Source organism: Trifolium pratense, linkage group LG5 (assembly GCF_020283565.1).
Source record: "Trifolium pratense cultivar HEN17-A07 linkage group LG5, ARS_RC_1.1, whole genome shotgun sequence".
In the NCBI taxonomy this organism is placed as follows: Eukaryota; Viridiplantae; Streptophyta; class Magnoliopsida; order Fabales; family Fabaceae; genus Trifolium; species Trifolium pratense.
The window spans coordinates 21,069,766-21,141,854 of record NC_060063.1 but is presented as its reverse complement, the minus strand read 5'-3'; the positions used below and the strand labels follow the sequence as shown (position 1 = coordinate 21,141,854).

Genomic DNA, 72,089 nt, shown 5'->3' with positions numbered 1-72,089 from the left:
TCTTCAATCCTTTGATGTTTTCGACGGCAAACGAGCAAGAATCAAGCGATTTGACCGGTGTTTTCGTCAAGGGCGATTTTTGGAGGGTTTGTTTGTTTTTTTGATTTTTTGTAACTTCTGCAGAAATAGGGGAAGAAGGTGGGGGTCTTATATATAAGACCCGCTCGCCACACACAGGGCGAACCATTTTTTAAGTTCTCGCCTCATTAGTAGCGAGCGAGTGTCTGATATGGGGGGTGGTGACTCTGAAGGGTCAGTCACCTTTATAACGCTTGCCCTATTGAGGGTGTGTGGTTGCTCGCCCTCAATAGGGCGAGAGGGGTACAATGGTCATTTCAGGGGGTGTTTGAGTGTACTCAGGGGGTGCGAAAAGTAGGACTCTTCATGTTATTAAGTGGGGTATCAATCACTCTTCTATCTCTATGTAATGTTTATGTACCATTCAGTATATGGAATATTCGTCATAGCCTCTGTAGTTTTTGAATTTTCAATTTTCACATGTGCATCCAATCACTCGGAATATTTTTTCATTGTGCAGACTCCACTACACACCAATACGCCGATTTCACGGTGTAGATGGATTTGTTGTTGAATTTCCATAGAGCCTATCCTCCTCCTCCACATCAATTGCCGTAATAAGATTGTGAACTTCCTGCTCATCCCCTTCATTCAACACTACCTCTATGACATTCCAATTCCAAAATCCAGCCAAATTGCTATACAGGTAGTCTAAATAACATATTAAAACAATTCATTAAAATATGGCATTCCAAAAACAACACTGCTGCCAATATCAACACCTCAACGCAACACAACCTCCTCCGCTGCCAATATCAACACCGCAACGCAACATATCTCCAGAAGCTAACCTCTTATTTGAGAAGTGTTTGCATATCCAAAAGCAAACCACCTTATTTCTATCTTCAAGTCTTTGCTATTTACGAGTGACGACAAGTGCAAAAAATTAACATACAATACCTGAGAAAATGGACTACATATCATTTTTATATGGCAGTAATCTTTAACTTTGGTGCATCGAACATTAGATTTATAATTACTAAATACTCAATGTGACCACCTCATTGTCTCTCATAGATCTCCCAAATATATGGTGCAAAATTTGAATCAATTATGATGATGATTAATACGTGATTGTGAATGATGTAAAATGTAATGAACGATGATAGAAGCAACAACTCTAATTAACAAATGAATAAAAATAACATAGCAATTTATCAAGTTGACCATACATCAATAATAAACCATGAAATCACCGGTATCCAAAATAAGGATAAAATACATATAAATAACAAGACCATAAATTAACTTATACGTTGTAGTTGAGTCTCTAGCTCAAGGTCACTTAGCACAACATCTAAATCCTAATATTGAGAAAAAGGAGATATCAAACTCTCAACGTAGATGTTTGGTATCACCAGACCATCATTGATGTTTTGAATTTTAGGAATGTTAAAAGTATCATTTCTAAAATCATAGATAACCAAACTAGATTTCTTCTTCTTCAAAAACTGCATCAGCACTTGGTCATCTTCTGAAACATACATTGCCCTGCGATATCCATGAAACTCGGGATCTGTCATGTAAGGAACACTTAACAATTTAGTCCAAGACTGCTCATTTCCGTGTTCCTTCATAATCCAAACATCAGAATAGTTGGGACGTTGAGAGACGATGCACAAGCAACCCTTCAACTCTTGGAAGGCCATGTTAGAGTGGTATGGCTCCTTAGATAGAGGATGTAAAAGCTTCCGATAGGAATCTTTTTCCAAGTCAAGTGAAAGAATATGCCATAAACAATTATCAACATCATATACCAACCAATCAACGGTGTCGTCATTGACACATATTCCCATCCGTAGGCGGCAATAAAATGGAACACTTCGCATCCTTGTCCAATAATCGGTACCAAGCATATGACTGTGAACATTAAGTTGTCTATTCTCGGTCAAAGAAACAGCGACAATCTTATAATTATCGGTGAAAAGATGATACATTAAGGTATACCTGGTTTGTATATAGTGATTTTGTGGTGGGTTTTCCAAAGGAGGCAATAACTTAAACTTTTTAAGGGTCTGTTTGGTTCAACATAGGGGGAGGGGAGGGGAGGTATTTTAATGAAGGGGAAGGGAGGTGAGGGGAGGGGAGGGGAGGTGAAATTTGTACTTACACATATGTTTGGTTCAAAAGAAGGAAGGGGAGGGGAGGTGAGGGATTTTAATTAGATATATGTTTGGTTCAAGAGGGGGAGGGGAGAGATTTTAAAACTAATTTACTTTTTTATCCTTATAATTTTCATGTAGTCTGACAATTTTATAGCTACTTGGTGCGAATTAACCTATATATCCACAATATTTTCTCAATTTTTATGATTGATCTAACCCAAAAATAATATTTATAAGTTTAAATTACCTATAAATATATTTAAAAGAATTTTTTGATAATTATTAACAAAAAAAACCTTGTACTGATACTAATATTGTACAAAATAGTAATATTTATTTATAAGTATAAAGATCTTGTACTAATACTAATATTGTAAAAAAAAAAAAAAAAAACTCTTGTATATTATAAGTTATAACGTAACAAACTTAATGATATTTTAAAAAATATAATAGTGCATATAAATACTAACTAATATGATGCAGGTAAAAAGTAAGTAACCACGTTGATTTTCTATAAAAAAAAATAACAACGTTGATTCAAAAAATTATATGAACTTTACAAGATAACAATGTAATACAAAAAAAATTAGCACAACCGTTTATGAATATAAAAAGACATGCGTAACAATAAAAAAAAAGTTTGGAAAAAAAATTAGAACTAAAAAATGGATAATTTTGGCATTTTAAAATAATTATGAGGACAATTATGTCAAAATAATTAAAATGGTAATGATATATTTCTCCTTCCCTCCCCTTCCCTCCAAATCCCCCCAATTTGGAGGGAAGCAAAAATTGGGATTTGGAGGTATTTTGCTCACCTCCTCTCACCTCCCCTCCCCTCCTAAAAATTGAACCAAACACAATTAATTTAAAATATCCCCTCACCTCCCCTCCCCTCCCCTCCAAAACCCCCGAACCAAACAGACCCTAATGGAAGGGTTAAAAACAAGAGCTGACAATGCATCAATCCCAAAACAGAAGATGCCGTCACGGGAGGAAACTCCCCCAAAACTAAGTTTTTTAGTAGAAAGGAGAGTGTACTTTATCTGCGTAGAAGTAATAGTGGAGAGATTGTTGTTGAAAAGAGAAGACATTAAAAAATTAGATAGAAGGAACTTACGAAAGTAGTAGGGCACAGGAGTTAGGATGAGGTGGAGGCGGTCGTGAAGTGTGGTTGACAATCGAAATTGCTTCTTATGAAATTTGGAATCTTGGGAGATGAGATAATTCCATGACTTGCAGACGCAACAGAATTGGAGGAGGAATTTTACAGGGACCCAACTTAGGATTTCTGTAACCAGATCGAATGGAAGAGTGGGTAGAGACGGCGCGTCAATTGAATTGTGTGGAGTTGTGGATGAGGAAGAGATCGGTGTTATCTTTTCCTCCGTCGCTGACTGGTAAGAACCGCCGTTATTTTCGCCATCGCCTTTTCTACCTGCCGTCATCATTACTCTGAATCCAAAAGGAAAGGAAAACACGAACGAATCAGATCGTGCTACCACTAACCTCTTTCTAGTTTAGATTGGGGAAGTTTAGTCAGAGTTGGATGTACTTGCAAAATCTATTCTTGGATTTTATAATAGTTCACATTAATATATTTGAGTAATATTTATTTTGATAGAGAATATTTGAGTAATATTGCACCATTTAATAAGTTTCAACAATATTGTTGTTGTGTTCTAGGGTATGTTAACTAAAAGTAGAATTGTTTCATTGGAATGTGTGATAATTTGACTTTTTAAAAAAGGGCAAATTACACTAACCTCCTCTAAGGTTCATTAAAATGTCACTTACACCCCCTTTATTTTGTAACAAGACACTAACCTCCCCTACTTAATTTTAACCTAAACAATAACCTCCCCTACTGATTTAACACCGTTTGCCTCCGTTAAAATAGGTTATTCAACTTCCAAATATGAAATAGATAGATCGATTCTTTCATTCCCTTTCTTCCAACCACTAAGTTTCCTTCCACTTCCCTTCCATTTTGTTTCTCGTTATTTTCCTATGTTTAAACTATTAGATGTGCAATCTGAAATTTGTATTCATGCGGATCTTGGGATGCATTTTAAGCCAAGTTGTTGGCTTGACAACAAATTACAAACATGAAGCTATTTGTGGTGCTAAAAAATTGCAGCAGCACCTGTATCAATAATACTCAAAGGGCAATATCATAGATCTTGTTCAAAACTAATACTCCCTCCGGTCCTTATTATAAGGAACACTTTGAAAAAATCACACAGACCAATGAAACACATTTAACATAGTTATTTTCATTTAATACTCTTATAAATTTTAATTTATTCCATGTATACCCTTATTTAATTACTCTTTATTCAACTAACTTACTTATTTTTAAATTCCCTCTCATAATAAATAAGGGCATAAGTGAAATTGAACATTTAAAACATTTGAAAATTGGTCAAAGTTTCTTATAAAAAGGACCAAATTTTTTTGCCCTAAGTGTTCCTTATAAAAAGGACCGGAGGGAGTATCAAGCAGCTACATAAACTGCCCCGTAGTTTCTTTTCAAATGGTACAGACACAACAAAAATGTGAAGAAATTAAAGGCAAAAATTATTGATATTAGAATTTGGTTCAAATAATTTATGGGCAAAATGCAAAAGGGAAGACACAATTCTAAGATTTGCTCCGACTAGGGATGGCAAAAATATCCGTACCCGCGGATATCTGTGGATAAAATCCGCCACGAGCACGGAGCGGATAGTTTAATGGATATCCGCGGATAAAATAAATGGATATTTCAATTATCCGTATTTAATGGATACGGATGCGGGTTTAATACTATCCGTACCCGCGGATATCCATACCCGCTAATAAATTAGTAAAACTACTTAAATGTCCCTATTTAAATATAAACTGTAGTATTTTTATCATATTAAAAAAAATAGTCTTCTCATATTTTTATGTTTTCTCTTCATATTCAATAGAGAAAACTTTTCATGTTATTTTTTCATCTTTTGAAGTAAAATTTTTCATCATCTTCTTATAACTTTTCATTTACGATAAAAAAATTCTAATTTGTCATTTCATCCATGGATATCTGTAAATATTCACGGATATCTCAAAATCTGTGGATTACCCGCTTAACGGATACCCACACGGATATGGAGCGGACACGGATATCATATTTATCCAACGGAGTGGATACGGATATCATACTATCCGCATCCATGGATATCCATTGACATCCCTAGCTCTGACACAGTGTAGGATTGTGTTTTTCTCATTAACCGTGCTAATGGTGTTAACTTAAGGGGAGGTGAGTGTTTTTTCATAATTAGAGGGGGTGTTTGTGTTATTTAGTGAAAACTTGAGGGAGGTCAATGTATTTTCCCCTTAAAAAATGAATACACAAGTTATGAGAAAAATATTTCTACTTTGAGTTATTTATCATGTGTCATTAAGGGCATATGTTAGCCTTTGTTTAAATTTTATACTATTTATCATTGAATTTAAATTACTCTTTTTTTACAGAAATTTTTTATATCATATAGGTTACATATATATTATATTTTATAAAAATCTAAAATCAATTTGTGTCTTATTGTAAAATATATAGGTTAAATTTATATTTCAAATAAGATCATATTGAAATTTAAGATTTATTTTTATTTAAAATTTGAATTTGTTTCATGTCTCGATTGTTTTTTATTTGTTTTTATTTAAATAATTGATTTTCACATATTTTTAAGTTTCGTTTGAGTTTTCTTCTTCGTGGTTTATTCGTCCGGTGTTGTTTTATTCTCCTCGAGTTGTTTGTTTTGATATTCGTCTTGGTATGGTGTTTGTTTGTTTTTAAGATTTACAGATTTGCTTTGTTTCAAATTCAGTACGGATTAAATGACTTTAGCGTCTTCAACGTTGCATATCCAGATGCATGACTATTACGGACATTTGAATTTTGTAAAATCAAATTTATGTTTTGTCATTAGGCCGTTTTATGCTACTCCCTCCTATTTTTTTTAGTGTCCAGTTAGAATAATAACACCAAATTAATAAAGTGTATTTTTGCACTTTATCTTCCTATTATACCCTCGTTTTAATTCACCAATAAAATCCTATTTTTTTCACTCTTTCCAATATATTTAATATATTATGTATCAAAACAAAAACAAAAATTTAATATGTTATGTACCAAAAAAATAAAAATAAAAATAAAAACTTTAGTTTTCCAAATATATAACATTAATTAGTTTTATTGAAAAAGATAAGAGAATTGACAAAAGGTATAATTGACAAATCGTACTCTTAAAAACACAAAATGGACAGTTAATTAGAAACGCTAAATGTATTAACTCGGATGTTGTGAGCTTGTTTGCAAAATCATCCTTATTAGTTTTAGCGAGATTGAATATATAATGATTTTGATTGATGTATTTTACAAATTTGAATGAATGAAAGTTACTTTTAGTAAAAAAAATAAATAAATTAAGATTTATATTTCCGTTTAGAATATTTAAAATTTGTTTAGAATATTTAGGATTAATTTGTTTTTTACAAATATAATTTAGAAGTATGTTTTATTTGTAGATCTATATATAAAGTCAGTCATGTAAGCTATGAGAAAAAGAGAACAAGAAAAAATTGAATTTGAGAGTCTTCTCTACCATCAAATTCATCGCCACAACTCTTGTAAAGGATCTATTGAAAATGGATTAATTTCATAGGTATTACATTTAAGGGTAGATGATAAGTACGTACCTATCATTGTTAACTTCTTAAAGTCTATTTGCATTGCACTTGCAGTTGCAGCACACAATGTCAATAGCTTCATTGACCATTTTCTGACAAACAAAAATATGTTCTATTGGCAATCACTCTCTCAATGTTATGTGTACTAGGATTTAGTATATGGAATATTCGTCGCAACTCTGTACTTTTTCTTACCTTGTATCGCAAACCAATTTCAAGACAGCTGAACTTAACTTTCACCATGTTTTCTAGTAGGGGTTGATTTGGTGGAGACATTTGTTTCAGTTCAAGATGTAACTTTATGAGATCTTTATTCACTTACATACAAAAGGACTAGAAGAGTTATAGATTCGATTCAGCGAAAGAAATAACCCACACAGTAATTCTCTGTAATTGGCAGAAGGTAATGCTGCAAACTTTCAGAAAGACAAAGACCATAACATTAAAGGGTTTGTATAGTAAAAAAGTTCATTTTATGGGGTACATGATGCTAAGGGGTTTAGTAGTTTTGCTCTCTGCTAAGGAATCTTGAGCCTGTGTGAGGAAGAAAATGTTTTGGGCTTGGTTTACCTACCATTAAGCCACAGAGAAAAATCAAGGAAAGGTAGAAAGATGCCGCCAAAAGTGTTAAATTAACTAAGAGACAAATTCACAATTATTTTGCCTTATTCTAGAAGGACTATTAACCAAAAGATACAGGGATAGAAACCAAAAACACACGAACTTACATGAAAGAATCGTTAAAAAATAAATGTCATTCATTTTCAAGGTTGTTTTATGATAGTGAAGACAACTATCCGAACAACCTACTGCTTACCTTGTAGTCTAACTCGCATAGGTAAGTTTCCCCTCAAACCTCTCCAAATAAAATGTACTCTGGTATTTTCAATTTTCACATGTGCATCCAATCATTCGGAACTCTATTTTTTTCATTGTCCAGACTCCACTGCACACCAATACGCCGATTTCACGGTGTAGATGCATTTGTTGCTGAATTTCCATACGAGCGTATCGCCTCCACATCAATTGCCCTAAGTTTTGTGAATTTCCTGCTCATCCCCTTCGTTGAACACTCCCTCTATGACATTCCAATTCCAAAATCCAGCCAAATTGCTATACAGGTAGTCTAAATAACATGTCCTTTTTTATATTTCAACAATTCATTAAAATATGGCATTCCAAAAACAACACTGCTGAAAATATCAACACCTCAACGCAACACAACCTCCGCTGCCTCTGGTGCTCTGGTTAATAATCCCACTATAGGGATAATAACCTTGATTGTGAATGATGTAAAATGTAACAAACGATGATAGAAGCAACAACTATGATTAACAAATGAATAAAAATAACAACAATTTATCAAGTTCACCATACATCAATAATAAACCATGAAATCACCGGTATCCAAAATAAGGATAAAATACATATAAATAACAAGATCATAAATTAACATATATGTTGTAGTTGAGTCTCTAGCTCAAGGTCACTTAGCACAACATCTACATCCTAGTATTGAGAAAAAGGAGATATCAAACTCTCAACGTAGATGTTTGGTATCACCAGATCATCATTGATGTTTTGAATTTTAGGAATGTTAAAAGTATCATTTCTAAAATCATAGATAACCAAACTAGATTTTTTCCTTGTCAAAAACTGCATCAGCACTTGGTCATCTTCCGAAACATATAGTATCCTGCCATATGCATAAAACTCAAGATATGTCATGTTAGGAACACTAAACAATTTAGTCCAAGACTGCTCATTTCCATATTCCTTCATAATCCAAACATCAGAATGGCTGGGACGTTGGGAGACGATGCACAAGCAACCCTTCAACTCTTGGAAGACCATGTTAGATTCGTACTTGTCGTTAGAAAGAGGATGCAAAAGCTTTCGATAGGAATCCTTTTCTAAATCAAGCGAAAGAATGAGCCATAAACAATTATCAACATCATATACCAACCAATCAATGGTGTCGTCATTGACAGATATTCCCACTCGTACACGGCAATAAAACGGGACACTTTGGATCCTTGTCCAATAGTTAGTACCAAGTATATGACTGTGAACATTAAGTTGTCTACTCTTAGCAAAAGAAGCCACAGAAACAGCGACAATCTTATAATTATTGGTGAAACGATGATACATTAAGGTATAATTGGTTTGTACATAGTGATTTTGTGGTGGGTTTTCCAAAGGAGGCAATAACTTAAACTTTCTAATGGAAGGGTTAAAAAAAAGAGCTGACAATTCATCGATCCCAAAACAGAACATGCCGTGACAGGAGGAAACTCCCCCAAAACTAAGTTTTCTAGTAGAAAGGACACTGTACTTTATCTGCCTAGAAGTAATAGTGGAGAGGTTGTTGTTGAAAAGAGAAGACATTAAAAAATCAGATAGAATGAACTTACGAAAGTAGTAGGGCATAGGAGTTAGGATGAGGTGGAGGCGGTCGTGAAGTGTGGTTGACAATCGAAAGTGCTTCTTTTGAAATTTGGAATCTTGGGAGATGAGATAATTCCATGACTTGCAGACGCAACAGAGTTGGAGGAGGAATTTCACAGGGATCCAACATAGGATTTTTGTAACCAGATCGAACGGAAGAGTGGGCAGAGACGGCGCGTCAATTGAATTGTCTGGAGTTGTGGATGAGGAAGAGATCGGTGTTAGCTTTTCCACCGTCGGTGACTGGTACGAAGCGCCGTTGTTTTCAGCATCGCCTTTGCTACCTGCCGTCATCATTACTCTGAATCCAAAAGCAAAACACGAACGTGGTTTAGATGCTACCACCAGTGGCGATTCCAGTAATATTAGAGAGCCTAGGCAAAATTTTGGAGGGAATTTTATCAACCAAATTTCTAGATACAATAATATTTAAAAAACAAAGTTGTTTCTGCAATTCAAAAACATATTTAAATTACATTAGTACTTCTCTTTTTATGCAAAAGAAAATATTCTTCACAATATACACTTGTAGTATGCCTATTGTAAGGCTTGGTCAATTATGAAATCAACATAATATAATGTAATTTCCCCTAATGAAAGAAATCCATAACAAACAACTGTGAGAAAGAAACTGATATCTGATCAACGAGACTACATTTCAAACTGAATACAAATATCACAAGACTATCTTATTCTTATTTAATATTGTGTATAAGATCAAACTGAGATCAAGAATACAAGGTTTGTCATCAGCTTATAAAAGAAAGAAAGTGCTTCATCAACAAAGGTGATTTTGATCCATCAAAGTGAACACAACACAAATGTCCACAATTAAACAAAGTTTTAGTTGCAGTTACGATGACAATAATATCACAAAGTAGAAAATCACCAAGTTAGTTTACAACAAGAGGCATCATGAAATCAAATAGTTTTTAGAACAAAAACCCTTCATTCTCACTATTTTAGAACAAAAACACTATTGCAGAACCAACCAAAACTACTTATTTATATAACCAAAACAGCTTATTTATATAATCACTTAACAATCAAAACAGCTTAATAAATTTAAAATTGAAAACAACACCAAATCATCAAACAAAGATTCTAGATTGAGAAGGTTAGGTTGTTAAAAATTAATTGCAGTATGTTAGTTTGCTTACCTGAAACGAGACGAAGAGAAAGAGTGAGTGCGGTGCGGTGTGGTGCGGCGCGGTGAGCTGAGCAGTGGTGCGGCTGCGGCGGAAGATTGAACGGCGTTACGGCGAGGTGAGGGAGAGAGATTGAGAGCAGTGAGAGAGGGATTGAGAGCGGCGGCCGGTGGCGGTGGGTGAGAGAGGAACGAACAGCGATTTTGAGAGAGAGGGATCGAGAAAGAGAAAGCAAATTCTAACTCTTCCTTTTTCTGTTTTTGTTTTCATTTAAAAAAAATAATAATAAAAAAATATATAAGAAGGGCAGCCCAGGCATAATCAAAGTCAGATGTACTTAGACTATTAACAATGGTTTCAACACAAAAAAATATTCAACACCCACTTTTTCACTTCATATCATTTTCTCTTTCTTCCACCTAATCATTCAACACACATTCAACTTTTACCCTCTCCAATGGTTTTTATATTCAACACCATACCCCACCACTTTCTCTACCCCACCACTTTCTATTTCATATTCTTATTTAAATTTTAATTTTTGTTTTTATGATTAAATAACATTATAATTATCGATTAAAATTAAATTAAAATAATACACTTAACAAAATTTATTTAAATATTTTTTTTTATTTTCTTAATTTAAAATGCAATACATCATACAAATAACGTAATTAATACGATACAAATTAACTTAAAATGCAATACAACACACAAGTTACATAATTAATACGATGCAAACTAACTTAAAATACGAAACAACACACAAATACGAAACTCATCTTTAATTGTTGGGATTTTGATAATTGTTGGGGTTTTGATAATTGTTGGAGTTTTGATAATTGTTGGGATTTTGAGAATTGTTGGGATTTTGAGAATTGTTGGGATAATTAGAAGAATTGTCGGGATCCATTTAACTAAAAAAAGATTAAAACTTCAAAAGAAAGACTAATTAGAAAGTTAATAATAGATTAAGATAGTGAAAAATTTGGTTTTTTTTTCTGTGTCCAAATGAAATGAACCAAGTCTCTATTTGTAGAGAAAAAAAAATCACGAATTTTGGTATAAAAATTAAAAATTAAAAAATTAATTTTCAATGAAATAATTGAGTTCAAAGGATAAAAATCATAAAAATCCACCGGACCAATCAGCAGCAGCCACGTGGCTGCCTTTTATCCAAAGAATCTTCTCTCTCCGCGTGAAACATTTCCGCAGTTGCATCTTCCGCGCGTGTTGCGCACGCGCCAGGCAGGCCAAATTAAAACGTGCCAGCTGTCCCCCCGTGGCAGTTTCAACTGAGTTGAATACTTTCATCATCTCTTTCATCCAGCTCAGTTTCAACATGGTAGCAGCAATGGTTTCAACACCAATTTTGCAGTTGAATATACATTCAACATCACCATTGCACATAGTCTTACAAAATTTACTCTGCGAAGTGCGAACTCTTGGATTTTATACGGGTCCACATTAATATTTTTTGTTGACTAAATATTAGTATTTGTAGTTCACCATATAAATTTTATCCTACATCTGTCGTTAATTATATCACTGCATATATGTCAATGCATAATTTTGATCATTAATATTTTTAATTGTTTATTAATAAAAATTATAAAAACTTGATATTTTGAAAATACTCGTCGAGACAAATCAAACAAGATCTTATATTTTTTTTTGTAGGAAACAAGATCTTATATGCTAATATTTACATCTATATATTATTAAAAAATACAGTCAAAGCAAGGTAAATGAATAATGCATTTTTGTCAAACGGTGTCTTATAATTAAGGATGGAGGTAGTAATATTTACCGTTGAATTTAATTTAATTTTTTTTTACAGAAAAATCATTATATAGGTTACGTATATATTATATGTTATAAAAATTTAATTTATATTTAAAATAAGATTATATTAAAATTTAAGATTTATATTTCAGTTTAGAATATTTAAAATTTGTTTAGAATATTTACGATTAATTTTTTTAAAAAAAATATGATTTAGAAGTCTGTTTTATTTGTAACTCTATATATAAAGTCATGTAAGCGAGTGTATAAATAGCAAAAATTGGAGGTAAAAAGAGTTCGTATTTTAGATAGCAAACCGTGTAAATGGATTATCTATGTCACTGGACTGGACCATCCAGTGACATCATAGCAAGATATTTCTTAAATCCACCACATACAATCTTTTTCATCTTCTTCTTTTCCAGAATCTATCTAAATAATATCTACCATGTTAAAACCACTGTGCAAAGACTACACCGCTGCCTCTGTGGATAACCATTACTAAGATTGGAAATCCATTGTTTCAACAAATAACTAGAAACCGATTCATTGCTTCCTAACTTTTTTTTCTATGAGAACTACAAATTTTTAGATTCTTGTATGCAAACAAAAAAAAACCATAATCTTTCTTTCTGCCTTCTTTCTTTTTTCTCTAAATTCAATTGTTCATAGTTTTTTTTGGTACCCAAAGCAAAATAAAATACTTGGGAGAAAAATAGTATAGTTTCTTGTTGTGAATAATTTTGTTATTTGAGATTTCATAAAAATTACGGGGTGGCAATTGCTTAGTGATTATTTTGGGTATGATGATTAATGAGTGAACAAGGATCCACCATTGTTGGTGTGAAGAAGCTCAAAAGGAGAGAGAAGATAAGCAGGGGGAGTACTTATATGTGGATAGTCTACCATGTACTTTAATTGATTAGTGGTTCAAACTAATGGGTTCAAGATGGACCAATCTTTTCATGGGTCTAGGCTAAAAGGATCCTATGGAATATTCGTCATAGCCTCCGTAGTTTTTGAATTTTCAATTTTCACATGTGCATCCAATCACTTGGAACTCTATTTTTTCATTGTCCAGACTCCACTGCACACCAATACGCCGATTTCACGGTGTAGATGCATTTGTTGTTGAATTTTCATACGAGATGGAGAGGAAGAAAAGCAAAAGAAGAAAAATAAGAGAGGGGGATGGTCTACGTTGCATCACCATCGTAGGGAAAGGTGTAAATATATATATACATTTACGTATTTTCTATCACAGACTAATTGAGGAATAATGTAGTTATTTTTTTCCATTTATTTCTTCATTTTTTCTCTCTCTACAGCAGTGTTCAAATGGCTTCTACAATATATTCCAACCATGTATAGCACAAGTTTGTATACAATATTTTATTGACTTTAATGCAGTTTTGGTTTTCCTATTTTGAAAATCCTGAACTTTTGATCTTCTATTTTAAAATTCAACTTTTTGATCCCCCTATTATAGTTTTTTGTGAGTTTTAGTTCCCAACTCAATTTGGTCAAACTTTTGTTTATGTGTCATGCTCATGTGGACAACAACAAATTTTCATGTCATTAATTTTTTTTAAAAAAAAATCAAAGATTATATTTTAAAAGTCTTTAAAAAATAAGATAATTAATTAATAATAATTAAAAATCCAAATATATAATTACTCAAATATATAATTAAAAATCACTGAATTACTCAAATATATAATTTTTTTTAAGGATACCTAAATATATAATTAAAAATCACAAAATTACCCAAATATATAATTAAAAATACCTAAATTACTATTAATATATAATTAATAATCACTAAATTACCAAAATACCCAAATATATAATTAAAAATTGTTTCTTCTTTTTTGATAAATTAAGAGCGTCTAGGCATCAATGATTGAATAGATATTCCAACGAAGTTGACACACCTAAACACTTACATCCTATACCTATATCTCATATTAAGATAATAAAAATAGTAAAAAAAATATGTACATGAGGGCTATACCTTACCCCAAAAGTAAATAAAATAAAGTAGTACAAGATAGCCATCCCTAAAAAGGGAATTCACAAATTACTCGAGCTTTCGGTTTGCAAAAACCCCCCTCCCATTTTATTGGGAACTATTAGATGTGTCACCCCTAGAACGAGTGTTATATGGCTGCCCAACACTCCAAGCCAATTGCTTTATTTTCTTCTTTTGTCTTTGAGAAACAACAGGGGTGAAAGGCTTCTCTTTATTTGCCATCGCGGCCCAAGCTTGTTTAATTATTCGAAGGTCTTCTTGAACCACCTCATCATACTCCTCATCCGGCAATATCACAACCCTTTGCGTTGTATCGGGTATAGCACGAGCGGAGGCATCAAAGTCATTAGCCTCCAATACTGCAATCTCTATGAAAGAATTTTCAACTACTACTGTATCAACGGGCTTCCCTGGCTGCGTTTCTGGAACGCTAGAGGAGTTATCATTTGTTTCCTCTGCTTCTTGGTCCAAATCGTGATTAACAATACCAGCCACATCATTAGTGGTCACTTGTTGCAGCACCGGATCATCAATATGAGTATCTCCAAGAACAATGTCATCCTGAACATTATTTAGCATCATACTAAAGGAGGTTGGATGTTGGACCAAAACTCCGTCAATAGCATCCGGAATTGCGCCATTATCCTTAGATGGACTTTTGGGGCACTCTTGTGCTTATTGGCGTTCCAAATCATGCTTCTCATCCTGCTTATTCCCCTCATGTGTGCCTATCAAATGACTTTTCTCCACTTCAGCCACTTCAGCAGAAATGCTAGGTAAGGTCTTCTTTGGTGCGTACTGCATGTTTGCAGCTTCCTTAGGTGGTGCTTAAATCTAAGCACTAGATCCTTAAATTTTTTCACCACTAAAGACAATCTAGGTGGAAATCCTTAATCCTTATTTCTAAGAATTTGTTGATGTTACACTTTAATTATCACAATGAATATATTATTTTCACTTTAAAAATAGTGTAACCCTAATAATACAAATTTGAATATAAACAATTCGAATTTGAATATTTGAATTGTATTATTATTGAATTGAATTTGTTGATGTTACACTTTAATTATCACAATGAATATATTATTTTCACTTTAAAAATAGTGTAACCCCCAATAAACAATATAAACATATACTTAATTATTTTATTCGGTTATTTTTTTACACAATCAATTTGTATCAATTTGTATTATTATTGAATTATTATTGAATTTGTATTATTATTGAATTGAATATTGAAAGTGTAACCGACATATATGAAACTAATATATATAGAGATGACTTTTCATGGAAATTTCATTATACACTCTCCACCAAAGAAAACAAATTTCATCAAAACACGTTTTTCTTGAGCAACTTTCATTCCAAATGGCACCTAAGCATGATTCTGTTTCTGATATCTCACCTGCAAAAGAGAATTGGAATTTTATTGTTAGAGTTGTACGTTTGTGGTACGTTAAAGACACGGTGAAAGACAAACTACCTTTCTCTATAGAAATGGTGCTAATGGATTCAAAAGGTGATTATAAAACATTATCATTTTACAAATATATTTTTTACATATACTAAATTCTTTTTTAGTTGTTTATTTATTTGATTCCATTTTTTTTATAACACTATTGGTTTCATATATATGTAGGGTGATCATATTCATGCAACCGTTCGTCGAACGTTGATCTACAAGTTCAACAAAGAACTGAAGGAGGACAAAATATTTTTTATATCGAATTTTGGAATTGCGTCAAATGTTGGTTCATATCGAACCACAAGACATCCTTATAAGCTGACTTTCCAATTTTCTACTTGAATTAAATTGTCTGAATGTCGTTTTGTGCCAAAAAAATTGTATCTGATTAATAATTTCGCTGATATTTTTACTGGTCATTATGATACTGACTATTTAGTTGGTGAGTTTTAATCGTTTGTTTGGTTATAAATATAATGATAAATGTGTAATCGTTTACCTAATATAATATAATAACTAATGTCAAATTTTTCACTTAACTAGTATGATACCCGTGCCAAGCACGGGGGCAAAACTTTAAAAATTTACTTATTTTTGTTTACAACATAAATAAAAATTATGATGAATAGAGTAACAAAAAACGCATGATAAAAAATAATGGTCGATTTTTAGAAAATCAAATAACTCATATAATTTCTTTTCGTGATATCTAAACTAATGGTCAAATTTTAGGAAATCAAACTTACGATTTATTGACACCATTAACAAAAATATATCATCAAACGGTGAATCTCATTTAAAGTAATAACGGATTTGTGCTACATGAGCTCACACATCTCGATGCATCTTCGCATAATATCGATGAAAGTTATTTTTATATCACTGTAGTTGGTTGTGTATACCACTTATACATAATCCACCTTAACAAAATATAAATGTTTTCTTATAAAAAAAACGATTCAACAGGAGAAATAAATAAAACAATTGTCAACACTATTTGAAACTTCAACATATTATTTTGAAGCGTGTTTCATAATAGTCATCTGTTATTCATAATAGTCATCTGTTTCATAATATTTTCATATATATTTGGTCAATTGAATTAAGCTCAAAATGACATTATTGATAATCATGAAAATTAATTATCACGACATAAGATAGGTTCAAACCGAAAAAAATATGATAAACCAAAACCAACAACACCATAATCAAACACGATTAAATCATCCATAAATATTCAACAACAATCAACTGAAAGTAATCCCAAATAAAATAAGTCTCAAAATGAGTAAAAAATAACTTAAAAGATCATGCCACATATTAGTTGGTATCATTGGCTGCATATGTTCTCTTGGCATGAGTAAAAAGCACATTGTCCTTTAGTAGGTCAACATTGTTTTCTAAATCACCGTCGCCAGCTTCCACGGCAGAACTATCACATATCGGAGTAACACCATCATCAACAATCACATTCTCATCTTCATCGATAACCACGATCTCATCAGTATTTGCAATGTTTTTTTATCTATGACAATAGAAACAAAGAGTTACATATGATATATATACACATTAATTAAAGATCAATTCTTTAATATGTTGATTTTTATGATTCACTAACCACAGAATCTTCATATTTTGCCTTGAAATTGGGCACCAAAGCAGGGTTTGAAGCAATTTTTTTCACCGTAAAACTTTTTTCCAAAACGCTGGAAGCACCAATGCTTGTTTGAACCATAAAAATGTATGATGTCTGAAACATATCTCCGATCTCTTTTGGAATGTCAGTTGGGTTATTTCCCTAATTAAAAAAAAAATAAGAATCATTAGTATTTTATTTGGAAGATATACAATTTAAATAATGTTTACTTGTTTAAAAAAAACACAAACACAATAATTATACGAAGTTAATCTACATACCATTTGTAAATCTTCGATCATATCATTACACGATCTATTGAAGAGATTAGCAGCAGCACGATCCAAAATGACAAAATTTGCCTCATCAGTAGAGTCAATAACTCTGATTTTGATGATGTACCTATTTGTTATTAAAATAAACAACTACATTAAATATCTCGTTTCCTTTTTAAGTAATAAAATAATAATATAAATATAAATATAAATATAATAAAATAAACCTTGGATACACATTGATGACATGCTTATTGCACCTAGTGCAAAAGTACATCCGTGTGTCTGGATACACCTTCTGATGACATCCACAGGATAGGTACCACCAATTACCGTCGACTATAAATTTCACTGTAGCAAAAATTGCAAAAGGAATTATGAACGGCTGATTTGAGGATGGAAGAGTGCTAAAAATATAATGCACAAGGAAAGATTCAGACATGTTAATCTCAAGAGTCTTTAGTTGTGCTGCTATATCCCTCATTCGCATGATGTGCTGACGCACTCCTTTCACAATGATGAGCTTCATTGATGAGAACTTCATAATTAAGGTGATAACAAGTGTCTTATTTGATGTTTTTAAAATGTTCATCAATGACCTTAAGCAATGCTTGAACATTATTATGTTGATCAACACAACCACGAATGCTAGCAAAAAAAAAATGTTGGTCTTTATGAACATCATTCTGAGACGATTAGGTCGCTCCCATATTTCATAAAGATGGACATCTTCCTGAAGGCTAGTCTCTATAATAGGAGATGGTTCGTCTTTCCGAATAGCATAATCAAATATTCATTCATCCTGAATGAAGAAGAACTCTCTCCTTCTACACCTTATTATTTTCATCCTTTAGTTCGGGAATTTCACACTTAAAGTGAGAGAAATTTATAGGCTACATAACTGTAAAATTAAATTTACATGCTTATAATTAAATTGAGATTACCAAACAAATAGTATCATGTTTTACCAATGTAAATCATGTTTCAAACTATGAACCTAGTGACATAAAACTTACCTGTGGGCTAAAGTTTTATTCAATTAGATTCATATAACTTAATGATAAAACTATCAAATTATGTTCCCTTTTCTAATCCCTGTGGGTAAATTAGAAAATATAATTTAATATTTTATCCTAATTAACCATACATAAACATAATAAAAATTCCTGTGGGACAAAATTTACTACGTTCAATATAGTCAATTACAACCAATGTCACTAACATGATTTTAAACTCTTAATATATAATTTCACTCGATTAAAGATGCTGTGGCTACTCCTTAATCAAATAAAATCATATAAATCATTTTGACATTTAATTCATAATATTCAATTGCATAAAATGTAACCAATTAATTTTTTAATGCACATTATTTTCATGATTAAAAAATGCTGGTTGGTTACAAAAATTAACCATATAATAATAACAATCAAGTGCATTAAAATGAATGCAATTAAAAACCGAATGGAATAGGTCCAAATCCAATGGTTACAGAACTTAACTCGAATAAATATATAAATGCAATAACCAGGTCCCGGGTTCGATACTGCTCCGGGGCAAAACTTTTGTGATTTTTATTTTAATCAACACTGTTCATAATTAAAAAAAAAAAATTTCTCAAAAACGGAGAGGAGTGGAATCGAACCCACGTTGTCTGAATGGTTGGTTAATGTATCTAATGCTACGACACATGATCATGTTTAAACAAAATATGCGTTACTAAATAATTATAATGAAAGCATTGATTAAAATAAACATCATCATCTTCAACCTCCAAACGGGTCGTTCTGACCCGGTTGAACAACCTACGCGACCCGAAACTCAAAACACGATTTCAGACTATTTTAACACCAAAAATTCATGTTTTAAACACAGAATCGTGAATCTAACAACGTTTCTATATGATTCAACATTTTACTGCATCAAAAACATTCGTAATCTGAAATCGAAATTTTAAAAATAATTTAAGCAAAACTCAGAGTTTTAAAGCTTTCGATTTCATACCGATTTTAACTCTAAATCAGAATTTAAACACAGAACATGAACCGGAATTAATTCTTTATGGTTTAAAAAATTTCTTTGACTGAACGGTTAAAATCGATATGAAATACAAAATTTTACAGATTCATGAAAACCCAAAGCAAAACACGAAAATTGCAAGGCAGAGGTAAACATGCTCTGATACCAAATGTAAGAAATTTCTACGAAATCATAAACGAAATTCAACCTTAAACAGCGGAAACGAAATTGAATTTAAATAGCCGAAATACCTCCCGCCATTACTAGCTTGTTTCTGTTGAGTATTGATCTTGCTTTGCTTAAGGATGTTTAAGCTCTTCTAAACCTTCTACAATCTCTCTTAGATGGTGTAAGTTACTGAATAGAGATATGAGGCTTAGGGAACCAAAACAAGGGTTGCACTCTATTTATTGTTGGATATGCCTTGAAATCTCAGTTACAAGAAGTCAGAAAAATCTTTGTTGAATCTTTTTGCATCTTTGATGTTTTGAAGATTTTTTGAAGAAAAAAAAAAAAATTTTCTTGGAAGATATTCTGACTTGGATTTGTTTTATTTTAAAACAGATTTGTTACTAATTTTTTGGCATATATTTTTCTATAAATAGGGAGTGCTTTATTCATAGAAAAATTGAGAGAGAGAGAGAGAAAGAGAGTAGAGATGTAGAGGCAAGGATTAGGGTTTGCCACCACACAAGGGCTAGGGTTTTAGAGAGAAGATAAAAGTTTTCTCTTGGTATAACTCTAGGGTGGGAGAACTATCTTTGTGGTACACCTTGGAAAACACTTATCAAATTGAGTCTCTTGGCCACGGGAAGAGATTCGGGTTTTTGGGTAGAATTAGGATTAATTCTTGTAACTCAATTGGAACTCTTTGTAAAGTTACTCGTTTGATATAGTGGAACGGAGGGGCTGCTCTCTCCCCCAGACTAGGTCATTATTGGACCGAACTGGGTAAACAAATTATCATGTTCTTTCTTCTCCTTTATCTTGTTTATCGGTGTTGTTATTATTATTGCTTATTCCGCTTAATTATTGGTTGCTGTTCTATTGCTCCACACATCAAGTTCTTTTATTGGTGTGATTTTAAAACGAATTCACAACAATTGGCGCCCACCGTGGGGCAATTGGAACAATTTGAAGCGAGCGCCATGGGTTCCAAGTCGGATATCGAGGGACTTTCCGAAAGCAATTTGGAATTTTGGAAAGTGAAGATGGAAGCAATTTTAATGTTCGGGATGATGGGTAAAATATGGAGTGTTGTTATCCGGTGCCTCGAAGATAAAAAGTTAATGGAGATGGTGAAGAAGACGGTCGGCCTGGAGAGGCGGTGGTAATAATACTCAACATCAGCCTGGAGAGGCGGTGCTAAGAATACTCGGGTTACTTCTGAAACAACAACTTTATTATTATGTAGAGGTGCTAGTGGAAGTTGAGAACCGGTGGAGTATTTGGGTCATAGACTTTTGATGCTCCTATCACATGTGTTCAAAGAATGAATACTTTGAGACTCTAGAGTTAGTTGAAGGTGGAGTTGTTCATCTTGAAAACGGGAAAGCTTGAAGGTTCAAGGTATGGGTTCAGTTTGTCTTACGAAGTTTGACAATCGTGAGTTTCTTTACACGACGTGAGGTATGTTTCTGAACTTAGATGCAAAGACAGTTGGTCATGCATCTATAACTAGTGGTGACTCTCATAATGTAGTTGAGTTGTAGGGCTTTGGGTGGACCTGTTAGTGACATGAGTTTAGTTGGACTAGTGAACAAGGTTTACTAGGTGTTGAACTGAACTGGAATTATTGGAGACTAACAATAGCTTGAAGTATGTTTCAGAGGAGTTGAATAGGTCTTGCGTGTTACAAGGTGGATATCATGGTGAATATACTTTGGTGGAAACTCAGTTTGAGGTGGAGTCTTCCAATAGTGGTAGAAAGTCAACATTAGCTCTTGGCTATCTAATCGGAGATAGGGAGGAGAGTGGTATTGTTGAACCAAAGGGGATGACCATGGAGACCTTGTGGATTATGTTTCAATTGTGGCTGAAGAAGTGCAAGACCTTGAGAGGATCTTCAGGGAGGCAATTGAAAGCAACAAGTGATCAGACTTGGTAACTTGTGAGACTGCTGGAGGTAGTTGGATACAAGGAGAGTTTGATGTTGCAGCTTGTGGAACCACCTAAAATTCCAAGGTTGGTTTGGAGCCAAGCAAAACTTCGAAAGTACGGAAGGCATTCCGGGGTCGAAGAGTGGTGAAGGCTTGTAGGGCTATCGCAAAATCCCATGGATAGTCGGAGGCAAGCGATTCTTCAGGAGGACGGAAAAGGCACAATCCGGGGGCTGAAGAGGGATGGTGGAGCTTGTTGAGCTATCTAAAATTCCGATGATAGTTGGGAGCAAGCGTTTCTTCAGGGATGTACGGAGTTGACCACTTCGGAGTCTGAAGAGGGGACGGTGAATCTTGTGGGGCTACCTAAAATCCTATGGTAGTGGGATGCAAGATCTTCATGAGAGCGGAAGGCATTCCGAGGATGAAGAGGGAGGTACGATCCGGTGATCTTGAATAGAGGTTCAAGATGGAGAGAGCAGCACGGTGGTTGATATGGGATCACCATCGATTTAAAGGCAAGGTGGAGAATTGTTGGATATGCCTTGAAATCTCAGTTACAAGAAGTCAGAAAAATCTTTGTTGAATCTTTTTGCATCTTTGATGTTTTGAAGATTTTTTGAAGAAAAAAAAAAAAATTTTCTTGGAAGATATTCTGACTTGGATTTGTTTTATTTTAAAACAGATTTGTTACTAATTTTTTGGCATATATTTTTCTATAAATAGGGAGTGCTTTATTCATAGAAAAATTGAGAGAGAGAGAGAGAAAGAGAGTAGAGATGTAGAGGCAAGGATTAGGGTTTGCCACCACACAAGGGCTAGGGTTTTAGAGAGAAGATAAAAGTTTTCTCTTGGTATAACTCTAGGGTGGGAGAACTATCTTTGTGGTACACCTTGGAAAACACTTATCAAATTGAGTCTCTTGGCCACGGGAAGAGATTCGGGTTTTTGGGTAGAATTAGGATTAATTCTTGTAACTCAATTGGAACTCTTTGTAAAGTTACTCGTTTGATATAGTGGAACGGAGGGGCTGCTCTCTCCCCCAGACTAGGTCATTATTGGACCGAACTGGGTAAACAAATTATCATGTTCTTTCTTCTCCTTTATCTTGTTTATCGGTGTTGTTATTATTATTGCTTATTCCGCTTAATTATTGGTTGCTGTTCTATTGCTCCACACATCAAGTTCTTTTATTGGTGTGATTTTAAAACGAATTCACAACATTTATAATTTTTGTCCATCACAAAAATATCTTAAGTGCAATCATAACTGCCACACTATCTTTATGGGCGGTTACTATATTTTAGGGAAAGAATAAAGACCACCATTTAGGCTTAATGGATAATTACCACAATGTGCACTTAGTAGTAATTATCCCTTATTCAAATTAATAAATAAATAAAAGGAGATAAATCCAACACATCCCCATTGCAAAATCAAGGGGAAAAAGTGAATTTCGGAATGTACAATCTGAACTTAAGTGTTTTTGGAATTTAAATTCTGAACCTAAGTGAATTTGGGATTGTAGAATCCAAACTTCTCTGATCCCAAGTTCAGATGGTTTCTTCCAAGTTAATTATAAATTGATATAATAAGGCAGTAAATAAAATTATTTAATTCCACTTAAAAACAACATACACACTTATCAATACCAAACCCTAAACACACACAACACACATAATTCACTCACACTACAATGAATAACAAAGAAAAAAGCCAAGAAGGAAAACACGATTTACACACCTGTAACATATTTCGATGCACAGACACTTCCTCGTAGTTTTTGAACAATATGTTGTCGGCTGAGCTGTGACTTGCGCTGTCTTCTTCAACGTTGAAGACGTTTAGACCCTTAATAGACCGTCGAAGATCATCGATCTCACTGTCACTGTTGCCTCCGATTTGGATCTTACTGATTTGGATCTTACTCTCACTATCACCGACTTCACCGTTGTGACTTGCGCTATCTTCTTCGGCGTTGAAGACGTTTAGACTTGCGCTGTGATTTGCGCTGTCTTCTTCGGCGATGAAGACGTTTACACCCTTAATAGACCGTCGAAGATCATCGATCTCACTGTCACTGAATCGAGTCTCACTGACTCCGATTTGGATCTTACTCAAACTGTCATCACTGATTTTGATCTTACTCTCACTATCACCGACTTCACCGTTGTTTTCCATTTTGGTAAGGTTTAAGCGAGTTTGAGACGAGAGAGAAAGAGAAGATTGATTGAGTGGTATTTTGAGTGACTGTTTTGATTTTCTGTTGTGGATGTTGGTATGAAGGGATTAGACACCTGGCTAGCTTAATGTGACGCACTAGATTGATCTGATGGATGAGCTTGACTGAAAGGAGGCAGGTGCCTTTCCCGCGTTAAGGAGAGACAGAGTTTTGTTTTTACACAGTAATTATTATTTACATTTGTTTTTTAATCGGTATGGTGAATTTAAAAAAGTGTGCAGAATTTTTTGTTTAATAATTTGGACATTTTGCATAGATAAGGTCATTTTTGACATTTCATACAATCAATCTATTTTTCTCTTCTCTATCTCTTTCATTTTTCTCTTATACTAAACAAATTGTTTCTTTAAGGACACTACCTAAAAATAGAAATGCAAAAATCAATGGATTCAATTAATGATTTATATGTTATGTTATGACACATTTTTTTTTTGAAGAAGCTATGACACATTTTTTATGTTGTGTTATGTTTTTTTTTTGACTAAAACAAAAATTCATTCATTCAAATAGAAAGATACATCGGATACAAGCACAAATTCAATAGTGCTAAAAACGAAAAAGATGAATCTGCGAACAAACTCACAGCATCTAAGTTAATAGCATAAAACGACATGCTTAGGCCTACAAATAATTTGACAAAATAAAAGTTACTGAAATACTCATGTCTTCGGATCTTCATCGTTGATGACATTGTCATTGATTGAATCTGTAGTTGATCAAAATAGATTTGTCAATCTGAACCAACGAACACCGTAAAAAACAAGAAAGCAAACGAACTCCGCACGAAGACGGCAAATCAACAAACACCGCACGAAGACGGGACGCACTGAGGCAAAGAAATAACAAAATAAAACAAGAAAACTCTAATATAATATGTGTGAAAATCACTTATTTAGACTAAAGCAGGGAAAACAAATGCACAGGGGTGATTCTGGGTCAAAGAACGACCCAAAACCACCCCATTTTTGAAACAAGAAGAAGAAAGCTCTCTAGGAGAAAATTAGGGCCGGCCGGAGTATTGAATTTTTTTGTTTTTTGACAATAAACTTGAACCTTATATTATTCACCGTTTATGTTATGTTATGTTATGTTATGACACATTGTTGGGTCATATTAATTTGTGTCTTAAGTGCGTACTCCCTCCGTCCCTAATTATAAGAGTCAGTTTGACAAAAATGTACTATTCATTTACCTTGTTTTGACTGTATGTTTTTTAATAATATATAGATATAAATATTAGCATATAAGATCTTGTTTGATTCGCCTTGATGAGTATTTTCAAAATATCAATTTTTTATAATTTTTACTAATAGACAATTAAAGATATGAGTGATCAAAAGTGTATGTTGGCGTACGTGCAGTGGTCAAACAGAGTCTTATAATTAGGGACAGAGGGAGTATTACCTAAAAATAGAAACACAGTATTTAACGATACCAAAAACTTAATATTTAGAGAATTGAATAATATACAAGTTTTAATAAAAAAAAAATTCACATTTATCTTCTTAACATGTGCCTCATTCTCCCACATTGTTATATTCAATGTATTAAAGCATACATTTAAACTGTTTTAACTTTTAACCATACATTTAGGGCCCGTTTGGTGCGTAGGATAGCATAATGACAAGATAGGATATAAAACAGGATAAGGATAGGATAGGATAACAGCAGGATAACAGTTATACTCAGTTATCATATCCTGTGTTTGGTGCACACAGGATAACAAACATGATAACTATTATATTTTGTTTTTAATACATACTTGCTCATAATAATATGATAAGATATATAACATATGTAATTGACAAAATTACTCTTGTAAAACAATTGTTATTTTTTTAAAATTATTTTGTAATACTTTGAATTTTATAAATAAAAAATATAAATAAGTAATCAAATAACTTTATATAATTTAAAATAAAAATCATGAGAAAATAATCAAGTTTAATTTTTTATATGAATCATGATCAAATAAATAACTCAATAATATATACATGTTAGATAAGCCAAATAAATATATGATATATCTCATACGTAAATAATAAAACTACTATTGCAAAAGAATTATATTTAATTTTTTATAAAATTTAAATTAATATCCCTATTTGTCAATTTTTTAATAATAATTTTACTTTAAAATATTGTAATTTTAGTAAAATTTTGATTTTTTAGAATATATAAATTACAAAATTACCCCTGTGAAAAAATCACATATATATTTAAAAAATAATTATTTAATTATTTATATTTTATTAATTTTATTTTATGTATTTTAAAATATATTTTATAAAATAAACCAGTAATTTTTTTTTCTTATCCTATCCTGCTGGTAACCCAGCTCAAATTCAGGATAAGAATTATAACTAGAGAGACATGATAGGATAAGCTTCAGGATTAACTTATCATATCCTGCTGTATCACCAAACACTGGATTGCGGCAGGATATGATACAGTTATCCTATCCTGTCTCTTATCCTGTGCACCAAACGGGCCCTTAAGGATTTGTCAAATAAAAAAACAATACATTTAAGGAACTAAGTCTAAGAGCTTGGCAGTTTTTTTTTAAAAAAAGTGATTTTTAATTTGGGTCTTGCTAACACATTCATTTTAAGGAAATAATTTATTCAAAAAGTAATACATTTCAATTCCTGATACGTTGATTTCACACATTTCTATAAAAATTTGAAACAAAACTTATTATTTTAAATGCTTAAAGAGTGTCCCGCCCCGGGAGCACTGTTTAACATTTTCCTTTTAATTTTTATGATATAATAAACAAATAGAAAGTAACTTTTAAATATTTTTTCAAAACAAAATAATTTTTTAAAGCTTACACAATCGCAAATCAAACACGTCTTTCATGAATGTGTTAACAAAGATTACAATTTATGAATTTAGTGATTTACAAGCCTCAAGATCCATGCGGTTAGCTTATTTCATGTACCTGACCCGCACCATTGTTATTGTTAAAACAGTCTTGCGTAGTTACTTACATTACATGTTATATGACATGCAATAACTAAAAAGAATATTTCATTTAAAAAATTGACGAAATTTTAAAAGAATGCTCATTAGAAACATTTAGCTGAAAAGAGGCATCATTGATTTTACATTATGCATTCATGATACAGATAAAAATAAACGGCATAGTAAAACTAAGGAATGTGTAATTGGTCATTTTCAACATGCTTATATCATGAGCGTCAAAAAAAAAAAACATGCTTATATCATGAGAAATCTAATCTAATCTAATCTATCTAATATTCTAATATAAAAAAACAATCAGATAATGTGAAGAAAACTGTACAATGTCAATGTAAAAAAAGTGAAATGGTCACATCATGGGTTCAAAAACTTAGTGATGACCTCGTCCGAGGACGGACAGAAATCCTCCTGATTTGTCCTTGCAACCCTCTCCTTCATCCTCCTGACATGGTCAAATTTGCAATATTACATCTAGTACATAACAAATCATATGGGCAACTGGATTCGAGCTTTCTTTTTCTTCAAATGCAGCCTATAAAACTCAATCTATTTCCCGTCCCTCTGTTTTATGCGAATAATAAGGTATCATATTAGATTAGATGTGATGCAGTGTTAGTACTATACGGTGCACACATGCACATACACTTGTGTCACAAGCCCTTCACTTTAGGTGTCAAAATTAGCATACTTTAGTGTTCAATAAACTTCTATAGAATATAAATTCAGCCAATTCAATCATTTAATTGAAAGTTGTCACCAATAGATCAAGTCGACAAACTTTCATACAATTCAAAAGCAATTTGATCCTTCATGTCATCAATTTATTTTAACATTAATGTGTAATTTAAAATATAAGTAAATATCAACTGTTAAATCATTTACTTAAATGTCTAAATTCTTAGAAGTTTTGTATATACGATGAAGATAATATAACATGATTCAATGGTTTGTTTAGCTACATTCATGTTCTACAAAGACTCAAAGAGTTGTTAAAGGGGTGAGAATATTAGGGTCTGTTTGGGAGTTAGGAGGGTAGGGTTTGGAAAAAAAAAAAAAAAAAAAAAAAAAAAAAAAGAGGAAAAAGTGGAAGGAATAGAGAGCTCTGGGGAGTTTGATTTACTTCATAATATAAAATCCTTTGTATTGGAGGGTTTTGGAAGGATAAATTCTTCTTATTCAATCTATATTATTAATTTGTTATAATACACTAAAAATAATTTTATCTCACAATATAATGTTGCAGTAATCTTTTAACCCACACCATATGCAGAAATACAATTTTATCTCACAACTCGCGAGATGTTGATAATTAGGGGTCAATTTAGGTGTGCGAGATTGAGTTGAACAGCAAAAAGATAACAAAGAAAGTAAAAACTGAACACTTCAGAACAATGTTTACTGTGCATTAGGATAAGATTATTGCTAAAGTCGATATGAGAACATGTCTGGAACCTAAGTGGCTCATGAGTAATGTCAACATTTTCATTTATTGTATTTTTCTAGAAGGACAAAACTCTATAAAAATCATCAACTTAATAAACATAATCACTTAACTTTTATTAAAAATAAAACAACCAATTCTCAAAAGACAACAGGGCTTGAAAAGGCCAGCAAGATCCAATGATATGTCCCAGTTTCTGTTGTCATAACTCCGGATTGAGTTTTCACTCTAGCAACCCCAAAATCAGCGACCTTTACAACCTGTGATGGAACACATACAACTTTCACTTCTATAACCTGATTTATGTTATTCATTGTGTTTATCCATAATAATATCATACATATGGTATGTTGTGTCCTGTGTGTGTGTGTGTGTGTGAGAGAGAGAGAGAGAGAGAGAGAGAGAGAGAGAGAGAGATCAAACTAAGTAGTATTGTATTGGATCAGACGATATATAAAAATTAGAGGAAACATACACTGTTTTCATCCATCAAAAGATTGGCATGGCAGTCTTCAAGTCTCTATGAATTATGTTGGTGCAAGTGGTTCCGTCCTTTAGAAACATTAATTGCCACTTTGAGCAGGGTATGAAATTTGAAAAACCCTTTCTGCTTATGTAGGTAGTCTTACACACTTCCACCAGACATAAACTCTGACATTTTAAAAGAAAACAATGCTTATAAATTATAATGTGGATAACGATTGCTAAATATGCTTATAATGTGACGATTGCTAAATATTTATGATCACGTCTATTCAATTATGATACTTCATATTGTATTTCACCTGTAAACTATGCATAAGAGTGGGGGCTTGGTACATGCTCCCATGAATTGCTCGACATTCTTGCGTCAAACCTTTCTGCAAGTTCCATCAGCAAGTTTGTATATGCATACTTTTTAGAAATGAAAACACAACTAAAACCAATTTGAATTTTGTAAAAAATTCCCTCCTAAAAAAAGAAGAAATTAGTGAATAAGCCAGCTACATTAAAAGTTCAACATATGATGACTAGAACCAAGAAACTAGATAAGAATGCAGATATTATATGTTCCTGTAGCTCAAATTCCTTAATAAGCATACTGTTTGACATTGTTAAAGGTTCTGACATGCAAAATACTATCATGAGCAAATTTAATACACATACCTCATGATGAAGACTTCCTGAGCAAACTCTTTCTGCATTTCTGAACTTACAAGCTCAGCCTTGAGAACTTTGATGGCTACTTCCTGGCTACAATATGTACCTTTAAATCTGATTTAATTTAAAGAACTGGTCAATTAAAATTGAAATTACATCAGCGCTTACAGAAAACGTCTGGGAAACTAACACAAATGCATAATTCTAGATCGCTATGTACTTACAGTTCACCGTATGACGCAGATGCAACTTGAGTTCCGTATTTCAAATGTATGTTTAGGATCTATTTCCCAAACATCTTCTGTATCTGGGATTCATGGAAAAGGCATGCCAGTACCTAGCTGGACTCTGGATAAAAAAATGAAATCCTTCTATATATTTATTTAATTTATTCAATATATTATATATTATTAGTTAATATAGAATTATGAAAAAAAAAAAAAATAGAAAAAAAGCCTTCTAAAATATATCATAATGAATATCAATCAATATCAAATAAGATATATAGAAGGCTTTTTTTTTGAGCCCTACTTTTTGTTCTTTTTGTTTATCCAATGTATTATAAGCATAATAATTCTATTTTTTGAATTGGGTGGCTGAGTGGACTAAAGCGTCGGATTGCTAATCCGTTGTACAAATTTTTGTACCGAGGGTTCGAATCCCTCTCTTTCCTTTATATTGATGGTTGGGTATTTTTTTCTTTTGTTTTTCTTCCCTGTTTGTTTCATTTTTTTTTTTACTAGTTTTTACTAGTTAAAGATGTAAAATAGATAGAAAAACAAAAAAGAGTTCAAAATCCAGGATAAGTAAGGAAAACAAAAAAGATTTTATTATTCTTCACGTCCAGGATTACGTCCTGGGTCGTTAGATAGGAATTCGAAGATAAAAAGAGAAACAAAGAATATCACTATCGTGTAAACAAATAGTTTTAGAGTAAGCATTACAAAATCTCCAAGATAATTAAAAAAAAACGACAGAGAAAGAGAATAGATTCTCTTCTATTTCATATTATGTTTCCTTTGATAGATACTAAGTTTATAAAAGATACTAAGTTTATAAGAAATGAAGTAATTTCAAAAAAAAAAACTTAGGAAATTGATTTGTAGTAAGAGTAGGAAATGATATTATAAATGAAATTGATTTTCTTTCATATCCACAATCAAGATCTACGTATTGGTGGTGGACTCCAATCGAATAATATAATTTTTATTGTCTATCCAAAAATTTCTTGATTTGGAATCAAGGATTCACACTGTAAGACTTATCTGATCTTTAAAAATGTTAAAATGTTATATATATAATTTAAGTTTTCGAATAAAAAATTCAGAATTATTATGATCACGTTCATCAACAGATGATATTGATTGCTGACTGGACCTCTCATGTCTCTGAAAGTGGTCGATAAGAATTCAATTACCAAATTTTGTCAAATTTACTATATAGCTGCCATCTAGAAATAGAGAAAATGGCCAGACTTACCTCAATCTTCAAGACTTCTTTTTCCAAAGTTTCTTTGAGCTTCTCTGTTTCCTGTTATCAAACCAAATAATAAAAAAAAAAAGCCCCATCAGCTAAGCCTTTTCAAAATACTTGAACAATATTAAGAGCATGAAACTGATGGCAAACAGTGACATAACAAAGTATTCTAGAATACAATAAAAGCAGATTCGAGTAGGTATGGTTGATAAGCCGGTGCTTATGAACTGAAATATGGTAGCTGTAACATGGTTTAAATGAATATGAATTCTAATATTATGTATTTCAAGATAAATATAAGGTCAATGGCATTAAATTTTGAAAGGAACTGCTCACTTTTATTCCAATATGTATCCATCCCAACAAACTGGTAAAGATAACAAAATGATTATCAACATACCTCATAGGGCCATCCTTCAACAACAAACACGTCTAACGAGTAACCGTCAGTTGTGGAAAAAGCATGTGCCTCTTGGATGTTTAGTCCAACCTCAGCAAGCAAAGCAGTTAACTGCAGAAGCAACCACACCTCTGAGATGCTCTCATTTATCACACAAGGTTCAAAGTTAGTCCTAATTAAGTTTACATAAGTAGGGTGATTGTGTGTAGGTTAGGGTTGAATGCCTGTCCCAGCCGAGTCAAATGTTGTCTCAACCATCAATCATGAATTTCAATAATATATGAACCAAAACTGATGAACTCCAAATTTGTGCTACTTGTTTAGGAATAAATAAGCCATAATATTTTGATAAGGAAAGCTATCACATACCGGCTGAGAAGCTTTGGTTTGTCATCTGTTGAGAAGGTGATTTCATGCATGGATGGGCCTACATCATTTTCAGTGACAGATGTTTGATATTTTTTTTACAAAGCATCCGAAACACCAGAACAAAAATTTCATAAATCATCTGAGGTATAATATTTCTACCCATCATACAAGCTTATAGATAGACATATCTTGGGTATAATAATTATCAGTATCTCAACCTCTAGAATGCCAAAGAGATATTTATTAATATAATTGAAAAGTACTAGGGTAGTAGGGTTATAGAAGATCTGAGTTAAATATTCAGATCCACCCCCACGTGAAAAGAAAAGGATGTATAATCTAGATTCTAGGTCATTTTTCAGATATATTTTCCAGGTCTAGGCCTAAAAAAAGCTTGCATCAGAAATTTCACCGTGTATATTGTACACTGGCATGCACAGATCGCTCCTCTTCTAAGTCAACAGAATCATTTTCTTCAAGAGCCAGTGCTTCAAGATTAGGAGAAGAACCAAAAGCAGGAGGTGGAAGTATTCTACCGACAAATAAAAGAGAGAAAATAGAATCAGAATTGCATATTAAAGCCATTGAGCCCAATTAACTAGAATAATTGGTGGTGCTTTACTTACACACAGCTATTACTTGAGCTTTATGATAAGAGCACCCAAAAAGTTTACTTTTTATGAAGTGATGATAAGTGAGAAAATGATACCCCTATCCGCTTGAGTACTTTGAAGAACTCTGAACAGAATCTTCCCCAGGTGCATATGGTTGGAAAGATTCAGCTGTGTTTTCATCAGATGAGGAATGAAGCTGCACCAAAATTCCAATGCCAAAATGATATTGTCCACATGGAACAGAGAAAATGCTTGCTTAGAGGAGGAAGCAGGCGTTGGTACAGAAGCAGCATATTGGGCGAGGTTAAAGAGTTAGAAGTCTTATCCTCTACCATCTTTCAGGCTATCCAATCTATCAAGAAGTGCATCTTTTCTTCTTTTAGACAAATCTAGCAAGCAAGGGAATTGTTATAGTAAGCATGAGCGGGAATATAGGTTTTTGGCTCGCAATGAGGTAAATTTGAAGTCCATGTAGGTGCGGGCCAGACCGGTGTCGCATCGAGTTCACTCATCCATGCCATTGCCATTTGTTAAGAATATAGATAGTTAGTTAATCAACTAGAGTTAGTCGATAGGTTACCAAGTTAGTTAGGAGGTTAGAAAGTTAGTTAGGGAGTTAGTTACTCCAAATTGTTCTATAAATAAGCTACTTCATTGTACATTTTACTCATTCTTTTATCAATCTATATTCATTCAACATGAATTTCTATGAGTATCTTCCTCATGAATACTCTTATGCACTCTATCTTGCCGACATCTATGATCTTTATCCATTCGATTCCATGATTTATAACATGGTATCAGAGCGATACCCAAGGGATGAAGATGAAGATTCCGCTGCCGATTTCGATTCAGCCATTGATGAAGATGAAGCTCTTTCTCATGATGTAGCTATGGAGGTTTCTGCACCAGAAGCTCAATCTTCAACAATCTGCAATCACATTTGTTTTGGCAGTTTTAGGAATTCAGATTTTTCCGCCGTTCAATTCGCTTCAATCACTCCAATCAAGCCAACAATTGATGGATTCACCATCAAGATCGGGGAAATTGCATGTGTTCTTGTTGCTTCAAGTTGCAACAATAAATCTGCGTTTGCAGCTTCGGAAGACGACGAGAAATCGAAGAATCTTGATTCTGAAATTGTGGTTTCTGAAGCAATCAAAGGATTGAACGAATGCAAATCTGAGTTTGGTGTTTCTGCAGAAATCAAGAGGTCGGAGAATCTTATCAAAGGTAGAGTTCCGCTATGCTATGGATCTGTTTACGGCGTTGCCGCCATAAGGCCTTTCGCTTCTTGGTTCTACGTCGGAAAACAGAAACAACAAATCAGTAGCACAACAATCAACAACCAGGTTTGGCTTTTCGAACTACATGATGAGTGCATCGTCGATTTTGATCCCGGTGGAATTATGTCAGTGATTTCCAGTTCTGCTACTATGCTCTCTATTATGTCAATTTTCGATTCAATCTCACTCTTCCCTTTCGATCCCGGTGGAACTTTCCTATGTCAGTGATATATTAGAAGTCAGTTCTGCATAATTGTGGATGTTGAAATAACCGCTGTTCTTGCCTTCTGTTTGGTCCTTTGTTTTCCAAACTCATACTAAAAATTCTGTTACTATGAGTTTGAGGGAGGCTATTACAATATAGAAGTCAATTCTGCACATTTGTTCAGTTTTGGATTAGTTGGTTTTCACATTAGAGAAGGATCAGATTTTGTTACTTGGTTATTTGCTGACATTGCTTGTGTTCTTGCTTATGTGAAAATCAATTAAATAAGAATTGTTACATTTGGTTTATTCATGGAGTTTGGAAATTGTAATGCTCATAAGATACTTGGTAAAGGTCCTCTATTAAAATTCGTTGAATACAATGCAATTTGGTATAGACAAGGTTATTTTGCACAAAAGGTATTGAAGTGGAGTCTCCCATGGAAGTAATTACTGGCATGATAATTGACTGTGATTTTCAAATTTTGGATCTTCATTCTAGAAATGGTTGTGTGATTACCTTGGTTTTAACAAGTTGTTTGAGTTTTCGCCATTGTTCTTTTTTTGCAAGAGTTGGTTCTGGTGTTTGTTTAAAGGTTTCAGTCCAATTGGAAGGTCACTTGTTGCAGACTATGGAAGGTGTTATGAGGCTAGTTGTGCAGATTTTATGTTGCTTGCTTGGAGTCTATGGTTTCGAGGAATGTATTACAAGCCAAAAATTCAATGCTTTGTTTCTTTGTTTGGATTTAGCTTTGTAATTCAAACTCAAATTGGTAATTTTCCCAATGTTGAGTTTGAGGGAGGCTGTTAAGAATATAGATAGTTAGTTAATCAACTAGAGTTAGTCGATAGGTTACCAAGTTAGTTAGGAGGTTAGAAAGTTAGTTAGGGAGTTAGTTACTCCAAATTGTTCTATAAATAAGCTACTTCATTGTACATTTTACTCATTCTTTTATCAATCTATATTCATTCAACATGAATTTCTATGAGTATCTTCCTCATGAATACTCTTATGCACTCTATCTTGCCGACATCTATGATCTTTATCCCTTCGATTCCATGATTTATAACACCATTCAATTGGCACTCACACCAGGGCTAGAATGAATGCTTCTATCGATAGAGCTTTCACGTCTGCATATAGAATCGTTTTTTTGGAATGCACGCATTAATAATCTATGATGATCTTAGTAAACAGACCGTGGCATATCGACAAATGTCGGTCCCATCTTGTGGAAAGCCATAATCTTTACAATTCAGAAAGTAAGAAAAATATCTGATTACTTAAAAAGAGACGATTCAACCAGACAAATGCAGTTTGATCTTGTGAAAGAAAATATTCACAGACATACTGATGACACATCAACAAAAGAAACCTGTAAGAGATTTTCCTCAACTACAAAGCTAGTATACTAAAAGTGGCTCAAATGAATCATCGCAACAATGATATAAGAAAACAAGTTGAAATTCAAAATGTGCTATATTTCTTCAGTCAAGGAGGTAATAAAAAATTCAAGGCATGCTGATTAGAGTGCTCCAGCATGTACAGTGTAAATATAAATTGTGCTTGATCTTTTTCAGTTTGTTAAAGCATACAGGTATAACAGGCAATCCCAAATTGGAAGATATACATTTAAAATGGTAAACCCTACACCAAGAATGAAATGAACCACTTGTCAATAAAACACAGCAAAACAACAATGCCGCATCCATGAAGCACGGATACTCCACGGGATTAGGCGTGTCTTGGTCCCGGTGTCCGACACATATGATTACAATGAGTTATATCATTTTCTCAAATTATTATTGGTGTTGATGTGTCAATGTTCGTGTATGTACCCGTGCTTCATAGGCTGAGCCACACAAAAGCACTAAGAAATGAAAACTACAAAGATTTGAATTAATAGCATGAAGAACAGAACACTGCAAGGGTCAAGTCACCTGAACTAAGCGAATTTCAATTTGAGGCCTATTAGCAGGATCATGTGCTAAATGTAGTAATCTCTTATGCATATGAACATCTTCCGCTCTTTCCACATTCACATCTAACGCATACCTGCATTACAGAATACCCTCAAATCTCTCTCCAAAACTCAAAACCAAAAATATTTTAAAAAAATTGATTCAAATAAAACAAAAATTTAAAAGGAAAACACAAATAAAACTCGTAAACCTAATCAACAATACTAAATCATCAACTAAATGGAATCACAAAAATCAACAATGCCAATTATCAAAATTCAATACTCTATTGCATGCACACAGTTTATAGAGAACAACAAAAATCAGTGTTAATTGATTATGTTGGATTAGTTTTTACTTTTGGCTTAAATATGTTTTGGGCAAATTACACTAACCTCCCTAAATAACACACACCTCCCCTCTATTTTTGCAAAAACACTAACCTCCCCTCTACACTAACTCTGTTTAATCACCATTTGAAAAGAAAGAAAAAAATATAAAATATTCAAACAGCCTCTCACCGTCAGACTTGGGAAGCTCTCTTCCTATTCAAACTAACACAATTACAATTAACATAAAAATTCTAAAATACTCGCCAAACTCTATTTAATTTTGTTTATATGGATGATTTTGGAAGATACCAAAAGGAAAAGGGATAGATGTTGTTATACTGATACACCACCAATGAGATTTAAAGGATTAATTCATATGCACGTTCATAATTAGATGTGTGGTAGCTATGTAAAGGATAGATGTTGCATGTGTTGTTTCTGCTCAATAAGAAGTGAAGGTAAAGTTGATTGAAGTGAACACGGCAAGTCTGAAATTTCATAGTAAATCCCACATGCTCCTCTCGTAATTAAGGATAAGAAAGAAGAAAAAAAAGGAAAAATTAAAGGAAAGGAAAAAAAACAGCAACATGGAGAAATAGGAAGTCACAATTTCTTCTCGAAATGGAGGTGTGGCTTTATTTTTTTCCATGAGATTGTAGCCTTCTGAGTGATGAAGATGAAGGTAGTTTTTCTTATCAGCAAGCCACAGACGGCGATAATAGAAAAGGGTGGTCCCTGTCAAGAGAAAACAAAATAAGGGAGTGTTGAAATTTGAGGAATTTAGGTGAAAGAATAGGAGAAAATAATAAGGAACAATAAAATATTATTGATAATGATGTCAATAACCCTAATTACAATATTTACATTACTATTTACATGAATAAAATAGTATGACTACCTTGGTATTTATAACCAAGTGAATAAACTTAAATCTAAACTAAATCCCTTTATTATAGGGCTAAGAATAAACAAACCAAATCATAGAGATATTTTCTCAACAAATAATATAATATTTTCTATATTCTAACACTCCCCCTCAAGCTAAAGCTTACTAAGCTTTAAGCTTGTTACAAAATTAACCCTAAAAATAAATTAAATCCATTGATAGCAAGCCATAAAGAGCAGCAATCAAAGAAGTAGTAAAGCAGCGACCGAAGAGATGAATCCATATCAAATTAAGTAAAAATGTCCGCAGATTAAAGTATCACAAACGGGGTATGCCCGCGGATTAACGTATCACAAACGGGGTATGCCCGCGGATTAAGGGAAAACAAACGGGGTATGCCCGCGGATTAAGGGAAAACAAACGGGGTATGCCCGCGGATTAAGGTATCACAAACGGGGTATGCCCGCGGATTAAGGGATCACAAACGGGGTATGCCCGCGGATTAAGGGATCACAAACGGGGTATGCCCGCGGATTAAGGGATAACAAACGGGGTATGCCCGCAAATTAAGGGATCACAAACGGGGTATGCCCGCGGATTAAGGGATCACAAACGGGGTATGCCCGCAGATTAAGGTATCACAAAACAGGTAATTAGGCCACCAAAACAAGATCAAGAGAGACTGATGATCAATCTTGGGAAAAAACGGTGGTTAAAGGTAAAGGATTCATGGAAAATTGGCATGTGACTGCATGTGTTAAGTAACATATCAATAAGGGTTAGAAAAGAAAGCAAAGGGGTAAACAAGAACCACAAAGGTGTGGAACAAAATAAAAATAAGTTCTAATGACGGCTAGGGTTTATATGAAAAAAGGATAAAAAAGGTAAAGTGAAGAATAACCAAGAATTAATTATTCTCGGGAGAAATTGCAGCGGAATTATGTTTCAAGGTGGATACCATGGCTCTGATACCATGTTGAAATTTGAGGAATTTAGGTGAAAGAATAGGAGAAAATAATAAGGAACAATAAAATATTATTGATAATTGTCAATAACCCTAATTACAATATTTACATTACTATTTACATGAATAAAATAGTATGACTACCTTGGTATTTATAACCAAGTGAATAAACTTAAATCTAAACTAAATCCCTTTATTATAGGGCTAAGAATAAACAAACCAAATCATAGAGATATTTTCTCAACAAATAATATAATATTTTCTATATTCTAACAGGGAGGTTATTGATCATTTAAAAACTAGAGGGGAGGTGGTTGACATTTAGCTAAACCTCAAGGTGTGTGTAATTTGCCTATATGTTTTTAATCCATATATTTTGGCGGATTTCTAAAAATAAAATCCTTACATTTTTTTTTAATTATATTTGTATGCCTTCAAGTTTTTTCTGTTTCCAACATTGATCAATACTGTGAAATTTTGGTAGACCGAATAAACGAAAAATGATATATAGATATCACACATACTTATCTAATGACGTGAACGCTCAAAGAGTAAACATTTAAATTAATCTGTGTGGTATTTATATGACATTTTTTGTCTATTCAATCAACTAAAATTTCACATTATGTACCAATATTGAAAACAACAAAAACATGAATTACTAAAAATATAATTACAAAATGTAGGGACTATTTTTAGAAATCCACCAAAATGTAGGGACTATAAACATATTTAACCCTTTACTTTTAACTAATATTAAATATTTATTTTTTATTTGTAAAATGTTGATCCGCGTGTACTATTTATATTAACCATTCATTTCTTTACTTATAAAATGTATATCCCCGTTTTATATTTTTTTTTAAAAAAACGTACTCTCTGTCCTAAGATATAAGGGTACTCTACTGAAATATTAATTCACAATAACTAAAATATGTCATGCTAAACGGTATCTCGGGGGCACTTTTAAGCATACCAAAAAAGAAAATAATAAATAAAATTAATATTAAAAATACAACTTTTTATACTTTTAAGGTATTGAATGTACGTATTTCGAGACATAAATTCTATTTTAATATGTTTAACCAATGCCCGCGCGGGGGCACTATTTAGCATTTCCCTTAAAATATTCCATTTGTCCAAAAGTATTTCAGTCTTTTGATAGAGTCAAGTTATTTATAACTAACAAATTCAACTTCGAATTTCGAGGTGAATTTAGATTTTTCAAATGTTTCCTTTGGGCTTCCGTAATCCAAAGTTCAGGCGCAGGTAAGTAAAGTCTGGTCAAATATTATTTCCATCAGGAATCGAATTCAAGTTCTCCCGAACGATTCGGCTCGAAGCTCATTAACCATTTTAGTTGTAATAAGTTTATGGGTCATGTTAACATAAACCTAAAAGTAGAATTATTCCATTGAAAAGTGTAGCAATTTGAGTTTTAAAAAATTAAATGCACAAATTTTGAAGAGAATATCTCTATATTAAGTTATTTTATCATGTGTCTTTAGGGCATCTTCCTAAGTTTATTCATGTGTATAATATTTTAAATATAATACTTAAATAATAATGATATATTTAAAATAATTTAAAATTATGTTAATATATCATTTATATTAAACATTCATTATTAGTGTTAACTGTCAATTAGCTATTGACTTGGTATTTGGATTAATAGCATATAATTTGTTTTAATTGGATATGATTGTTTGCTTGTTGTACATATCTTTTGCAAGCTGTATTTTTATTAGTCATTAGTAGCTCTTAATTCCTTCTCCTTTTGTATCTCTATTTAGTTGAATCTTTGTAACTTAATTTGTATCAAATCAATATATACAATACAATTGCTTTTCTTATATGGTATCAGCCTACCTTCGGTCAATCCTATCTCATTACTGATGGCTGCCATAAACATACCTAACCAAAATTCTCCATATTTTCTTCATTCATCTGATCAACCAGGCCAAATACTAGTCACACAACTACTTGATGGAGACAATTATCCTACTTGGAATCGTGCCATGACTATGGCTTTGGAAGCAAAAAATAAACTTGGTTTTATTGATGGCTCCATCGCAAAACCAGAACCAAACAGTCCCGATTTTTCTAATTGGATTCGCTGCAATAGCATGGTTCAATCTTGGCTTGTTCATTCAACCATTCCAACCATTGCAAACTCCATTCTTTGGATCAAAAGTGCACGTGATATATGGCTCGATCTCCTCACTCGTTTCAATCAAAAAAATGCTCCTCGTATTTTTGAAATAAGACGCGCTATTTCAAACCTCTCTCAAGGAACCAATTCTGTTGCTGCTTATTACACACAATTGAAGGCCTACCGCGATGAACTTGATTCATATCGCACGGTTCCTGCTTGTGTTTGTGGTGTCATTCCTAATTTCAATGATATTTATGCTACTGAGCATCTCATGGATTTTTTACAGGGCTTGAATGATTCCTTTGCATCTGTTAGAAGTCAAATTCTCCTAATGGACCCTCTTCCTTCCGTGCCAAAAGCCTACTCTCTTTTTTTACAAGAAGAGCGTCAACGTTCACTATCTGATTCCCGTTCCATTACATTGGAACAATCTGCTATGGCTGCCCAAAATACCAATATTTCTCGCGATGGAAACAAAAAACCAATTTATTATTGTTCTCATTGTGATATAGAAGGACATTCCGACAGTCGCTGCTATGAAAAAATTGGGTACCCATCTTGGTGGAAACATAATCTTGGACCAAACAAAAATCGTCGTGGGACTTCCTCTCGTGGTGGTCGAGGCTCTAGACCTGCTGTTTCACACAATCATCCCACAGTTGCTGCTGTTGCTTCATCTTCGGAATCTCAGCCTCCGGTTAATTTATCTCAGACTCAGATCAACCAATTACTTTCTCTTCTTCATAAGACTGGTAATGATCAACCTCTAGCAAATTTTGCAGGTACCTCTTTTCATTGTTTTGCATCTTTTAAACCCTCTTCTTCTCTTTGGATTTTAGATTCTAGTGCAACTCATCATATGGTATCTGATCTTTCTTTTTTCCATTCATATACCAAAGTCTCCTCTTTTGTTAAATTACCTGATGATAAACTTGTTCCCGTACATCATATTGGTTCTATTTATTTGAAATCTGGTCTTTTAATCCCACATGTTCTACATGTTCCATCATTTAAATTTAATCTCTTATCCATTAGCAAATTGTCTTGTGATACTAACTCTCATGTCATTTTTACTTCCACTTCATGTTTATTACAGGACCAGATGACGAAGAAGATTTCTGTGATGGGTGAGCAACATGGGGGCCTTTATCTCATGGACCATTATCCTACAACATTTTCATCTGCTGTTTCTTTTGGATCGCATTTTGATTTGTGGCATTGGCGCTTAGGACATCCAGCCCCCACCCTATCTTCCAAATTCAATAATATTGATTCTAGCATTAAGTTTTCAAATAAATGTTCATGTATTGTTTGTCCTTTAGCAAAACAAACTCGATTACAATTTTCAAGGAGTAGTATTACTACTATTAAGTGTTTTGAGTTAGTACATTTTGATGTTTGGGGACCCTATAATAATGCTCATTCTTCTGGTGCAAAATTTTTTCTTACTGTGGTTGATGATTTTTCTAGAAGCACTTGGGTTTTTCTTATGAATCACAAAAGTGAAGTCAACACACTAATTCCCCGTTTTTTTAAAATGATTGAGAAACAATTTCAAACACATATTCAAAAAATTCAATCTGATAATGCACGTGAATTTTTTAACTCCCACACCAATAATTTTTTCAAAGATTTGGGAGTATTGCAACAATCAAGTTGTGCTTATACTCCACAACAAAATGGTGTTGTCGAGCGTAAACATAGACATTTACTAAACGTTGCACGTGCCATGCATTTTCAATCCAATTTACCATTAGATTTTTGGGGTGATTTTGTATTAACAGCTACTTATTTAATCAACCGTCTACCTACAAATGTTCTAAAAGGTAAAACACCTCATGAAATATTATTTAAAAAGAAACCAAATTTGTCTCATCTTCGGGTTTTTGGTTGTTTAGTATATGGTCGCAACACACAAATATCACACAAATTTGATAATCGTGCTTCTCCAGGAGTTTTCTTAGGATATCCCCATGGTCAAAAAGGTTACAAAATACTTGATTTATTTTCAAAAAAAATATATGTAACGAGAGATGTTACTTTTCATGAACATATTTTCCCATATAAGATGCTTAATGCTCAAAAACCTGCCTTAGTCTTGCCACTGCCACCCACTGAGGAATCTTCTTCATTTTTATATCCTTTTCCCCCAGATAAGCCACCACAACCCCCTCCACCAAATGAACCCCCCTTTTCCACTATACACACCGCACCACAAACTGACTCGCTTAATCTAAATCTACAACTCGAACCATCCTCTTCCAATCTTGAACTAGTACCACCTCAACCTCCCTCAACAGTGACCAAACACTCCACCCGACCACGAAGACCACCCAGCTATCTCAATGACTATGATTGCTCCCTCCCCTCATCACAGGCATCTTCTTCAAATTCTAATCCTGGTAATCCTTATCATCTTTGTAATTTTTTATCTTCTCATAAATTTTCTACTTCTTATCGTTCTTTTCTTTCTTCAATTACTACTGAGTCTGAACCTAAATCATACACTGAGGCTAAGAATTTTTCGGAGTGGCGCAATGCAATGCAATCTGAGATTGATGCCTTGTGTGAAAACAGAACATGGTCTTTAGTTTCTCCACCACCTGGTAAGAAACCGATTGGTTGTCGTTGGGTTTTAAAAATAAACGTAAATCTGATGGAAGCATTGAAAGATATAAAGCACGATTAGTTGCTAAAGGATATACTCAAGTTGAAGGGGTTGATTATTTTGATACTTTTGCTCCTGTTGCAAAACTTGTAACAGTTCGAGTTCTTCTCTCAGTTGCTGCTGCAAAAAATTGGCCTCTTCATCAACTTGACGTTAATAATGCATTCTTACACGGTGATTTGCATGAAGATGTATATATGCAACTACCACCAGGATTTAGACGTCAGGGGGAGCCTCTTGTATGTAAGTTACATAAGTCTCTCTATGGTCTTAAGCAGGCATCACGAAACTGGTATTCCAAATTTTCAAAGGTTCTTATTGAATTTGGTTTCACACATAGTACAGCTGACCCCTCACTTTTTTGTCTGCACCGTGAATCTGGTTCTGTTTTTTTGCTCCTTTATGTTGATGACATTGTTCTAACAGGTTCTGATCTTCATCTCATGAGCATGGTTAAGAATCTTTTACACAAGCACTTCAAAATCAAAGACTTGGGTCGTTTGAAATATTTTTTGGGTATTGAAGTTGCCAAATCAAAAAAGGGTATTTTTTTATCACAACGGCAATATACTCTTGATATTATATCTGATTGTGGTCTTACCGCTACCAAACCTGCAGACTTTCCCATGGAACAAAATCTAAAATTATCTCCATTTGAAGGTACTATTTTAAATGATCATGCGCCTTATCGTCGCCTTGTGGGTCGTCTTATTTATCTCACAGTAACACGTCCAGATATTGCCTACTCTGTCAACATTTTGAGTCAATTCATGCATGCTCCTCGTCAACCACACATGGTTGCTGCTACTCGTCTCATTCGCTACCTCAAATCCACCCCGGGTCAAGGTCTTTTCTTTGCTTCCGATTCTAATCTTTCTCTGCAAGGCTATTGTGATTCAGATTGGGCTAGCTGTCCAACCACTCGACGCTCCACTACCGGTTACTGCATTTTTTTGGGTCCTAGCATAATATCTTGGAAGACAAAGAAGCAGAGTGTGGTCTCTCGTTCATCTGCTGAAGCAGAATATAGAGCAATGGCCAATGCAACTTGTGAAATTACTTGGCTCTCCTATCTTTTGAAAGATATTGGTCTTCCCCCACCTACGTCAATACCGCTGTTTTGTGACAATCAATCTGCTCTCCACATTGCATCAAATCCGGTATATCATGAACGGACTAAACACATAGAAATTGACTGTCATGTTGTTCGTGAAAAGATTTCATCCGGTCTTATTACTACTGTAAAAGTCAGCTCTGCCAACCAAATTGCTGATTTGCTCACTAAGCCCTTGGGAAAAGATCAATTTATGCTTCTAAAGAGCAAGATGGGCTTAACCAACTTACACACCCCATCTTGAGGGGGAGTGTTAACCGTCAATTAGCTATTGACTTGGTATTTGGATTAATAGCATATAATTTGTTTTAATTGGATATGATTGTTTGCTTGTTGTACATATCTTTTGCAAGCTGTATTTTTATTAGTCATTAGTAGCTCTTAATTCCTTCTCCTTTTGTATCTCTATTTAGTTGAATCTTTGTAACTTAATTTGTATCAAATCAATATATACAATACAATTGCTTTTCTTATAATTAGTAAAATTTTCATCATCGTGGTCTCATAGTATAACTTAGTTGGGAGAAAGGATATTATAAGGGGGATCGAACTTTTTCAAATCAACTTCACTATTTATCCATATTTAAAAGTGTACGTGCGAGTCTTTTTGTCAAATTATAGATTTACAATAATCAATTATTAGAAATTATTTTTAATATAAATTATAATTTATTGTTATTAAGCACTAATTGATGAATTATCTAATTGGATTTTTGTCTTAAAATGGACATGATGGGTTAAATATTGTGTTAAATATTAAATTAAAAAAATCCAAATCAACAAGAAAAAATATCACTAATGGAATGACACCAACAACTAACTCCACATGTATTTTTTAAGAACTATGTTATATAAACATCAATACATAAGACAAAAATACGACAACATATAATACCTCTTTCTATGCACAGTTTTCGAAACATGCAAAAAGTATTAAAATAATTAAAAAGTGGTAAAGTGTTGTATTTTTGTTTAAAATTTGATGTTTAAATAACATTTTTCATTTTTTAATTCACTCTCTCTAAATTTTCATGTGTTTTAGATACTACATGCATGTCAATCACAAATAACACCAACAACTAACTACACATATTTTTAATTAACTCTTCCTAAATTTTAATGTGTTTTGGATTCAAAACCAGTATAACAACTTAAGTAAACAAATAAAAGGGTCATGTTAATTTGTGCGCTAAGGGCACATGTTAAACTACCTAAAAATAGAAACATAACATTTAATGATACAAAGAATTTAATGCTTAGATGAAATGAATGCACCACAAGTTTAATAATTGTTTCTATATTTATCTTCTTAACATGTGCATTAAGGACACAAGTTAACATTCTCCAACAAATAAATATGCAATGCTAATTTAAATTTACAAAACTAGCATCCCAAAGTTCTTTATTTCATATTCAATAAATATATATAAATAACAAGATCATAATAAATTAACATATATACTCCCTCCATTCTTTGTTATAAGTAACAATTAGAGGAAAAAATTTATTCCTTTTTATAAGCAACAATCTATAAACAATTACAATTTTACTCTTATTAAATTGTATCAATGATACTTTTTTCCAAGGTTATGCATTAAATACTAAACATATTCCCTATACATTCACCAAGGTTAGTTTTGCAATAATGTACTATAAAGTTTTAGAGTTTTTAATAATAAAAAAAAATCCTTGGTATGTATGTTTTTTATCTAATTGTTGTTTATAAAAAGGAATGGATGAAGTATATTAAAGTTGAGTCTCTAGCTCAAGGTCACATAGCACAACATCTACATCCTAATGTTGAGAAAAAGGTGATATCAAACTCTCAACGTAGATGTTTAGTATCATCAGACCATTGATGTTTTGAATTTTAGGAATCTTAAAAGTATTGTTCTGGACTGGACCTAAAGGCCCAATCCGTCGAGCACACAAATGGGCATGTCGAGCATGCGCAATGTTGTGTCGAGCACGCGTAAGATTCAAGCCCACAACGCAGAAGGCCCCACATTCACTTCTAATGTGACCAAACCCCTCACATTCATGGCATTGAACACCTTTATTTGGAGCTGATTTCTCATCTGTTACAGGTTTTCTGAAATTCCTGTAAGTGTTGCGACCAATGTCAGCTGCACCTGTCTTAGAGCGTTTGTCCATTCTCTTTAGCACCTTATTAAATTGTTTTCCCAAAAGAACCATTGCATCAGAGATGCTGTGTTCAGACTCTGTGTCACTCAGTTGATCTTCTTCCTCAGCATTGGAAACAAAAGCAATGCTTTTGTTTTTCTTATCCATCTTTTCATTTGTAGCTACCTCATAGGTTTGTAGTGAACCAACCAGTTCATCTAGCTTCATATCTGTGATATCCTTTGCTTCTTCTATAGCTGTGACTTTTATGTCAAACTTCTTAGGTAGAGACCTGAACATTTTTCTTACCAGCTTTTCTTCAGGTATCTTTTCACCCAAGGCATCAAATTGATTGTCAAAATCAAGTATGGTCATGTGAAAATCCTGAATGGTTTCATCATCATTCATTCTAATATTCTCAAACTTAGTTGTTAGGAGTTGTAGCTTTGACAGCTTTACTTTAGAGGTACCTTCATGAACAGTCTCAAGAATTGTCCAAGCTTCTTTAGCAGAGACACACTTTTTGATGAGTCTGAATATGTGCTTGTCAACACCATTATATAGTGCATATAATGCTTTTGAGTTTGCAAGAGCAAGCTCAACCTCTTCTTTGGACCATTCTTCAGCAGATTTCAACTCAAGAGTTGGTTTACCATCTTTATCCATCTTCACAGGTGGAGTCCACCCTCTCAGAACTGCCTTCCATGTCTTGCTATCAATTTGTTTTAGAAAGGCCATCATGCGGGACTTCCAATAGTCATAGTTTGAAGCACCAACCAGAAGAGGTGGTCTGGTAACAAACCCTCCTTCTTTGTCCATCCTTGCCAGAAAAAGTTTCCCTGGAGCTCACCCTAAAATTCAGAACAGGGTGCCTGCTCTGATACCAATTGAAATTCCTGGCACACAGTGGACAGGTGTTGATCAAGGTGTATCAACACTTGTCTGTTGTAGACAGATGTTGTTACCGGTGCGCCAACACTTGTCTATAAACAGAGCAAATAACATAAAACAATACAAATAGTAAAGTAAATAACACACGAGAGTTGTTAACCCAGTTCAGCCTAAAGCCTACTCTAGGGGATACCAATCCAGGAATGAAGTCCACTATCAGCAGTATTACTTCGAAGCTAAACTCACCCGTTTACAACTTCTCACTTAATCACTACCCAATGACACTTCTACCTAGGAACTCCTAGATATGAGACCCCGTCCCAATTCCCACCTTAACAACACAGACAGCGTTGTTATTCAATTCAACAATCACAACAGGTGGAGACACACTCCTAAGAAACTAGGATTCACTCTTGCTTTAAAGCTTGCGAGTAAACCACACAACACAATAGAACAATCTCCGTACTTCAAAGCTTAGGAGAAGTTCACACTTACAACTCAATAAACTCAAGTCCTAAGCTTGCATCAATGAGACACAACAAAGGCTCACAATTAACACTCTAAAATCCCTAAAAACACACGCTTTGTAATACACGATTTTAGATACTTGAAACCATATGCTTGCCTTCGTATTTATAGTAGTAGAATGACTTGGGCTTCAAGACAAAATTAGGGCTTCTAGAATTGCGGCAGCTGTGATATATTTTTGAAAACAATAGTTATATTTTTGAAACGCAAAAATATATTTTCCAAAAATATAATTCCTTTGGAAAATAAAACTAGGGTTTGGCTGCCTCATGAAACACATTAAACACGTGCGCCTTCCTCTGTAAGAAACCTTGAAACAATTCTTCAAACAGATCTTCAAAAGATTGAGTAGAAATTTAAACCCGCTAGCTGGCGCGCACGATACAGAGTCAGGTGTTGTTCCAAAGTGTCCCAACATTTGTCACAACACTTGGGGTCAGCACATTTGTCTCAACACTTGGCTAAAATATGTTTTTGCAAAATGTAGCCAACTTACAAAAACCCAACAAAATGGTTTTGTGTAGAAAAGAAAAATGAGTTCATTTTGCCTTGAGGAAACAAAAATTGATTTTGTCGAAATTAGTAACTTTGTTTAAAATGCTTTTGATTGTTTGGATTAATGACTTTGGGGTATTATGGGATATTACCATGCTTTTGGAAGTGAAAAATTTTGAGTGATAGTGTGTTTTCCATTTTGATGGCCGAACCTAAAAGAGGAAAAATGGGTGAGATTCCAAAATTTTTCTAAGTCCACAATGATGAAAAAATGATCATGGTTTTGATGAGTGACCATAGGTGTTTAAAAGAATGATTATAGGCTTGTGTTTGGAAAGAAAAACTTGTAACTTGCGACGCAAGAAAACCTCGATTATTTTGTCGAAATATTTTTGAAGAGTTTTTAGTTTGTTTTCAAATGGTTTTTGGGTGTGTAAATGTTTTCTTTGAGGTTGAAAACAATAGAGGTCAATGGTATGCTTTGGAAACAAAAATGATTTTGTTTTGCGGAAATAGTGCATTTAACTTCGTGAATTTTTAATCACTATGGGGAGGACTCGAAAACACAATCCGAGAGTGTTAGGAAGTGCCTTAGACACCTCTAGACCTTTGTTGATAGGTTTAGTTTCGTTGAGATATTTTGGGAGAAACTTATGGATTGTACGCTGCTTATTTTAGGGCGCGCGAAAGTGTAGAATTGTTCGAAGTTGTTTGAAATTGGAGCTTGCCGAGGTAAGGGCACCGTTTTTATTTCCGTATTAAATTCCGTCGATAGCATTAGGGTATGCTTGTTGTTGTGCTTGTTTGTTTGTGCACTGTTGGTGAGTGCTTGGTATGTTTGCGTGATGTATTCTCGGTATGAGTTCGTGATGAATACATGAGGATACTTGTCTTACATATGATTTGATGAAATATATGTGTTGACATGCTTGTTGTGGAAATTACATATTATGTGAATATGTATTGTTGTTGCATTAGTATAGATAAGAGTATCGTATGCTCATGCGTCCATGGTACGTGGTGTTGGAGTAAGCCCTAAGAGCCAATCTATTTTCATAGTATTTGCTTTAGGAGTTTGAATATAAATATGGCATTTCTTTATTATATTTGTAAGGTTGCAAAATAATGAAGTCCCTAGAATAGAAAGTCCGTTTAATAATTAAGTGTGACTTAATCATGAGATAATATTAAACATAAGGACACTATTCTTAAAGTATCTGTAGTCGAGCTTTAAGGTAAAGGGGATAACCTTAAAAGCATAAAAACTATTATGAAGATAGACTGATGATCACATCTCATGGATCATGGGATAAGGAGTTATCAAGTCTTGACGTAGGTATAAATATTAGGAGTAATATTTATACTGGATTGACCCGCTATGAGAGTACTACATGCAAAGTTATGCAAAGTGTCATAAGTTACTCTCATGGTGATAATGGTGTAAACCGCCCTTAGACCTGAAACCACTTTGTACCCTAGATGTGGAGTCAAGTACTTTGTTGCTGATCTAACGTTATCCGTAACAGGATAACCATAAAGGCAGTTGATGGGTACTTCACAAAGCATGCTGAGGGACAGTAGTGACCTAGATGGAATTTGCCAATCCTGCATAACAGGATAAATGTCATGGGCCCAATATTGAACTGGACAAAGATGACACCAAGTATGTTTTGTGTTCAATATAGACATAAAGGGCAAAGGGGTAATTATACACACTGATATTATCACAAGAGGTTATGTTTAGATCACATGTTAATTTCTCGTAACTTGAGTAGCAGTGATGTGTTGCTAGATACCGCTCACTGTTTATTGTAATAAATAGTGATTTATTATAATTGTCAATGTTACGGAAACCTACAGGGTCACACACATAAGAACAATCTAGTGAGATTGGAACACCGTAAGGTACGGTGCACCTTGGAGAAATAAGGAAATATGATAAGGGTATTATGGTAATTAAAATGAGCATTACATCATATGGTATGATGTAGCAAGAAGGGGGTGCAAATATGTACTAGACATATTTACATGAGAATGGCGCCCACTATAGCCCATTTAGTTAAAAGGGTTTTAGTGTAATTTTGCCATGGCAAGTGGTTCTATAAATAGAACCCTTGTGGTAAGGAGAAATAGTTACACACTTTTGTTACTCATTCTCATGAGCCTTTGTTCTCTCCTCTCTTGAGAAACCCTAATCACCTTTCTAGAGTTTTTGTGAAAAACCCTAATCCTTATTTTGTGCCTCCTTTCTCCTAACCATTCAAACCATTGGAGCTAGCACTCCATTGAAGGTTGTTGTTCGTGTGGACTGGCTAGAGGCGTTATACCTTTAACGCTTGTGATCAAATTCGTTGGTGACTTGGTGGTGACCTTGTTCGTGACGGTTCGAGGTTCTTGTTCGTGACCTTGTTCGTGATTCGAAGTGTTCGATAGCCGTTCGTGATTTAAAGGGAGTTTTCGAACCAAAAGGTAAAACTCTAAACACAATTCATGACCATTCGTAAGGATCACAAAAGGAAAATTTTAAAATTCCGCTGCTTTTATCGTATCAATTTTCCTTCAGTGGTATCAGAGCCACTTACGAAACCATGAATTGATGTTTGTTTAAATTCATGAATTCAGTTTTAATATGATTAAAACAGTTAATAAAAGATTAAAATCGAGTAATTAAAATTTGACGGTTGTTTGTGTATAAATTGGATGATTAACATTGAAACGGCTCCGGAATCCGACACTTGTATGGTGGAGCATGCGATATGTTGATTGTCCTAAGGTTACACGAACAAGAACGGTCAATACTTACATGTGATGTAAGTTTTGTGTATGAATTGGGTAATTAACATTGAAACGGCTTCGGAATCCGACACTTGTATGGTGAAGCATGCGATATGTTAATTGTCCTAAGGTTACACAATCAAGAACGGCCATAAACTTATATATGATATAAGTAACCGTAATGCAAAATGGTGTATGTGATATACCGTTAGTAATTTCGTTAAAATTATTATGAAAGTTATTCAATTAAAGCGAGCCGTGTTCATTTGTTTCGGAATCCGACATTTGTATGGTGAAACAATGACATGTTGATCAATTGGATTGAATTTGGTCATAAGGAATTTTGACGGCATGAAAGGGTTGCACAAATGTTGTGTCATTAAAATTAGGATTTGCAAAACGTATCAAGTGTTGATGCGAAAAGTAGATGATAAATATATTTAATTTTGAAATCGTTTCAAAATTCTAGAAATATCTTTTAAAATTGTTTTAAAAGATAATATCATCAATTTTGGAAATATTTTATTCAAAAGGGTTTTGATTAAATAATTTTCCATATTTGACAAATATATTTAATTATGAAATCGTTTCAAATCTCTAGAAATATCTTTTAAAATTGTTTTAAAAGATAATATTACCAATTTTGGAAATATTTTATTCAAAAAGGTTTTGATTAAATAATTTTCCATATTTGGAGAATTGTCAAAAGATTTAATTCTACTTTAAAATAATGTTATTTATTTTAGCAAATTTTGATTCGAAATATTTAATTGTGAATTAAATATTTGAATCAAACTTACCTGATTTGATCAATCGCCGGATTTAATTAATTATGAGACTTTAATAATAATAAAGTTTGTTTGTTATTATTATATTTGATGATCGGTTATGGCCTTAGTTTATTTATTTTATTGCATTTGGTTTTTAAATACGGCCTGCGTGTCGTGCCTTATCTCTATTCTCTATATTCTCTTCTCATCCACTCCCTCGTATGTAAAACGAGTATTCTTTTATATTATTATGTAATATTATGAAGAAGAAGAACAATGGAGGTCAACCTTGGAGATCATGCTTGGAGAAGTATAGATCGTTTTAGGTTAGATTAGGTTCTCTCATTGGCTTGGGAGAACAAATGCGCTATGGGCCATAACTGTTTCATTTTATTATATTATGTATGTTGATGCATGTTATGAATGGAGTGACGTCATTGTATGTAAGCCGTGGTAAGGTGAGATCAAATTAATTATAAAAGCCCTCAAAGGAATTAATATTAAGTTTTATTGCTTTCCAACGAATAGCGCCCTTCAAGATCAATATCGATCAATGTAGGTTTTGCCAACGCGAAGTGCATTGTCAATATTGATAAGTTGCGGTGAGGTAATTTATTTATCCGATCGCTATTTAATGGGTCTAACTTAACTAAAGAAAATATAATAAGATTATATGACTTTAGAAGCAAGTATTGGGTCATTCCATGTGATGGATTAGAATAAGTGTTATTCACCCAATAGAAAGGATATGAGAGTTGTATGAGATACAATTGGAAAGGAGTTTCCTACCTAAATAACTAAGTTTTGTGTAATCAGCCCAACGCTGACTTAAAACGAAGTGAAATATGGATCTCATTCTCACTAGAAAATCTTCCAACGGGATTTTCCGAATCAAATGTCGAGGGTCATTTGTTTTGAGTAAAATAGTGAGAGAGCGTATTTAATTAAAGACCAAATTAAATATGATTTAGTCATAATATCTTACATATCTTTGTAATTAGAATTTCGAAATACAATACATATTAAGTTGTCCTTATGAAGGACAAGATTTTCAGAAAGGAGTTTCTGTATTGGTACAAATTGAGAATTGTTCTCAAATGCGAGAAAACTATAAGTCTTGAACTATAAACTGTGAACAACCTACCATAACTAGATTGAAAAGGGATACTTGTTAGAAGCATCAAGTTGACGTCTAGATATAGAATATATAATAAATGATGTGATCATTTAATCTCAAGTAAGATCCTTTTGAAAGAACTTTAGAGTATGATAAATTTCTCAATGGATCAAAAGTTGGTCATAGGATCAATCTAACAAATTATAATGGAATAGATATAGACAAAATTGTTTTGAATATCTACCGGAATTTGTTGAGTTGAATGAGAATTAATTTGCACTATCAAAGATTTGAGATATATAATATAAATAAGATTTATATTCCTCTTATTTGAATAGTACAAAATGGTTGTCAAAGTAGAACGGCTATGGTTAGACCATTAAATAAAAATGACGTAAATAGTTCTTGGAAGAGTCAAACCAAAAGTATGAAGTGAGACTTCAATAATGCACATATTGTTATAGAAAGTCAAAATTTCTATTTCTACATCAAAAGTATATGATACAAGATGTTGAATCTCAATTTTTCGAAAATAGAGATGCTTAAAGAATTAGAACATTGGCTATAATTTTAAGTCAACCCATATCTAGAATGAAAATTGTTTCATTGATAATGAGAGCTTATGCAATGACTTAAAATCGAGTTTGAAATGGAACACAATAATTGTTATTGAATTCCATCTAGTAATAGAAGTAGCAATTGTATATCTTGTATTGACAATATATGAATTGTAGCCTTAAATGATAAGACAAGTAATGGTCCTATCATTTAAGCAAAGTTTTCTATACTATTACTCCAAGTCAAGTAATGGACTAGGGTTCCATGGTCTTGATAGGGTTATCTATAACAATCGTGATAAGAGCCAAATATGATTTGGACCTTAAATATATCAAGAGCATTGTTGTTTAGTACAAATATTCGATGTGTCAATAAAATAACGCATGACCTATTTGAACAATATACATGAGATGTATGTCGACCACTAAACATATTTTGTATATTGAGTTTATTTTACTTCATTAACATTGATGATTAAAATCATTAGATGTTGGTAGGTGTATGACACCAATTAGAAATCTTTGAATTTGTCAAAGAAATTCAACAATGAAGAAAATAGAACTCGACAAAAGTATTTAAGTTATATGAATGAGTCATATCAGTAAATACTTAATTAAAAGACTATAATAACTATTTTATCACATCATGTTTGACATGATTTAAGGATAGTTTAATTATATATTGACTCTTTCTATAAATCTCTTTACTTATAATTAATCTTCACCCACAATTAGTTCCCTTTTAAAATGATCATAAAGACACCATATGCGATATGGAGGTAAGAGTACCAAGTTTGTCTTTATGAGAATTTTGGATTAAAATTTATTAGATAAATCTAATTCCAAATGAATGAATGAATAAGTGGAAATATCCTAAAGAAAGGGATATTGGTCCTATATCACTCTTAAGGACAAAAGGTTGTTTTGTTGCTAGGTTTGAAACATTCCTCTAGTGGGAGTGTGTCTCTAAAAGAGACAGTGGGAGTGATATAGAACTTGAATAAATTCAAGTACCACAAAACATATTTATTTAAAAGGGAATGCAAACCGGTTCCTCAAGGTTGTTGAAGAACCATTGTTTTAAAGTTGCACAAATCCAAGATAAGTCTAACATATCACATATGGCTACAAGGTATGGTTTTATCATGACTCAGCAATGTGATATGATTCTCATGGAAGATGAGTCTTTGACTTTCTAAAAGGTCGTAAGACGATCTAGATTATGAGAAGTGGCTAAATGCCATGAAATCTCATACAGAATCCATATACACTAACCTTATGTAGATAATGGTTATGTCTTCAAGATGAGTAAGACTCATACGATGAAAGTGAGTATTCTTTTTGAACACTGATATGGATGGTATTAAGAATACCTTATAATATTTGATTGCTTCTGCTAAATGTTGTACTACATGTTTTGGTAGATGGATAACAAAGTTGCATTCCTTAATTGGAATGACCTCATATATATGCGTTGGACATATACGTAAGGGTTTTGTTGATCCAAATGATGCTAGAAAGGTATATAACTTGTAGCTATCTAATTTTGATTAGATAGAGTTCTCAGAAAATTAAATTATTGTTTGTTCCTTTTATGAAGTTTTATGAAAACAAATTAACAAGGACAAACCTATCTAACTTTGATTAGATCGAATAAATTTGAATATTTGTTCCTTTTGAAAGTTTTGTGGAAAACAAATGAAGGACAAATATAAATCTTGTGCATACAAAGTTTTAGTGGGAGTGATAATATCTGATATCATATTAATCATCAAGACATTTTTCTTATACATGTGAGACATGACTAAGAAAATAACTCTTGATGAAACACTTAGGCAAGAATTCCTAAAGAGTTAGGAATAACCTATGTACCAAAATTGAAATTAGTGTTTGACACTAACTTACCTTCAAGAATATCCCTAAGGACCTTAAAGGAACTAAGGCCTATTTCTTGAAATAGATAGGTATGGGAAGGATCATTATAAGGAAGTTATAATGAAGGAAGTTTCCATACCAATGTATTGTATATCATGGCTGAATACAAGCATTGAAAGCTATAAGATAAGCTTCGTAATATGTTTGTTTCAGTTAAATAAGTTGAGTATTTAAGATTGGATCGTTTGGCTCATGATTGAGCTAAAGATATGTTTCCGGTGTTACAAGTCACATTAATCACATTAGTGATGGTAATAGTTTAATCTTGCAAGAACACTTGAAAATAGATCTCACCGACGATTCATGAATATACTTAGACACTTATATATTTCGATAGAGATCGAAATAGAACGTTGAAAGATACGTAAGATACCAACATAGGAAATAGTTCCTTATCCACTAACAAAGCCTCTTGCGCAGTTGAAGCGTGATGGGCATACTAAGTCTATAGGTATTAAGAGAAACCTAGATTGGCTTTAGTGCTAGTGGGAGATTGTTGGAGTAAGCCCTAAGAGCCAATCTATTTTCATAGTATTTGCTTTAGGAGTTTGAATATAAATATGGCATTTCTTTATTATATTTGTAAGGTTGCAAAATAATGAAGTCCCTAGAATAGAAAGTCCGTTTAATAATTAAGTGTGACTTAATCATGAGATAATATTAAACATAAGGACACTATTCTTAAAGTATCTGTAGTCGAGCTTTAAGGTAAAGGGGATAACCTTAAAAGCATAAAAACTATTATGAAGATAGACTGATGATCACATCTCATGGATCATGGGATAAGGAGTTATCAAGTCTTGACGTAGGTATAAATATTAGGAGTAATATTTATACTGGATTGACCCGCTATGAGAGTACTACATGCAAAGTTATGCAAAGTGTCATAAGTTACTCTCATGGTGATAATGGTGTAAACCGCCCTTAGACCTGAAACCACTTTGTACCCTAGATGTGGAGTCAAGTACTTTGTTGCTGATCTAACGTTATCCGTAACAGGATAACCATAAAGGCAGTTGATGGGTACTTCACAAAGCATGCTGAGGGACAGTAGTGACCTAGATGGAATTTGCCAATCCTGCATAACAGGATAAATGTCATGGGCCCAATATTGAACTGGACAAAGATGACACCAAGTATGTTTTGTGTTCAATATAGACATAAAGGGCAAAGGGGTAATTATACACACTGATATTATCACAAGAGGTTATGTTTAGATCACATGTTAATTTCTCGTAACTTGAGTAGCAGTGATGTGTTGCTAGATACCGCTCACTGTTTATTGTAATAAATAGTGATTTATTATAATTGTCAATGTTACGGAAACCTACAGGGTCACACACATAAGAACAATCTAGTGAGATTGGAACACCGTAAGGTACGGTGCACCTTGGAGAAATAAGGAAATATGATAAGGGTATTATGGTAATTAAAATGAGCATTACATCATATGGTATGATGTAGCAAGAAGGGGGTGCAAATATGTACTAGACATATTTACATGAGAATGGCGCCCACTATAGCCCATTTAGTTAAAAGGGTTTTAGTGTAATTTTGCCATGGCAAGTGGTTCTATAAATAGAACCCTTGTGGTAAGGAGAAATAGTTACACACTTTTGTTACTCATTCTCATGAGCCTTTGTTCTCTCCTCTCTTGAGAAACCCTAATCACCTTTCTAGAGTTTTTGTGAAAAACCCTAATCCTTATTTTGTGCCTCCTTTCTCCTAACCATTCAAACCATTGGAGCTAGCACTCCATTGAAGGTTGTTGTTCGTGTGGACTGGCTAGAGGCGTTATACCTTTAACGCTTGTGATCAAATTCGTTGGTGACTTGGTGGTGACCTTGTTCGTGACGGTTCGAGGTTCTTGTTCGTGACCTTGTTCGTGATTCGAAGTGTTCGATAGCCGTTCGTGATTTAAAGGGAGTTTTCGAACCAAAAGGTAAAACTCTAAACACAATTCATGACCATTCGTAAGGATCACAAAAGGAAAATTTTAAAATTCCGCTGCTTTTATCGTATCAATTTTCCTTCACGTGGTTGCGGGAGTGGACCACGGGGTGTGATTGCGAGAGCGGATCCACCCAAATGTTTGAGGTATTTTATGGGGTTCAATAAGTGGTTGCGGGAGTGGACCACGGGGTGCGACTGACAGTGATTGGGTCCACCGTTATTCTTTTTAGTAAGCACAATACGTGGTGACCGTGATGGGCTGCGGGGTGTGATTGACAGTGATTGGGTCCACTCTAATCTTTGTAGTGACCGTGATGGGCTACGGGATTTTATTGATGTCTTACGGGTTTTATTTGGGTTCACAATACGTGGTGACCGTGATGGGCTGCGGGGTGTGATTGACAGTGATTGGGTCCACTCTAATCTTTGTAGTGACCGTGATGGGCTACGGGATTTTATTGATGTCTTGCGGGTTTTATTTGGGTTCACAATACGTGGTGACCGTGATGGGCTGCGGGGTGTGATTGACAGTGATTGGGTCCACTCTAATCTTTGTAGTGACCGTGATGGGCTACAGGATTTTATTGATGTTTCCGAGGTTTATGCGTGTGATTTAACCAGTGGCGGTTATCACCTTAATTCATTAGAGGTTTGCGAGACCAGTGGCGGTTGTCGCCTTGCTTGCGTTAGAGGGTTGTGAAACCAGAGGGGTTGTCGCATTCATTGCATTAGAGGTTGCATTAGGCTATCTGCGCATTTTATTTATTATGCGTGGTGTTGAGAAAATGATAAGTGTTTACTCGCTTTTATGCTTTGGTATTTGGTATTTGTATATTTGTTTCCAGTTGGTGACCCTTGCTTTGTATGTGATACGTGAACGGGTTATCCCCCACCTAGACGATGGAGCGTTACCTGAGGCTGTGGGTCGTGTGGATGGCGAGGACTTCGTAGATTATGCCGGAGAGTAGATGGTAGCTTTGGTTAGGCTACATTTTGTTAGGCTTAGGGCCTAGTATCTTTTGGATGACTGTATAGTATACTCAGACATGTTTAGTGCCTTTTGGCCTTGTGATATATTCGGTTCATAACTCGTGACTTTTGGTTTATGAACTTGATGTATCCTATGTATGTAAATTATTCAGGTGCACACTTTGCTTCTCGGAAGCCCTGTGGTATAATATTTTGGTATTGTATTTATATTCCATTGTATGATGAAATGTCGAGATAGCTAAGAGCGTTCACGCACGCCTTTTTTTTATTTAGCGTGTTGTTTTAAAAAAAAATAATAATACCCCTTTTCCGGCTTTAAAAATCGGGGTGTTACATTTTGGTATCAAAGCTCGGCATTAGATCTTCAAAGGGAAAGTGTGCACTTAAGTCGTTAGTCCAAAGTCGGTTAGAACATAGCTAGAGTTGAGTTAGTTCTAGCGATCGGTTTGGGGTTGTGTTATGGGCAGTGACTAGTTGTGAGAGATTTTCTTCGGAAATGTTTGGATAAGGATCTAATCAAAAGAAATTGGTATGTGCAGGAAAAAGATGCCTCCAAGAAGGGCGCCTGCAGCCCCTAGGGCGGATAATGATGAGATGTATCAGATGGCTCATGCCATGAATACAATGGCAGTTGCTGTGACTGCCCAGACCCATGCGAAGGCGCAAAGGGATGTAGAGAAGCGTGAGAGGGAGATCATTGCTGCTGGATCTAGAGTTCTCACCAGTTTCAATAATCAGACTCCTCCTAAGTTTAATGGGGAGGGAGGTCCTGATACTGCGGATTTGTGGCTCCAGGCTATGGAGAGGATCTTTGGAGCAATCCATTGCCCCGAGGGGGAGAAGGTGGTTTTAGCGACCTATCAGCTGCTGGGAGGTTCGGAATATTGGTGGGGGAACACCAGGCTTATTATGGAGGCCGCTTATGAGGAAATAAATTGGGAGAACTTCAAGAGGAGGTTCTTAGCTAAGTACTTTCCCGAGACTGCTAGGGAGAGGTACGGAGAGGAATTCCTGCAACTGCGCCAGGGGGGCATGAACGTGGAAGCCTATGCGAAGAAGTTTGAATCCCTGTCAAGGTTCTTTCGTTTCTTCAGGGATGGCATAGATGAGACTTATATGTGCCGTCGATTCCAGGATGGTTTGAGGTACGAGCTGCAAGACGCAGTGGTGCCGCTAGGGATTCGACACTTTCAAGTGCTGGTTGAGAAGTGTCAAGAGGTTGAGGATATGAGATATAAGCGGGTGGACCGCCAAGGTGATTTTTGTGATGGAGGACCTAGTCGTTCAAGTGGTCAGACCCAGAGATCGAGTCAGAATAGTGGGAGGCAAGGGAATAAGCCTTACGACCGTTCACAGAAAAATAGAGGACCGGGTCGCTCTGTGAATCAAGGGAGTCGGGGTGGAGAGAAGCATACTTGTTACCGATGTGGTCAAGAGGGCCATTATGCAAGTGAGTGTGGAAATAGGGGACCAGGAGCTGTTTGTTTCAACTGTCAGAAGCCGGGTCACTTTGCTAGAGATTGTAAAGCCCCAAAGGCCGGACCGTCGGCGAATGTGGCATAAGGAGCTCGACCCGCGGATAGAGGAGGTGTCTACTTTATGGGCACTAGGACGAGTGGTCAGACCAGTAATGCCATGCGTGGGGATTACTAGATTGCAGGTAACGCTTTAACTGCATTGATTGATGTTGGGGCAACCCACTCTTACGTATATTGGTGTGTGCTGTTTGCTTGGGATTGTTTGTTTGTCACTGCTTTTGTTTTTGAATGTTTCTACTCGGTAAAGGACTTAGTAGTAATTATAGCATGGTTGCACTATTTAGTGGTAATTTGGAATTAGAGTGCGACGCACGTCAAGGGTCAGCGGACCTAGTGTTGTTAGAAGATGAGTATGCGAATGGTGGTTACCTTAAGGGTTTAAGTGGGTGTTTAAGACATATTAGGATTTTGAAATGTGGATTATTAAGGGTAAATCACGTGATGATTTCAGGTAGGAGACCAAGTATCACGTTGGTAAGTGACGATCTATACATAGTTTGGGAGATTGTGAGTATAGATGTAGTTATGAGATGAAACCTTAAGAAATTAATTGTGGGTTAAGTATGAAATGGAGAGATGGTTGGGTAAGAACGAGGAGTTCAGCCTCGAGTAATGAGTTGTATGCCCGTAATAAGAGATACAAGAGGTATATAGTATGGAAATGCCTATAGAATTTTAGTCGTGTAAGCAAAAATCGTTAGTTGTTGGCGGGTAAAACATAAGAGAAAGTGAATTTCTCGAGTAGTTTGAAGAGATTAGTCAAGATTTGAGTAGAGGCCCGATATGGATGAACATTTAAGTTAGCGATTTCAGTCGACCGAGAGGGTTGAATAACCGAGTAGCACCTTGAAGTTATAACATCATAAGAGTTGAGGCGGAAAAGTTTTAAGTAATTCAAGTTATGGACGGAAATTTTTAGAAAATTTTCTAGAAATGTCGTGTATGAGTAAAAAAAGGGATTCGTTAGTAAGAGTACTAAGACGAAGAGAGTGATAGTTGGAAGGACATTTTGTTGAGTGTTAAGAGGTAATGAGAAATTTAGATGATATGGCTAGTATTTTAAGTTCTTGAGGATTAGATTCAAGGAGTTGAATTATGTATCGAACCTATTACGGAAGTTATGGTAGAGTATGATTTATGCTTTGGTGGGTAGTCTTGAGGGGACGAGCATTAAGATTTGAGATAAGTGTCGGACACTAGATGGATGAGTAAGATAAGTTGATTCGAAAGTTAATTATAATGACGTTCTAAGTATAAGTTTAGAGATAGTTATGCATAAAAGGCTAATAACTAGGAACATGGATGACTAATTATTTAGAGCGTTCGATTTCGAGGAATATGTTGGTTTGTACCTTAGAAAAAGGCTAGAAGTGAGTAAGAACTTTTTGAGTAAGTAGATGCGTCGAGATGAGTAGCAAGAACTTGTGCGCGAAGTTGGTAATTGGTACTAGGAAATACTATAACTTTAGATAGTTACGACGATTAGGGATTGGTCGAACGGAGAAGCACATGGCAACGGGGCCTGTGAGAACTAAGGAATTCGCGAAAAGGATTACCTCACACATAATTTGGAAAATTATGATTGTGCGTGTATGTTGAGGAGTCGAAAGCACCACATGAACGGAGGTCATGGCGGTGTGTTTGTTATATGTGGAAGTAAAAAGGAGTTAAGTAATTGTCTATTGGAAAGAATTGAGTACAAGTGGCTGAGAGTGCTATTGTAGTTTGGTAAAGATGGTATATGTCACCATCATGGTTGTCGGCTATCTATTGACAAATTGAGGGACTGATCACTCTTAATATGTTGTTAATAGTAGACGGAATCGTGTTGATTGGAATAGACTAGTTTTGGCCAGCTTTGGTAGTGCGTAAAGTTTTTGGAAATTCTTTTGGAGGGTAGCCCGTCGCCGTTTCGTGTGAACTTAATGAAATGGGCTATGCTGCGGAGACAAAATATGTGACCTTGGAAACAACATGTGTTGATCTAGGTTTGTGGACTTGGTAGAAAAATTTTGAGTGAGGAACTCATTGTGTTGTCTAGCTTGGCGTCTGGAGTTTGAAGCTAGTGCTACTTTGTAAAGGGTTGCGACAAGTGCACGTTGGTGTTAGTAATAATGGGATGAGTTGTTACTCTCGCTTTAGTTTCGAGGACGAAACTTCTTTTTGGTGGGTAGTAATGGCTAAGGAATTTAGGGTTTTTGGTTAAGTGTTTTTGTGAGTATCGTCGCAATAATAGGATTTTTGCTGAGATGGAGTCTGTTTTGTGCTCGTGCGCTGGAAAGGCACAGACTTTTGGGTTGTAATCCTCTTTCATGAATGAGAAGGTTTCTGTGAAGTCAGAACGACGAGTTTTGGATTATTCTTGTTTTTGGAAAAACGAGTAGGAATTTTACCCGCTGTTGTAAAATTTTACGGTTTCGGAATTCCGTAGAATTTTAGATGGAGGATTTATATATCTGCGCGAGTTAGGATATGTCCTGAGAATATTTTTAAGAGTTAGGGAAGAAAATTACAGTCGAGGAAAAATGTTTCGCGATAATTTTTGGAAATCGTTTAAGGCGAACATTTAGTTTCTAAATTTTCTAGTTTCGCGAGTTTGGCTCGTATGCGTAGTTCGACTCGTCGATGAGGCGTGAGTTTCTCATGAGGGAAATAAATATCTTGAGTGGATGAGATTGAGTGATCCAATGGCTAGGGTTTTTCATGGCTTATGGTGCACCTTTGATCCAATGGTTGGAAATGGCTATGACCAATGTATAGTAAGGAGGTTTAGGCCACTTGTGGACTTAGAAAAAATCAGAAAATCACTCACTCTTCCTTCTCTCTTGGCCATGCTTCATCTCTTCCATTCCCTAACCATCACAAAATTTCAATCCTCCACCAAATCATTCCATTTCAAGCTTGGAAGCTCTAAGGAAAAGTGTAGAGAATCACTTGCTTAAGGTAACTAACCTTCTCCTTTCTTTTGTTTGGTTCAAACTCATAGATTCTAGGATTTTTCATGAGTATGTTCTTGAGGAAAATATTCTAGAATTTGGTTTTGATTAGCTTTGGTTCCATAGAAGTGTTTATGTGTGGTAGATTAACTTGTTTAAGTTAAGTAGGTATTGATTTCCCATGGTGATTTAAGTTTCACAAAATTTTTGGGTTAGGGTTTGAAGAAATATTTTGAAAAGATAATAAACATGAGTTTTTGTTTTGTGCTTTTATTTTTGATGTTGTTTATGAGCTTTGTGGCAAAATGGATGTTAGAATATGATATTTGTTTTGTGAAACAAGAAAAATATATTTTGGTGTTCTTGAGGGTTTGATGAACATTTTAGAAACTTTTGTTTTGATTCCTAAAGTAGTTTGATTGATCATTTCCATGACTTTGTGAACTAGAAGAATGATTACTAGGGTTTTGTATTGAAAATTTTGAGTGTTGGACTTATTTTCAAAAGTTTGGCCATGACAAAAATTGTGTAAAGAGAGGAGGAATTTTCAAATTTTGTTAAGCCTTTGTGGAAAGCACAATAATGGCATTAGGAGAATTACCAATCAAATGTGAAATTCCTACAACTGTATTTGTCTGAAGACCTAGCTTGCCCATCAAGACAATTGAAGACTATAAATATGTGAAGCCTCAAGCTATTCTACTCATGTATTCTAAACCGTGTTGTTTACAAAGTGTGAGTTTTTAAGGTTTAGAGTTTGTGTCTTTTGTCAGCCTTTCTTGTGTCAATTTGATGCAAGTTTAGGACTGTGTTTTGGTTGTTAATTGTAAGCTACTCCTAAGCTTTGAAGCACGGAGTTAGTGTGTGTGATTCACTCATAAGCTTTTAAGCAAGAGTGTGGTCTAGTTTCTAGGAGAGTGTCTCAATCTTGATTATTATTATTGACAGCAACATGGTACGTGTTGTTAGAGGGAATTTGGGACGGGGTCTCATTATCTAAGAGGTTCTTAGATAGGATTGCACGGGTAGTGTCTAGGCGATAAGTCAAGTACCGGTGTTGGTCGAGGGCTTTGAACTAGAGCTATTATAGTGGATTCATTCCTGGATTGGTATCCCCCAGAGTAGGTGACGTTGCACTGAACTGGGTTAACAAACGATCTGTGTTATTTATTATTCTGTCGTTTATTGCTTTATTTTATTCAGCGCCTGTCTTGCTGCAACATATGCTATAGCATCTTGTGCAGCATTGTGTTCACTGCGTGCCAGATTTCAATTGGCATCAGAGCAGGCACCCTTTCTGGTTATAGGGTGAGCTCCAGGGAGAATGTCTGGCAACATGGACAAAGAAGGAGGGCTTGTAAGCAGACCACCGCTTCTCGTTGGTGTCTCCAACTATGATTATTGGAAATCACGCATGATTGCTTTCCTAAAATCTATGGATAGCAAAACTTGGAAAGCTGTTCTGAAAGGATGGGACCCCCCTGTGGTCATGGACAAAGATGGAAAGCCAACACTTGAACTAAAAGCTGAGGAGGACTGGTCTAAAGAAGAAGATGAGCTTGCTTTGGGAAACTCAAAAGCATTATATGCATTATACAATGGGGTAGACAAACACATCTTCAAACTGATCAAAAAATGCGTCTCAGCAAAGGAAGCTTGGAAGATTCTTGAAACTGTTCATGAAGGTACCCCTAAGGTAAAAATGTCTAAGTTACAGATTCTTACTACTCAGTTTGAAAATTTACGTATGAAGGATGAGGAAACGATTCAAGATTTTCATATGACTATTCTAGATTATGATAATCAATTTGATTCTTTGGGGGAGAAAATTCCCGAAGAAAAGTTAGTAAGGAAAATGCTCATATCTCTTCCAAAGAAGTTTGATATGAAAGTCACAGCAATGGAAGAAGCCAAAGACATATCTCAGATGAAGCTGGATGAACTGGTTGGATCACTCCAAACTTATGAAAGTGCTGCGAATGAAAGAATTGAAAAGAAAAACAAAAGCATTGCTTTTTCATCCAAAAATGATGAAGAAGATCTGGAGGAGGATGAAGAATCTAATGAAAGTATCTCTGAAGCTATGGAGTTGCTGGGAAAACAGTTCAACAAAGTTCTAAAACAAATGGACAAAAGACCCAGACCAAATTCTAAGAATGATGCTCCAGGCACTATGCGCAGCATTGTGAATCAAGGAAAACCTAAGAGTGATGAAAAGTCAAGCTTAAACAAGAATATTCAATGTCATGAATGCGAGGGATATGGTCACATCAGACCTGAATGTCCAACATATCAGAAAAGAACGAAGAAAGGACTAACTGTCAATTGGTCTGATGATGATGACTCAGAAGATGATACAGCATCTGTGACTGCCAAACATATCTCAGTCTTAACAGGTACTATTACATCTCATACAGAATCTTGTGATGGAGAGGTAACCTACGAAGAACTTGCTGATTCTTACAGAGAACTCTGCCTTAAGAGTGGAGAAATATGCAGAGTCATTGAGAAACAAAAGGTAACCATCAATCAATTGAAGGCAGAAAAATTTGAAAATATATCAAAGATGGATGAGCTCCAGAAGAAGGTAAATTATCTATCCTCTGATCTTGATGAAGCTAAGGAAGTCATTGAAAAATTAAATGCTGACATTTGGCGTTTGAGAAAATTCTCTGACATGCTGTATAAAGATGATGATCATCTTGATAAACTTCATAAAGCTGATGGTCAACTAGAAGAAATCTTAGAGAAAAATGTTCTAAAGCCTAAACATATTGGGCTTAGTTATGAGAATGTCAACAAACACAAAGGTTACAGCTCAGATCTTACGTACATGCATCCAAAAGAAACTCATAAGCGAAAGATGCCTCAACAGATGCTACAGCATCATAAGCAGCATCCCTTGTCAAAGAACAAAAGAAAACATCACTCTTGGATATGTCACTAATGTGGTAGAAAAGGGCATATAAGACCTTTTTGTTACAAATTGTTTGGATACCCTAACATGCATCATCAGCCTAAACCAGTTTCCACAACTGCCTCCACTCAACAAGAATGGAAACCTAAAGGTAAGAATGTGAAGACCAGTGATGGTACTCAACTTGAGAAGAAGATTACTGCTCTGGTTGCTCACACATCACTTAGAGCTTCATCAAGGGAAGACTGGTATTTCGATAGTGGTTGTTCAAGACACATGACCGGAATTGGAAAATTTCTTGTTGATTTAAAGTCTTACTCAACTAGTTTTGTAACTTGTGGTAATGGTACTAAAGGAGAAATTGTTGGTATAGGGGAGCTCAACAGTAATAGCTTGCCTAAACTAAGCAATGTGTTGTTAGTAAAAGGATTGACTGCAAATTTAATAAGCATCAGTCAATTATGCGACCAAGGGATGAAGGTAAACTTCACCAAGTCTGAATGTTTGGTTACAAATGATGAGGGTGAAATCAAAAGACAACTGCTACTTATGGGTTCCCCAAGAAGAGGCAAATGTGTCGACATGCTTAATCACGAAAGAAGATGAAATAAAATTGTGGCACCAAAAACTTGGTCATCTCAACCTAAGAAGCATGAAGAAAGCTATACCTGAAGAAGCCATCAAGGTCTTGCCAAATCTCAAGATCGAAGAAGGAAGCATTTGTGGTGAATGTCAAATTGGAAAACAAACCAAGAAGCCACATTCAAAGCTGCAGCATCTTACCACTACCAGAGTTCTTGAGCTTCTACACATGGATTTGATGGAACCTATGCAAACTGAAAGCTTAGGAGGAAAAAGGTATGCCTATGTTGTTGTAAATGATTTCTCTAGATATACCTGGATAAATTTTATTGGAAAGAAATCAGAGACCTTTGACGTATTCAAAGATCTATGTATTCTACTTCAAAGAGAGAAAAACAATGTTGTGTTAAGGATCAGAAGTGATCATGGAAAGGAGTTTGAAAACTCTAGATTCTCTGACTTTTGTGCCTCTGAAGGCATCATTCATGAATTTTCATCTCTCATTACACCACAACAAAATGGTGTAGTAGAAAGAAAGAATAGAATTATACAAGAGTCTGCAAGAGTAATGTTACATGCAAAGAAACTCTCTCATGGTTTTTGGGCAGAAGCTATGAACACTGCTTGTCATATTCATAATCGTGTCACCTTGAGATCTGGAACTACATCTACTCTGTATGAATTGTGGAAAGGTAGAAAACCTACTGTTAAGTACTTTCATGTGTTTGGAAGTAAATGTTATATCTTGTCTGATAGAGAACCAAGAACTAAAATGGATCCTAAAAGTGATGAAGGCATATTCTTAGGATACTCAACAAATAGCAGAGCCTACAGAGTATATAACTACAGAACCAAAACCATGATGGAATCTATAAATGTAGTAATAGATGATATTTCAAGTGAAGTTGTGAAAGATGATACAGAAGATGCTACAGCATCTATCCAAGGTAGTATAGATTCTGAAACTATTGAGGAATTCAAGAACGATACAGAGATTACTACACCTGAACCAATCTTTGCTACTTCAAAGAAAGGGTCATCCATTCGTACTCAAAAGAATCATCCTACAGATCTGATTATTGGTAATCCTAATCATGGAATTACTACTAGAAGGACACTTGACTTAGTTCCTAATGCTTGTTTTGTTTCTAAGTTTGAACCCAAAAATGTGATGGAAGCCCTCACTGATGAGTTTTGGATAAATGCTATGCAAGAAGAGCTAAATCAGTTCAAGAAGAATGAAGTTTGGGACTTAGTTCCTAGACCAGAAAATACTAATGTGATTGGTACCAAGTGGGTCTACAAGAACAAGTCTATGCTAGAGGGGTATTGTGATGCTGATTGGGCAGGTTGTGCAGATGATAGAAAAGGCACCTCAGGAGCTTGTTTCTTGGTTCAGCAAGAAACAAAATTGTGTATCTTTATCTACAGCTGAATCAGAGTACATAGCTGCTGGTAGTAGCTGCTCCCAGCTATTATGGATGAAACAAATGTTGTTGGAGTACAATGTGGTACAAGATGCTATGGCATTGTACTGTGATAACCTTAATGCAATCAATATTTCAAAGAATCCTATCCAACATAGTAGGACGAAGCATATTGATATTAGGCACCATTTTATCAGAGATCTTGTTGAAGAAGGTATTATAACTCTTGAGCATATTGCCACTGAAGAACAACTGGCTGATATTTTTACTAAGGCTCTAGATGCGGTCCAATTTGAAAAATTGCGAGGCAAACTTGGGATTTGCCTATCTGAAGAGTTATAGCAATTATTGCAAGTGTGGCGTGCAGTTTTCTCTTCAACTTATTTAGTAATGCACGCTGTTATGGGTAATGTTGAAACATCTGAAGATTTGGTAAGAATTGTGTGTTTGTTGATGATAAGGATGTTTCTTGTGGTGAGAAAGTATTTGTCAGAGAAAGTTATGTGGTGTTCTCCCCTGCTGTGTTTAACATTTGTTGGTAATGATATTAGCGCTCCAACTGAGGTCAAAGATGACTCTATGTTGGAACATGTCAAGAAGAGTGTTCCTGAGAAAGATGCTGCACATGATGCTACAACATCTGCAGCACGGGAAAATTTGGATAACATCGTGATACCCGAGTCTCCAGACGATGTTATTGTTCCTGACAAAGAAAAGGGTTCTAAAGCAACTACTACTGATAATGTTTTTGTTCATGATATCTATGTGATCCCTTATGTTGATGATAGTGGTAAAACTATGTTTGTTCCTTTGAATGTTGATGAATCTGCTGAGAAAGATTCAAAAGTTATTTATGTGGACAATCTCAACCTTACTGGGAGGACTCCTGCTTCTAGTACTAGGAGGTTAAGGAGCAATGCTGGTAAAGGTGTAGCTGTTTCTAATGTTCCTGTCAAAACTGCCAAGGAAAAGAAAATCTATGGTCTTAAAAGACAGTTGAGTAAGATTACTAGGCCCTCTGAGCCAAAGAAGAAGCTTTTGAGGAGGAAGACTATTTCCTCTAGTGATTCAGAGTTTGAGGAAGACAAACATGCTACTGCATCGCCTGTAGCATCCTCAAAGAAGTCTGTGAAGAAAAAGAGGATCCCTCAAGATGTATCCCCTGTACCCATTGAAAACATTTCCTTTCATCGTTTTGAAAATGTTGACAGGTGGAAATTTGTGATAAAAAGAAGGCTTGCTGTGGAAAGGAATTTAAGTGAAGTTTTTTTTTACAATGCCAAAAGCTTGTTGATTTGATTAATGCAGCTGGATTGATGAAAACTGCAACTGGGCTCCAACTACTCATTCCAATACTGTGGCTACAGGTTTGGCTCGGTTTATAAATGTTGTAGGGACCAAATCACCTCTTGACTTTGGTTTCCATATTCTTGATGAAACTGTTATGCATGGTAAGTCATGTGCTGTGAAAATGCCTATAGTTTTCCCTACACTGATGTGTGATTTTATTCTAGCTCAACATCCTGGCATTTGTACTGAGGCTGGTGTTTCTAGTAAGAGAGGTTGTGATTTGTCCTTTGATTTTAGACTGTTTGAGGGTACACATGCTGCAGACTGTGTTGCATCATCTGTCAATCAGTCAACTGATGTTTTGCCTAGGAAGCAAATGATTGTTGACCTCAAGGTGTTTTTTCAATGTCAATCCTGGTGTTCTTAATGATATTGCAGGTGGTGATACTGAGGTAGAGGAGGAGGACTCTGACGCAAGTCCTTCTATGTGACCTGCTTATGCTTTATTTGCATGTCCTTTTCGATTTTAATTTGTGGGCTACGCCCTGATGCTCTCTAGTTTGTAACATGTACAATCCATGTATTTTGGCTCCGATAATCCAGGTTTTCTATGCCCTGATGGTCTGTAATGTGCACTTTATGAGTTCTTATGCTCTCTGCACTCTATGTTTCTCTATGATATGATAACTCTGTGGAAGTTCTGCTCCTACTGTGTGATACTGACTTTATTTGTCAGAATTTATGGCTAAAAAGGGGGAGTAATATCTGTTGTGCATGGTGTGATGAAGAATGCTATAGCATCTAGTATAGCATGTTGTTTTATGATGCATATGTTGAGGGGGAGTGAAGCTTATGCATGTTTTGAGGAGGAGTGAATTTACGCATGTATTGAGGGGGAGTAGAATTTATTTTTCTACTACTTATGATATGCATGTCTGAAGTATTCATATAGGAATTTATTTTTCCTATTCTCTGTGGCGTTGCTTAAATATTACGGAGTTTATTTCTCCTATCTTGAATCCACTATGTGAGAGTTTATTTCTCTCTGTCTGTACTTTGAGGCTAAGATGTGTTATGTTCCGCTGTTGCATGCCTCTGATGCTTACGTGCTAGCTTTCTTTTCATCTGATGAATTCCTTTACTTTCTTTCCTAGTTGTGTGCGAAGGAAAGTTCAAATAGCTTAGCATCGTTCTACTTTCTTTCCTAGTTGTGTGCTTAAGTTGACTCGAAGGAAAGTTTAGACTGTATCTCTCTATGCACTGGCCTAAGGTTGTTTTAGCCAAAATTTGCCAAAGGGGGAGATTGTTGGTGTTTTGATTGGCTACATTTTGCAAAAGCCAACCAGCCAGATGCTGGACTGAGGTGCTGTAGCATCATAGTACAGCATACTGATACTCTGTTTTCGTGCAGAATTTTTATGTCAAATCTTGATCAAGATTTGCTTCAATTATATATTCAGGCACGTGCGTCTGGGCAAAACGAGCCTTGCTCAGCAAGTTTTATTGAAGTCGGTTGAAGGAATATAATTTAAAACAAAAATATAATTATATTATATTTTTGGCGTTTTTTTTTTTTGTTTGGTACAACATGAATTATATTTCTGGAAATAATTTAGGGTTGGCCACAATTCCTACAGCTGTATTTGTCTGAAGACCTAGCTTGCCCATCAAGACAATTGAAGACTATAAATATGTGAAGCCTCAAGCTATTCTACTCATGTATTCTAAACCGTGTTGTTTACAAAGTGTGAGTTTTTAAGGTTTAGAGTTTGTGTCTTTTGTCAGCCTTTCGTGTGTCAATTTGATGCAAGTTTAGGACTGTGTTTTGGTTGTTAATTGTAAGCTACTCCTAAGCTTTGAAGCACGGAGTTAGTGTGTGTGATTCACTCATAAGCTTTTAAGCAAGAGTGTGGTCTAGTTTCTAGGAGAGTATCTCAATCTTGATTATTATTATTGACAGCAACATGGTACGTGTTGTTAGAGGGAATTTGGGACGGGGTCTCATTATCTAAGAGGTTCTTAGATAGGATTGCACGGGTAGTGTCTAGGCGATAAGTCAAGTACCGGTGTTGGTCGAGGGCTTTGAACTAGAGCTATTATAGTGGATTCATTCCTGGATTGGTATCCCCCAGAGTAGGTGACGTTGCACTGAACTGGGTTAACAAACGATCTGTGTTATTTATTATTCTGTCGTTTATTGCTTTATTTTATTCAGCGCCTGTCTTGCTGCAACATATGCTATAGCATCTTGTGCAGCATTGTGTTCACTGCGTGCCAGATTTCAGGGAGGACTCGAAAACACAATCCGAGAGTGTTAGGAAGTGCCTTAGACACCTCTAGACCTTTGTTGATAGGTTTAGTTTCGTTGAGATATTTTGGGAGAAACTTATGGATTGTACGCTGCTTATTTTAGGGCGCGCGAAAGTGTAGAATTGTTCGAAGTTGTTTGAAATTGGAGCTTGCCGAGGTAAGGGCACCATTTTTATTTCCGTATTAAATTCCGTCGATAGCATTAGGGTATGCTTGTTGTTGTGCTTGTTTGTTTGTGCACTGTTGGTGAGTGCTTGGTATGTTTGCGTGATGTATTCTCGGTATGAGTTCGTGATGAATACATGAGGTTACTTGTCTTACATATGATTTGATGAAATATATGTGTTGACATGCTTGTTGTGGAAATTACATATTATGTGAATATGTATTGTTGTTGCATTAGTATAGATAAGAGTATCGTATGCTCATGCGTCCATGGTACGTGGTTGCGGGAGTGGACCACGGGGTGTGATTGCGAGAGCGGATCCACCCAAATGTTTGAGGTATTTTATGGGGTTCAATAAGTGGTTGCGGGAGTGGACCACGGGGTGCGACTGACAGTGATTGGGTCCACCATTATTCTTTTTAGTAAGCACAATACGTGGTGACCGTGATGGGCTGCGGGGTGTGATTGACAGTGATTGGGTCCACTCTAATCTTTGTAGTGACCGTGATGGGCTACGGGATTTTATTGATGTCTTACGGGTTTTATTTGGGTTTACAATACGTGGTGACCGTGATGGGCTGCGGGGTGTGATTGACAGTGATTGGGTCCACTCTAATCTTTGTAGTGACCGTGATGGGCTACGGGATTTTATTGATGTCTTGCGGGTTTTATTTGGGTTCACAATACGTGGTGACCGTGATGGGCTGCGGGGTGTGATTGACAGTGATTGGGTCCACTCTA

General features: G+C 34.7%; 4 protein-coding genes across 25 annotated transcripts; 1 reads left to right on the top strand and 3 right to left on the bottom strand.

Annotated features, from left to right (window-relative positions):
- Positions 1–1,382: 1,382 nt before the first annotated feature.
- On the bottom strand, positions 1,383–3,631 carry LOC123886230 (F-box/kelch-repeat protein At3g23880-like). Its single transcript, XM_045935564.1, has 3 exons — positions 3,291–3,631; positions 3,110–3,218; positions 1,383–2,093 (listed from the first exon to the last, which is right to left on the bottom strand). Exons 1-3 carry the CDS (start codon positions 3,629–3,631, stop codon positions 1,383–1,385), a joined length of 1,161 nt encoding a protein of 386 aa, XP_045791520.1.
- Positions 3,632–8,215: 4,584 nt separating this feature from the next.
- On the bottom strand, positions 8,216–10,764 carry LOC123883977 (F-box/kelch-repeat protein At3g23880-like). Its single transcript, XM_045932946.1, has 2 exons — positions 10,511–10,764; positions 8,216–9,651 (listed from the first exon to the last, which is right to left on the bottom strand). Exon 2 carries the CDS (start codon positions 9,645–9,647, stop codon positions 8,412–8,414), a length of 1,236 nt encoding a protein of 411 aa, XP_045788902.1. The 5' UTR covers positions 9,648–9,651; positions 10,511–10,764; the 3' UTR covers positions 8,216–8,411.
- Positions 10,765–28,435: 17,671 nt separating this feature from the next.
- On the bottom strand, positions 28,436–37,037 carry LOC123883976 (serine/threonine-protein kinase STY46-like). Of its 22 annotated transcripts, none has more exons than XR_006800604.1 (12): positions 36,570–37,029; positions 35,908–36,022; positions 32,489–32,672; positions 32,275–32,394; positions 31,863–31,920; positions 31,494–31,604; positions 31,097–31,147; positions 29,842–29,965; positions 29,624–29,749; positions 29,263–29,337; positions 28,953–29,128; positions 28,436–28,737 (listed from the first exon to the last, which is right to left on the bottom strand). XR_006800604.1 is itself a non-coding variant. In XM_045932941.1 (6 exons), exons 1-6 carry the CDS (start codon positions 36,907–36,909, stop codon positions 30,907–30,909), a joined length of 516 nt encoding a protein of 171 aa, XP_045788897.1. In that variant the 5' UTR covers positions 36,910–37,026; the 3' UTR covers positions 30,767–30,906. The 22 variants fall into 22 exon arrangements, 4 of the variants coding, with proteins under 4 accessions (XP_045788897.1, XP_045788898.1, XP_045788899.1 ...); XR_006800602.1 differs by having other exon boundaries at positions 29,624–29,731; positions 31,494–31,624; positions 36,570–37,027; XR_006800599.1 differs by having other exon boundaries at positions 29,624–29,731; positions 36,570–37,026.
- Positions 37,038–58,728: 21,691 nt separating this feature from the next.
- LOC123886229 lies at positions 58,729–59,745 on the top strand. Its single transcript, XM_045935563.1, has one exon. It carries the CDS (start codon positions 58,729–58,731, stop codon positions 59,743–59,745), a length of 1,017 nt encoding a protein of 338 aa, XP_045791519.1.
- The last annotated feature ends 12,344 nt before the right edge of the window (positions 59,746–72,089 follow it).

What these genes read in the sequence shown, in the direction of transcription:
- LOC123886230 (XM_045935564.1), bottom strand. Translation starts at nt 3,631, where the DNA reads ATGACGGCAGGTAGAAAAGGCGATGGCGAAAATAACGGCGGTTCTTAC. An exon ending in TACTTTCGTAAGTTCCTTCT is followed by an intron (nt 3,219 to 3,290) that starts ATCTAATTTTTT and finishes GATAAAGTACAC; the next exon opens with TCTCCTTTCTACTAAAAAAC. An exon ending in TTTTTAACCCTTCCATTAGG is followed by an intron (nt 2,094 to 3,109) that starts GTCTGTTTGGTT and finishes TGAACCAAACAG; the next exon opens with ACCCTTAAAAAGTTTAAGTT.
- LOC123883977 (XM_045932946.1), bottom strand. Translation starts at nt 9,647, where the DNA reads ATGATGACGGCAGGTAGCAAAGGCGATGCTGAAAACAACGGCGCTTCG.
- LOC123883976 (XM_045932941.1), bottom strand. Translation starts at nt 36,909, where the DNA reads ATGGAAAAAAATAAAGCCACACCTCCATTTCGAGAAGAAATTGTGACT. An exon ending in TTGAAATTCGCTTAGTTCAG is followed by an intron (nt 31,921 to 35,907) that starts GTGACTTGACCC and finishes AAAATGATGTAG; the next exon opens with GCCCATCCATGCATGAAATC. An exon ending in AAACCAAAGCTTCTCAGCCG is followed by an intron (nt 31,625 to 31,862) that starts GTATGTGATAGC and finishes AGAGCATCTCAG; the next exon opens with AGGTGTGGTTGCTTCTGCAG.
- LOC123886229 (XM_045935563.1), top strand. Translation starts at nt 58,729, where the DNA reads ATGCCTCCAAGAAGGGCGCCTGCAGCCCCTAGGGCGGATAATGATGAG.